The sequence below is a fragment of the Cyprinodon tularosa genome, unplaced genomic scaffold (genome assembly GCF_016077235.1).
Source record: "Cyprinodon tularosa strain WSP-4 unplaced genomic scaffold, ASM1607723v1 ctg352, whole genome shotgun sequence".
NCBI classification, from domain to species: Eukaryota; Metazoa; Chordata; class Actinopteri; order Cyprinodontiformes; family Cyprinodontidae; genus Cyprinodon; species Cyprinodon tularosa.
In genome coordinates, this window is record NW_024039066.1 from 1 (window position 1) to 64,837 (window position 64,837).

General features: G+C 38.2%; 4 protein-coding genes across 6 annotated transcripts; all 4 read left to right on the plus strand.

Moving 5' to 3' along the window:
• Positions 1-986: 986 nt before the first annotated feature.
• LOC119789973 (TBC1 domain family member 17-like) lies at positions 987-7,298 on the plus strand (the record flags this gene model as incomplete). Its single annotated transcript, XM_038295237.1, has 6 exons — positions 987-1,167; positions 1,364-1,463; positions 1,675-1,772; positions 4,130-4,246; positions 4,340-4,426; positions 6,734-7,298. Coding segments are annotated over 6 exons (736 nt in total), but the record flags the coding sequence as incomplete, so codon positions are not given.
• A 9,905-nt stretch (positions 7,299-17,203) lies between these two features.
• On the plus strand, positions 17,204-20,287 carry ccndx (cyclin Dx). Its single transcript, XM_038295276.1, has 4 exons — positions 17,204-17,612; positions 17,707-17,922; positions 19,420-19,731; positions 19,814-20,287. The coding sequence occupies exons 1-4, from the start codon at positions 17,346-17,348 to the stop codon at positions 19,961-19,963; spliced, it is 945 nt and encodes a 314-aa protein (XP_038151204.1). The 5' UTR covers positions 17,204-17,345; the 3' UTR covers positions 19,964-20,287.
• A 644-nt stretch (positions 20,288-20,931) lies between these two features.
• On the plus strand, positions 20,932-30,317 carry nucb1 (nucleobindin 1). 2 transcript variants are annotated; one of them, XM_038295282.1, is made up of 13 exons: positions 20,932-21,082; positions 23,017-23,134; positions 23,218-23,325; positions 23,798-23,930; positions 28,137-28,240; positions 28,329-28,514; positions 28,596-28,686; positions 28,774-28,832; positions 28,915-29,007; positions 29,085-29,174; positions 29,289-29,459; positions 29,541-29,655; positions 29,750-30,317. In XM_038295282.1, the coding sequence occupies exons 1-13, from the start codon at positions 21,000-21,002 to the stop codon at positions 29,821-29,823; spliced, it is 1,425 nt and encodes a 474-aa protein (XP_038151210.1). In that variant the 5' UTR covers positions 20,932-20,999; the 3' UTR covers positions 29,824-30,317. The 2 variants fall into 2 exon arrangements, with proteins under 2 accessions (XP_038151210.1, XP_038151211.1); XM_038295283.1 differs by lacking the exon at positions 20,932-21,082 and adding an exon at positions 21,725-21,746.
• A 1,404-nt stretch (positions 30,318-31,721) lies between these two features.
• LOC119790015 lies at positions 31,722-50,056 on the plus strand. Of its 2 annotated transcripts, none has more exons than XM_038295302.1 (11): positions 31,722-32,004; positions 34,030-34,118; positions 40,368-40,406; positions 40,494-40,619; positions 40,697-40,768; positions 40,852-40,902; positions 44,864-44,908; positions 45,235-45,312; positions 45,406-45,465; positions 47,514-47,558; positions 47,649-50,056. In XM_038295302.1, the coding sequence occupies exons 1-11, from the start codon at positions 31,815-31,817 to the stop codon at positions 49,875-49,877; spliced, it is 3,024 nt and encodes a 1,007-aa protein (XP_038151230.1). In that variant the 5' UTR covers positions 31,722-31,814; the 3' UTR covers positions 49,878-50,056. The 2 variants fall into 2 exon arrangements, with proteins under 2 accessions (XP_038151230.1, XP_038151229.1); XM_038295301.1 differs by having other exon boundaries at positions 45,406-45,464; positions 47,510-47,558.
• The last annotated feature ends 14,781 nt before the right edge of the window (positions 50,057-64,837 follow it).

A 64,837-nucleotide genomic window follows, 5' to 3' on the forward strand; every position in this document is an offset into this window, starting at 1 on the left:
CATTCCGCCCATAGATTTCCCCATATAAATCTGAAAATCTTCTAAAAATTGTTTAAAAGTTTGAAGCTTCACTGAAGCAAAACTGTAAAAGTTAGCTGAAAGCCGAGTTAAACAGTAATAGCAGAAAGATACGGAAACATTTTAAAAGTTGAATGGTGTTTCTAGCTGAAAGTATGCTGAAGTAGTTAAAGGGCAAAGTTTGCTGAAGATTTAGTGGAATTTTTGAAGTTTTACATGCATTTCAATGGGGCCAAAAATCGCAGAAAAAGCTGAATATCGCAAAAAACTACGAACAATATCTTTACCAAAAGATATAGCAGAATTCTCCTGAACAAGCCGAACGTTTTGATACCAAATTTGTTTAAATCAGCTGAAAACTGTTGAACTAGTTAAACGAAGAAAAACCTACGGAATAATAATAATAAATATAAACAGAAAAACAATAAGTGGGAATGCATAAGCATTCCCACTTGACAAAACTAAAGTAGAATTGAAAATCAAAAGTCAAAACTCAATAAAATTGAAAAATAATCAAAATTTCAAAACTATTTAGAACTCTTTGTCAGTGAATCAGGTTTCCTGGTTCCTATAGTTGCATACGAGCCCCTTATTCCTCCACCTCCATGCTTCTTATTCAGAGTTGATGACGCCTGTTGTGACCAAATATCTGAGCTTTAGTCTCATCCATCTAAAAAACGATGTTCCAGAGCTCAAACCGAGTCAAGCTTCTGTTTTTACTCTTCCAATTTCAATTGCCTGGTCATGAACTCTAATTTTTAACTTAAAGTTAAAAAAAGTTAAAGTTTTTCTTTGTAGAATCTGATTTATTGGATCCATTTATAAATATTCTTCATCTTTGTTGGCCATTTGATATCAGATAGTTTTGAAATGATCTTTCCCCAAATACTGCCCAGCAGATTGTAAATCAAATGCTGGCTGCAGATGGATTTTCTCTTTATGCATCAAACTCCTTTAATTTAAAACAGGGTTAACTGTTTCATTAGAAGAGCAAATATTTGTTTCTTTTTCAATCCCACTGAGGACTTCCCTGTCTCCTTCTGTCCAGGTTATGTCCAGGGGATGAGCGACCTCCTCTCTCCCATCCTGTTTGTCACTCAGAATGAAGTGGAGTCCTTCTGGTGTCTGACTGGCTTCATGGAGCTGGTGGTTAGTTAAGAACTTTCTCTCTACAGTTATGATTGAACTAGTTGATTTTAAATGTTTCCATAGTTGTTTTGCTTTAGTTTCTACCAATTCATTTGCATTTAGGCCATTATTCTGCATCACCTTTTCCCCTTGCTTTTATTTGGTTTTCCCATGCATTAACCCCCTCTTATCTTCCTGCTCTTCTGGGTTTTTGCAGCATCATAACTTTGAGGAGTCCCAGGAGGCCATGAAGGAGCAGCTCCTTCAGCTGAGTATCCTGCTGAAGGCTCTGGACCCAGAGCTGTGCGACTTCCTCGGTAAGTTCAGCTGCTGCTCTTCCAGTCAGACTTGATAGTAAAATTAGCCCCTGCTCAAATGATTGGTGAAAAGTAGGACAGATAAAGAAGTGAGAGAAACATATTTTATGAAATCACTTCCTTATGCACTAAAATGATGCATGATTTTAATGTTTTTGTCTTTTTTTATCCAACGGAAAATTAGACTGAACATTTTCTTTATGGCCCTCAGACTCTCAGGACAGCGGCTCCCTCTGCTTCTGTTTCCGCTGGCTGCTCATCTGGTTCAAAAGAGAATTTTCCTTTGAGGACATACTTACCTTGTGGGAGGTGAGACAAGACAGCCCACCCCTCATAAACATACCAAAGCATAAGGATGCATGCTTTAAAACTACAATCTGAAAAGTGTTGCATCCATGTTTTATTCAGCCCCAATTTACCTTGTTACCCTAAAATAAAAGTCAACTAGCTGCCTGAAAATGTCTACTAGCAGCGTTCCATTCATCAACCACAGTAGAAAGTAGAAAAATGTAGAAAAACCCACAGCTGCAAACCAACAAAGACAAGGGTTTCCAAAGCACGGCCCGGGGGACATTTATGGTCCTCTGAATGATTGTTTTTGGCCACCCTCAACAATAAAGTTGGAAATACATTAGGATGAGACTCATTGACAGATAAAATGTTAGATAAAAAAAAAAAAAAAGTTATTTGTTCAGGCTTTCATTTGGAAAAGTTCCTCTGAAATTTCTCAGAGTGAATCTGTAAATGCAAAATGCTAAATCAAATGTATTGGTTTAAAGGTACATTTTACTAAACATTTTACTCCAGTTAATATTAAACTGATTTAAAAACGGTATTCATACGAAATGGATTAATCGGCTTTGAAATTGTATTTACTTGCATTAAAAGTTCAGTTTGAGAAATTTCCCTTTGATTTCAATTCTAAAATTCAGTTTGTTTTTTTGCCACAAATCTGGGTCCTTGAAAAAAGGCCAGAGTGATCGAACACAGATTCACCTCATGACAAATGACCAGAAACAAAACTCTCAGGTTTGTTTTAAATGAATTCCATGCATAGAAGCATCAGATACAGAAATGTCAACGTGTTACGTTCTATACAGTGTCTTATCCAGTGATGTAGATCTAAGGCTGCTACTTAGCGTGACACTGAGAGCGGATTCGCTACAGGCTCCCTCAGAGTGGAGCTGTTAGGGGAACACTGACGTACGACTTGTTGCACGCCATGTCAATCTAGTGTCTTAATTTAATAGCAAGAAGTAGCATAGCTGTTACAGTTAGCCTATCATTTCTTTATTCAACGCTTCTTATATGCATGATAGATTTAGTGGAAACCTGAGATTTTTGCTCCTGGTCATTTTTCATCTGCCAAGTCCCTGTTTGCTTCACTTCTCCAGGTCTAAATTAGAATAAAATAGAGAATAGAAGGTTGAAGGTTTCGGCCTTTACGTCCAAACTGTTTGGACTTTGCTGCATAAATCCAAAAGCAGCTGTTAGAATCTATGGACCAGACAATTCTCTCTATTTCTTGAAGGGTAGCACGTTGTTGAAAGAAAACAAAAAACAGTTTTGCTCAGTTCAGCAAAATGTTGGAAGAAGGTACTTTTATTAGATTAGAACAGAACTGGACCTTTAGTTAGCCTGAGTTTGCAAACAAATTCAGATTTGTGCACAGTTTCTATCTTCAGGGGTCAAGAGGCTCAGCACAGGTCCAACTTAAGAGTCTCATGGGATGGAAGACGCTAACCTGACAACAGCCAGATGCATGTCTCGCTCCGCCTAGCTCCACTCACATGCATCTGGGAACCTGCTCATTGAAAGTGATTTCCCCAACCGAATTTATGGTCTGTCCAATCAGGACGCAGGGCGGGTGTGTCCTGGAGTGGAGAAGCGACCGTGAGATTCCAACAACAATGGCGGCTAGCATTGAGGAAGCAAGCGTTAGCATTGATGCTGCTATTTCTTCTGTGTTGTCCTATCTATATCTGATATTGTTTCATTAAAAGAACATCAGAGAACGGCTTTGAAGGCTTTTGTTGGTGGAAACGATGTTTTCGCCCTTCTCCCGACCGGATTTGGCAAGAGCTTGATCTACCAAATGGCTCCTCCTCTCACAGCGTCACGGGTTAGCTTCGGTGTGAGTGGTTGAAATAGCACGTCAATAAAGATGACAGACAAGTGGCTTATCCAATCATATGCAAGGAGTTTTGATAAGGCCCTGCCTTCAGTAAAGGCAATTCCTATGGCGGGTTCCCAGATGTATGTGAGTGGAGCTAGGCGGAGCGAGACATGCATCTGGCTGTTGTCAGGTTAGGAAGACGCTGCACACATCTGGAAACCATCAGACATGGATGGTGTCGAATTGGAGGCCACACTATCGTTGTCTGATAATGTGAAACACTACAAACTACAGCGGCACCCTGGACATATCAATGACCAGCGTCACTCTTTAATACTGCATTTGTAGGGGGATATTGAAATAACAACATGTAGATACCCATTAGAGAGCAAAATGACATTAAACAAGTTATAACTGGTTTATTTATGGCAAACTGAAGAAAAAACAAATTAAGCTTTAAAGATTGAAAATGGTGACAAGCCCCTGAGCTTCACAGCCAATGAGAGTCCAGATGAAAACTGTTTCCAATCATTTCTCTTCTCCTCCTCAGGTCCTCTGGTCTCAGCTTCCGTGCAGCAACTTCCACCTGCTGATCGCCTGCTCCATCTTGGAGTCCCAGCGAGGAGAGCTGATCGGCTCGGACCACGACTTTAACACCATCCTCAAGGTCTAACATCATTTTCCTCCTTACTGCCTGCTGCAATACTTACCCCTGCAGATCATCAGCATGTTCACCGTCCTTCTCCTGGTTGGTTTGCAGCATATAAATGAGCTAACAATGAAGCTGGACCTGCAGAGCGTCCTGCGTGATGCGGAGGCCATCTACCTGCAGCTTGTTTGCTGCAAAGTAAGTAACAGCTTCACAGCGCGTGATTTCGTTTTAGTTTTTGTTACAGTTATTGTAGCTAATGCTAACTTGTCCTACAGGTTGAACAAATTAATAAATTGATTTGTTTCATACATATACATACACATATATACACACACATATATATATATGTGTATATATGTATGCGTGTATATATATATATATATATATATATATATATATATATATATATATATATATATATATATATATACATATATGTATGTACAGGTGCTGGTCATAAAATTAGAATATCATGAAAAAGTAGATTGATTTCAGTAATTCCATTTAAAAAGTGAAACTTGTATATTATATTCATACATTACATACAAACTCATATATTTCAGATGTTTATTTTGTTTAATTTTGATGATTACAAATGACAACAAATGAAAATCTCAAATTCATCATATCAGAAAATTAGAATATTACTGAAGACCAATAAAAACAAAGGATTTATAGAAATGTTGGCCAACTGAAAAGTATGAACATGAAAAGTATGAGCATGTACAGCACTCAGTATTTAGTTGGGCCTCCTTTGGCCTGTATTACTGCAGCAATGCGGCGTGGCATGGAGTCGATCAGTCTGTGGCACTGCTCAGGTGTTATGATAGCCCAGGTTGCTCTAATAGTGGCTTTTAGCTCTTCTGAATTGTTGGGTCTGGTGTATTGCATCTTCTTCTTCACAATACCCCATAGATTTTCTATGGGGTTAAGGTCAGGGGAGTTTGCTGGCCAATTAAGAACAGGGATACCATGGTCCTTCAACCAGGTACTGGTAGCTTTGGCACTGTGTGCAGGTGCCAAGTCCTGTTGGAAAATGAAATCTGCATCTCCAAAAAGTTGGTCAGCTGCAGGAAGCATGAAGTGCTCTAAAACTTCCTGGTATGTGGCTGCGTTGACCCTGGACCTCAGAAAACACAATGGACCAACACCAGCAGATGACATGGTACCCCAAACCATCACTGACTGTGGAAACTTTACACTGGACTTCAAGCAACGTGGATGAAGTGCCTCTCTTCTTTTCCTCCAGACTCTGGGACCTTGATTTCCAAAGGAAATGCAAAATTTACTTTCATCAGAGAACATGACTTTGGACCACTCACCAGCAGTCCAGTCCTGTTTCTCTTTAGCCCAGGCAAGACGCTTCTGACGCTGTCTGTGGTTCAAGAGTGGCTTGACACAAGGAATGCGACAGCAGAAACCCATGTCTTTCATACGTCTGTGTGTGGTGGTTCTTGAAGCACTCACTCCAGCTGCAGTCCACTCTTTGTGAATCTCCCCCACATTTTTGAATGGGTTTTGTTTCACAATCCTCTCCAGGGTGCGGTTATCTCTCTTGCTTGTACACTTTTTTCGACCACATCTTTTCCTTCCCTTCGCCTCTCTATTAATGTGCTTGGACACTGAGCTCTGTGAACAGCCAGCCTCTTTAGCGATGACCTTTTGTGTCTTGCCCTCCTTGTGCAAGGTGTCGATGGTCGTCTTTTGGACAACTGTCAAGTCAGCAGTCTTCCCCATGATTGTGTAGCCTATAGAACTAGACTGAAAGACCATTTAAAGGCTTTTGCAGGTGGTTTGAGTTAATTAGCTGATTAGAGTGTGGCACCAGGGGCCATCAATTTTGAACCTTTTCACAATATTCTAATTTTCTGATATGATGAATTTGAGATTTTCATTTGTTGTCATTTGTAATCATCAAAATTAAACAAAATAAACATCTGAAATATATGAGTTTGTATGTAATGTATGAATATAATATACAAGTTTCACTTTTTAAATGGAATTACTGAAATCAATCTACTTTTTCATGATATTCTAATTTTATGACCAGCACCTGTATATATACTGTATATGTATATGCAAAAATACCTACATGCATGTAGAAAAATATTGAGCAATTTTTTTTATTTCATTTGGTGCAAAAATTGGTCGAAGTAGGTCATAAAAAAAGCAAATATAGAAAATCGGGTGTGTTATTGTTTTTTCATTTTTTTTCATAGAAGAAAACTGTCCGAATTTACATTGCAGACTGAACTTTTGCCTGTTTTCCAGGGATAAAGAATGATAAATGTTTTAGTGGATCCTGTTCTTTGTGTAGAGAAAATGTAGATAATGATGTTTTAATTTGTTAGACTTCTTTAAACCTTTTCAACAGATGTGAAGGAAATGCAGTGGGCCCTTTCCAGAAAACATCATCCACATTCTGCATTTTCTTTTAAAATCAGCTTAGCTTTCTTTCTTTAGCTGTCACTAACCATCCGCTCCTCTTCTATCCACCTTCAGGACCTTCCCCGCAAAGTGAAGCAGGTGTTGGGTCTCTGTGAGCCGTCCAGTTCAGAGGAGGCGACCCCAGACTCTCAGAGTAGCGAGACAGAACACCTCCTCTGTCAGGCGGAGGGAGGAGCTGCATCATCACATGTTCCCACCTACCCTTAAAACTCAGTTTAGCTGCTCAAATTACTGTACGTTGATAAAAATAATGACTGTTGTTTCACATTTAAGGAGGTAGGGGGCGCTGTTAAACCATTATACCCAATTATGCAGTGCTTTGTTCAGTATTCTTTTTTGCCTCATGTCTCTGTTGTTCTGACTTTTTTCCATCTGATGCTGCTTATTTACTCCTTATTATACTGTTTATTTCCTTTTAATGAAGAATTATGTTTTATTTTCCCTCCATTGTATCTGAAAAGATTAGAAGAACTCAATAAACCGTGTCGGCGCTATGTGTCGCCTTTTGACACTATGCAAAGTTTTATGCATGCCGTATAGTTTTCACTCTCTGCATAGTTTTATTTTTAAAACTTATTGTAACAAGTAATTATTGAATAATAAAATGAATGCATAATAACTCTGTTTTATCTTTATGTGTGATATTTGGAAAGTAGTGAACTGCAGCTGATGTTCAACTCATTTTTACAAACATAAGGATTTATTTGAGCCATTTATCTTTAATGATGGCATATATGACATATATAACACATAACTACTGTGAAAAAATACCCTCTGCAATTAGTTTCACATGTTTTAGATCAAAACACATACAAAAATCTATTTGATTATTTCCTTCTTGGAGGAAACCATCACAAAAATCCATCCACACCAGTCAGACTCCACGTGAAAATATAATGTCCCTTCTGTAACTTATGACTTGGCTTGCCACACCCAGACCTTTGTAATTTAGATATCGCCTTAAAAGAACATGTCTGACAACATGAAGTAGGCTAAACGATCTCAAAGCAAAACACTATATTCTAATCCTATGAAATTCAAGAAAAATACAACTTAAAACAAGTAAAATTACTTGAAACCCATGTGTTTGTGTTTCATTTAAGTAGCTAAATACAATGATCTGCCAGTAAAATGTGTATTTTGGCTCCTAGAGTAGAACAGTTTTACAGTTGGGCTTGAAAGTTTAGATACCCCACCATTAAAGAAAATGATAAATTCACACTTGTTATTCAAATAACACAAAACTAAAAGAAAAAAAATAATAAATAAATGTATATATATTTACATATATATACGTATATATATATATATATATATATATATATATATATATATATATATATATATGTATATATATATATATATATATGTATATATACGTATATTTGTATATACATATGTATATATGTATATATATGTGTATATATATATATATATATATATATATATATATATATATATATATATATATATATATATATATATATATATATATATATTTAGACATTTGAATTTCAAATTGTTGCGAATTTTCTCTTTTCACACAGGGTCCAAATTATATATTATAAGTATTTCCAGTCATCCTAATATTTGAGTATTTATGTTAGTTCCTGGTTGGCTTTTAATTTAAATAAGTCAAAGCCTGTTAACCTTTGGATTGTGATCATGATGAATATGAACACCTAGTTTATCTCAGCAGCACGAAAAGATCAGTCCAGTACTCAATGATTTGATCAGCACCCAGAACAACAGGAGTCTGATTGAGATTCAAGAGGTGCACTTCTTCATATTTGGACAGTCTTTCCATGTGGAGGTTCTCCATATTTTCCAGTCATTTCTAAACAAAAACAAAAAAGGCATTAGATTAGGTATAATCTATGCAGTCCCTGACATGTTAGGATGTTCAGGAGGAATCTGAGAATCACCTATATCTGAAATTTGTAGCACCACTGTTACTTTCTTCTATGAACATCAGACATTGAAACTGACATCAGAATGGACAGAGAGGTTGCCCGAAAATGGCAAGTCCAGGTTTTCTAAAATGAACAACTTCTAATGTGTTAAAGCCAAAGTCTTTATCATTTTTGTGTCAGGTGACACAAAGACTGAGCTATTTGACCAAAATGATGTGTCACAGAGGCTTTCCAAATATATTATACAAGGTTTCAAGCATGGTGGTTGCAGCAGCATGATGTGGGGTTATGTGGGACTTTGTTTCAAAAACTAATCATTCCCAGGAAACCAGAGGTGGGAAATGTGGAGCCATCAAGTAATCTCTACGTCATATATTTGTTCTGCCCAGCCACTGAACCAGGTTTAGTCCAACCTGCACGGTAAATTAATTTCTGCAGTGGGCAAGTGTTTGCAGCTGACCGTTTGGGAAACACATTCTGGTGAGAAAGCCTTATCTGTTTTTTATAACTCCCAATCAGAAGTCCTAACAGACTGTTTCTCAACTGACCTACTGGAGATGATGTGGAGAGATTATTGCTGATCATGCGCAGATTTTTGTTCTTCCCATCCTATTTAATTTTTCTATAAAGAAGTGACAAAAATAATCTGAAAGATTTTATGCTTGACTATAAATGTATCATTCATAACTCTATCTTGGGAATATGGCAGATAGGTTGAGTAAAGCTGAGTATCTATTTGTGGGTCTAGTTGGCTGCAAGTAAAAAAGCAATGACAAAACTACAGATTACTATGACAGAACTACAGATGAAAATATTGTTAAACATTTACATGTACTAGAGCAAACTATATTCTCAGTCACACTCCAAATGATTTAGGTCAAAACAGTGGCAGAAATAGCCAGCCTATTTGGTCAAGGAATGGGACTATATATGCAGATTGGGTATTATATTTTATCTTTGGGATTAATTGATCACCCAGCCCCTGAATGTGGGTAAATGTTTTGTATTATTTCTTTGTTGTACCATTCCTCAATGTACGTTTTAACTGGGTGAATTGGAGAATATGCTCAATAAATTAAACTCTGTAAACCCAGTTATACTTGCTTTTCAAAACATAACATATAGTTGTTAAGTTGCTTTTTTAACTTGTGAACTGGTAAAACTCTCATCTCTCATCCACCCCCTCCTCCTCGTCCAGGAAACCAGCAGGTGTTTTTATGAGTTTAAAGGCTGTAGAGAAATAGAACCTCTGTTCTCCACCGTCCCGGGAAATGAGCTGGAAAATGAGGGGCGGGCCGCCACACCTCCTTCTCAGGACCCGCTGCACTCCTCCTTTGGCTCGTCTCTGTGTCCCACCCTTTCCATCCATGCTGTTTGAATACAGCTGCAGCATATGAATTTAGCAGGCTGCTTAAACAAGCCGCCGGTCTGTCGCTCCTTCTGGACCACCCCAGCCTGACCTCACTAGACTGACAGAGCCAAACTCACTCAGCCCCTCATTCAAACTCAATCTGCTTTCAGCTCCTGGTCAAAGGCCTTGTCAACAAGTTTAAATCCAAGAATATTCTCTCCCTAATTCTACAACTGACTAAATGCTGGAGGATTATCGTCTCTTCATGGTGTCATTATGCTCTTATCTGTGTTCATTGGATCTGCTCTCTGTGCTGTCATGTTCAGCTGAAAACTAAAAGAAATCTTAACATGGTTCATTAATTATCAGAGTTTCTTTTAAATCATAAACATAACCCACCCCCCCCCCCCAGCTCAAAATTTTCTCAAGTTTGAATTTCAAAATAAGATACATTTCACACATTTTGTGACATTTTAAGTGAATCCTTCAATCTAAAGTTTGAATTATCACAGTATGGTAATTATGTCATTTCAGCTTTTTTTAAATCAGTTCTTTAAACTGTGAACATTTATTCTACATGGCACACAATCCATCCATCCATCCATCCATCCATCCATCCATCCATCCATCCATCCATCCATCCATCCATCCATCCATCCATCCATCCATCCATCCATCCATCCATCCATCCATCCATCCATCCATCCATCAGCATTGCAGTGGGGCCACACAGAGACACACAACCATTTACACACACACTCACACCTCTGATCAATTTAGAGAATCCAATTAGCAATTATTAACAGTTATGCTTTTGGACTGTGGGAGGAAGCCGGAGTACCCGGAGAAAACCCTTGCATGTCACAGTTCCGGTTCTGCTTAAGTTGTCTTTTAAGTTTTTTGTTTCACGTTGATCCATGTTTTTCTTAGTTTTCTAGTTTTATTGATTCAATTTTCTATTTTGTGGTGTTTCTGGATGTATTTGAGTTCTTTGGTATTTCCCGTTTGCCCTCTGTTGCCCTCTTATGTTGGTCTCCTTTCCCCTAGCTCCTTTCTAGAATCATCTGTTCACACCTGCTCCCAATCAGCTCATTAGTCCTGTCTTTGTTCTGTCTGCTATATATACTCTCCCTGCGCAGTTCCTCAGGGCTGGTTCCTTGTCTTTTCCTGGCTCCCCATGTGATTTCCCCCCGAAGTTTTATGGTTTTTGGATTTCTGCCTCAGTTATTTTATTAAATCTTCCAGAACTCACCTCTGCCTCAACACCTCTGCATTTGGGTCCTCAGAACCTCAACTCAACTGTGACAAAGCATGCACAAGAAGAACATGCAAACATGCAGAAAGACCCCGGGCCGGGAATTGAAGCCTTTCCTTGCAACAGTGCTACAGACTGTGCCATCCTGCAGTCTTGGCACAGAAATATTTTGACAAAAGTAATTTTGTCATATTAAGAATTTAACTTAACTGAATATTTTTTTGTCTTGTGTTGTTTCTTTTGGTAATCATGATTAACAAGGAAACATATATACATTTTTGATCTAAATAAAAATTATGATTTTTTTGAAGACCAACTTTAATTGGTCTCCACTGGCTCACTGTTATCTTAGGCTATAAATTACTCATATCTCTAGCCGCTCTTTAACAAGGAAATCCAAGAGAATAAACCAATTAAAACAATAATTACTGTTGGTTTGTAAAAGTTAGGTAACTATTACAAGCTACAACTGTTTAGATATGGTTAAGATAAATTATCCTAATGCGGAGGTCTTCAACAGGGGGTCCGCGACCCCTAGGGGGTCCACAGAGGTTCTGCATGGGGGTCACGAAAGTTTTGGTTGATTAGATTTTTTTTTTTTTTATATTCCCCCCTGCAAAATTTTCCACTAATTGAAATGTTTTTAAATACACATTAACATGAACTCAACACATTGTAGTAAACAGATAAATGGAGGCAGAAGATGTCTTTCAGTCATCAATGCTCACATTCAGCGACACACAGGAGCTCTTTGAAGCTGGGCACCGTTTCATTCACAACACCTGTCCCATCAACCAGGAATCAGAAATACTTTAATAATCCAAGGGTGAAATTACTTTTGTTACATTACTCCATCTGTAATAGAGGGACTATAGGACCGGTTTGATATAACACAATGTCATACAATACATATAATTAGGGGGTCCCTGCTCCATCTCGTCATCAATTTGGGGGTCCTTAGCCTGGACAACGTTGAAGACCCCTGTCTTAATGTTTAAAGGATAGATGACCTCAGATTTGCTTGTGCTGGAGGAAACTGGTTGGAATGGAAAGACACTGACACAGTTATGCTTTCTAGGATTGTATTTAATAATTAAAACCTGTAACCAGGTTGATTGGAACGCAGCAGTAGTATTTTGGAAGTTTTGGACTCTTGCAAAATCAGATAAGCACCAAAATATCAACATATTTTATACTGACAACACATGAGTCAATGCATGCCTCCTGCAGGGTTAATGTTTATAGAACTACTGTCAGTTTATTATTTCGGTGTCCTTTGTTTATTCTGCATTATAAACCTCTGTGCTGATCTCTGTACCAAGTCAGGTTACAAAAACAAAATCATGCATGGATAGCAATGTTTATTTCTGACCAGAGATGGCAAAAGTACTCACTTTCCGTACTTGAGTAAAAGTACAGATACTTGTGTTAAAAAATACTCTGGTAAAAGTGGAAGTACTGATTAAACTTCTTTACTCAAGTAAAAGTAACAAAGTACAGGCTTGTAAATTTACTTAAAGTATAAAAGTAAAAGTAGAAACCACTTTTTTCATGCCGTTGCCTACATTTTAAATGGATGTCTGCCAATAGGACTAGATCTCCGTTGTGTTCATTTTCAATCATCTCGTCGTCCATACTACTATGCTAACGCCACCAAGCTGCAATGATTTGCTGTGAATGAATACCTCCGAATCTGTCGATTCATCTTGTAGTGGTGCGTCAAATGCAACGTAGATTCCCATCCAATTAGATTGAATTGAAGAAAGTACAGATATTTGTGTAAAAATGTAAGGAGTAGAAGTGAAAAGTCACCATAAAAATAAGTAGTAAAGTAAAGTAAAAATATCAGAAAAATCTACTTGAGTACGGTAACAAAGTATTTGTACTTCGTTACTTCCCATCTCTGTTTCTGACTGTAAAATAAACATTTAAGCTTTAAATTATTACTCTTTAAAGTGATAGTTTTGTGAGTTTCATAAGATTGCTGTTTATCTTATTTTGATAAGTAATTTTCTGCAGTTGAAAACATTCTTATAAACCAAAGTGGAGGCATCTGACGGCTCCCTTTTAACAAAATCACCACTAAAATTCCTCAAAAGAACAACAAAAGAATGAAGCATAGCACATATTTGAGAACACAAAAAACAAACATGCTTTTCTATAGTAAAAAGAAATAAAAATCTCAAAGCGCTGCATTCATTTGTATTCATTCACATTAACGTTTTTCTTTAACAATAATAAGGAAGTTATTATAGAAAGAAATATAAGTCCCCTTTGTAGACCACCTAGTGTGTAATTTAATCATAATATAAATACAGATTTCATGGCTTCATATGTTACTAAGAGATCATTAGAGCGCAGATAGCAGCATGAAGACCGATACAGCAGACAGATCAGAGAGAAAGTTGTGGAGAAGGATCCTTAAACAACATCCCAATCATACAGAAAACATTAAGAAAGTTCTTTGCTCTACAGAGAATAAAATTAGATGAAAAAAATTTGAGCTGACACACTGTGAAACATCAGCAGGACAACAACCCTAAACATACAGCCAGAAACACAATAGAATGGACCCAAACCAAATGTTTATTTTCATTTTCCTTATTCTAACAAAATAAATTTGACTTGAATGTTTAATCAGGCTTTCATATGTTTAAATTAAACCTCAAGAAGTTTCAAATTAAAAAAACAGAATACGTATTTTTGACATACCCTTCAAACTTAAAGGATATTGTTGTCACTTTATGTTGGTTTATTTGGATATTTGGAAATTATGTTTGAGAATTGCTCCTTAATTTGACCAAACACACAGGAAAGTAGCCGGTTTTGTTCCGACGTAGTTAAACCACCATATCACTGCTTTGTTAAACACCATGAATAATTGATGCTCAGCTGAAATCAAGTCGCCGCATGATGACAACTCATCCGTCCATTTAACTCCCATTTGAAACACGAGCTGCCATTCAGCTCCTAAATGTGTGACAAGCCACCTGTAATGACCGTGTCAAATACAATCTGTATCTCTGCTGGTGAGGGTGACCCCATTGTGGCCCTCAGAGGGGTCCCTGGGGAGCGTGCATGTGAGTGTTGGAGAGTGTGTCTGTCCCATGAATGTGTGAAGAGTGTGCTCAGCCAGCAGCAGGCAGAAGGCCGAGGCCTGTTGTCTGACACTGATTTGTAAAGGGAGACAATACGGCTCATTGCCCTGCCCTGCTCCACTGTCTGTTGCACATACCTCGCTTAGATACTCTTTAAACACAGGGGGGGTGGTCTCCCATCCTTAGGGGGACAGGAGACAGGTTGCTTTGACAATGACAAAACACATCGCAAAAAAATGTGTTCCTAAATCGAAACAAAATCTTTTGATGGATGGACGGATAAATTAAATGACAAAACATTGTTTATTTTGTGTCACTCTTGTTCACCCAAATTACATTTCTTTGTATCTTGCACTCTAACTCAAATGTTATGGTTTTCCCCTTTTGGGACTTCAAGTTTTTAGTTTTCACTATCTAAATCATTCTGTTTTGTTGATCTTTGGTTTATTGTCCATTTTGTGTTATATTTAAGCAATCTTGAGTTACTCTCTGTTGCCCCCTTGTGCCTGTCTCATTTCCCCTAGCTCCCTTCTAATCCCTTCCATCCATGCCTGCTCCATTTCATCTGATTACCCCTGTCTCCCATATATATACTTCCCCTGTGCACTTCTTCAGTGCTGGTTCCTTGTTGTTGTTAGTTGCTTCCTCATCCCTGGCTCCCCACATTAGTTTTCCCTGAAGTTTGCTAGTTTTTTGGTTCTCAGTATTTTTATGTTTTGGATGTTTGCCCCAGTTTTTCATTGATTCTACAATAACTCATCTCTGCCTCACTCATCTATGCTTTTGGGTCCTCAAGCAACCTCAACCCCCTTGTCAGCATTAAAAGGTTAAAATGCTTTTTGAATAAGGAGTTATATAAAAATAAGAAGAAACATGAAAGGTTTTCATTATAAACATAAATGTGTTAGAATAGAATAAAATAGAATATCCTTTTATTGTCCCACAAAGGGGGGATTGTCCTGTTACAGTATAAAAGATTATAGCAAAAGTGGTCACACAAATGTGGACCTAATATAGTGTATAAAAAATAACAGAATAAGTTTTGAAAGATAAACAAAATACTGTACTCTACAATGTTTTTAAAATACAAATACTGTGCATCTGGAGAATAATCAACATAGAGATGTGGACATTTTGACAGTAATGGAAATGTGAAAATAGCACCACCTGAGATGTGCAAAACTAATAGTAGCACGTTACTTAGGTGACTAAGATAGAAACTGTGCAAAAATCAGCATGAATGTAACAACTTATTGAGGAAATTGGAAACATTGATGGTGAATAAAGTCTTGCAGCTGCTGGGAGGAAGGATCTGTGATAACTTGTGCTGGTGCATTTAGGGTGCAGCAGTCTGTCACTTTTGTATAATATTTGCATGTGTTCGCCTAGATGTTATGAATGCTGGTGTACCATAAAGAATAAATTATGAACAGTTTAGTTTGTGCCTTCAACTCGCTGCCCATAGGAAGACCAGGAAGACGTTACTTGGATATAACTAAACCGAATATCTTGAGAACAGCTCCAAATGACACAAAAGTCATATTGGTTGAGAAGAACATGATGTAATAAAATCAAGGGGCCAATGTAAAAAAAACGGTGTTCCCCTTTAAGCCAGTGCGATTTTACTGGATTGCACGAATTAAAGATATTTATTCTTTAGTTAATGATTAATTTCTTCTTAGATAATAACTTATTGGTTGATAAAGAAGCTGTGACATATTTTTTCGAAACAATAATAAAAAACTGAATGAAATCGAAATTAAATAAATAAAAAAGGGATGTTCGAACAAAGCTTTTTCCTTTCTGATGCAATGCCAATACTGCAGCTTTAAATATTCACCGATACATACATGTATGAAAACGACAGACCAATTTATTTTTGAGCAATGATTAGATAAACTAATAGAGTGTTTTAATGAGCATTCTAATATCTGACACCTTAAATGAAAGCTGATATAGCATTAAAATGACACACTGCTTCCTCTTGTTTTGATTAAGTTCAAGGAATATGAGTAAACAAATCTTTGATGGCCTGTGAGGCCTGTATGATTACGTCCAGAAAACGATACATTCTGTGCCAGAATTTCTTTGGAAATACGTTCTCCAGCTGCCCCAAAAAGTTTTTTTCTAGCATGTCAATATAGGAAGAAATTCATTAATACAATGTAAACTGATATGGAAGCATTTTAATTGAAGGGGGCCGAGGCAGCAGCCTTGAGGTACTCCTCAAGATGTCTTTATATATTGAGATTTGAATTGACTTAAAGAAACAAAGTGGCAGCCTGCTGCTCAGTAAAATTGGGAAAAAAAAAGCCATTAAAAAAATAATTATTTGACATTTTCTCCTCTAACTGCATTTCTTTTTCACACCGGAAAACTAAAAGCAACAAAAATGTTTAGACAGTGAAAGTGGTAGTAAATTATATTTGTTTGCTTGGTAGAGATTTCTGAGAAGATTTAGGAAATTAAAAATCAGCTGAAGCTGAGTGACTTTGTCCGGCAGCCTGCTGAGACGTCCATCATTCCCTCCAGCATTTTACATATTCTGCCTCTTCTTCACGTTGTAAATAAACACCCAGCACCTTTTGTCATCCATGCCCATTGTCAGAGTCTGAAGATGACCTTTTCTTTTCTTTCCCTTCCTTCTCTCTTTCACTGTCGACGACAAGCTGTTCCTCGGTCCCTGCGGTCCACTCCCTCTCTTGTCTGCTCGTCTTTGCTCCTCCCCTTGCTCTCCATCTCTATCTCCCTCTCCCCACCTGTTGAGCAGACCTTATTGTTTCCTCCTATTATTATTGTGGCTCATGTGAGTCCCGCCTCCTTTCTGTGGTGTTTTTTCTCTTCCTTATGGGTCACTCCCACTTTTTTCAGTTTTGTTTTTTTTTTCAGCCTCCCTGCTGGTATAAAACTCTGGAAGAAAAGTGAGGAGAGATGAAGACCTGTCACATCTGTGGGGATTAACCAGCTCTCCAAACTTCCATCCTCCTCAAGTGTCATCAGAGCAGAAACAAATCCCTTTCTTTACCTCTTGGAAGAGCATCCCCAGCAGATGGACGGAGGATTTCCTGTTTCTCTTTGGTGTGAGGAGACGGAGGAGGGTCAGAGCCAAGAACCGGAACAGAGCGAACCACAAGGCCAGAGCAACACTCGGGGTTCCCCTCAGCTACGGGCCGCCTGGGACCCCTCAGTGTCGGGGCATCGAGTGATCCAGAGGCTGCTCCATGTGGAGGAGAGATACATGCCCTCCTTGCTCTACATCACCCTCATCCAGAGGGATCCAGAACGCAGGGAGGAGCTGGCCAAATGGGCCCTGGAGGTGGGTAACCCTCTGATGTTCCCTCTTCTTCTCACAGTTGAGAGAAAGTTGTTAAATTCATGCAACTGAGACACCTTTATTTCCCGCTCTGCAGGTTTGCTGTGACTGTGGATGCGATGAAGCAGTCTTCCCTCTGTCTGCCTCCCTGATGGACAGGTATCTGTCTGCATATCTGTCCCTGCCTGTATCACCATACTGCCTGGCTGCTGGATGCATCCTTATTGCCTCCAAACTCACAGAGTGTGACACGGTCACCGCAGACGCCCTCTGTGCGGCGGCCGACTACAGCTTCCAGCTTTCAAACTTGCAAGTAGGTTTATGGTTTGAAGGAACCTTTTCCAAGTGTGCAGTTTATTCTCTGTGATTTCGCAGACATCTCTATGAAATCACAGAGGTGGCTCTGGAGTTTTCTTTTACCAGGCTAACCATACGTGGTGGGAATTATACCATTTAGGTGTTTATAGCTCCTCTGTTTAACTCTCAGCAGCCCTGAAACCCAAATCAAAGACTTTAATCCGTTGATGAAATGTTTCACTTCTGGTTTCTATCACCAACAGGACTTTGCAGAGGCTTCTTTGTGAATGTGTGGCCTCATGTGTTTATGTTCCAATTTTTTTATACCTGCAGATAACTTTGGAGTTATTTTCTCCTCTTAAAACCAAACATTGAACAAGTCTTTGATGCTTTGATGGTTTTTACTAGATTCACTGTAAATCTAGTTTACACCTTTCTTCAGCGTCTTTTACTGGTTTTAGTTTTGTCTACAGCGTTTGGGGTCATCATAGCGCAGCAGGCCTTTACTTTGAACATTACTTTAATTTTTTCACCTCTCTATTTGACTTTAAATATCTGCAACCCAGCAGCCAGAATCTCTGAAGAATGCACTTTAGAAAAGCATGTCCAACACGCCCCATCTATTTGGGTTTACTGGAGTATAATTCACAAACATATCCCAACCAAATTTTATATAATTTTTTTTGCATAACAAATTCCAATTTACTCTTTTTAGATGATTTTTTTTAAACAGAATTATTAAATAAGCCTTACACAGTGCATATTCAGTATTTTAATCTATCTTTTTTATATAAACACATAAGTATTAGGTTTATGTGTTTAGAATTAATAAAGTGTACTTATTCAAAATGAATACTGATGAATGTATTTATTTCAAAAGCAAAACGTTTATTTTATGACTTCTATAATAATCAGGTTATCTTTATACAAACAATTTGATTCAAATAATAAACTTGATGTGTTTTAAATAAATACACTCAGTATTACTTTTGAGTAAGTATACGTATTTGCTTATTTATACTAAATAAGTAAACCTTTAAAGTATATTATACAGATTATTATGAACCATGCAAGGTTTATTTAAAAGGTTTGTGTTAAAATTATCTAAAGAATAAAGTAAATGGTATTTTTTTTATGTAATAAAATTAGATACATCTTTAAATATGGATTAAATGCTTTTATGAGTGGATTATTAGTTCCCTGCAAGTCAATTATTTGCTTCAAAAATTACAACTTTTACCACAAATTGTGACCTTTTTCATTTCTTTATAAAAGATAGAGAATTTTTTTAGAGATATTAATGATAATAAACTGTCTCAACATGCAGGCCCCCTTACTGCGTCCCTGGATTTGCCCCTGGGAGGTTTATTCACTTTGAATTCATATCTAACAATCTGCATCTAGCAGTAAAAACAGAAACCTGATTTCCTCTGTTTGATTTGAAGCTGTGTGAATCACTTTGTTTTATTCTTGGCAGCATTGAATGATTGACTTATTCTCTTCTCTTCCTCAGGAAATGGAGCGTATCATCTTGGCCACCCTCCGGTGGGACACCGCCGCAGTGACTCCTCAGGACTTCCTCCCACATTTTCTCGCCTCCATGGAGGAACGAGGAGAATCTGAGCAGAAGCTGTTGGCCACTCTGAGGCGGCACAGCGACACACTGGCTGCCCTGTGTGTCTGTGACTCCCGTTTTCTGGGAGCCCCTCCCTCACTTGTTGCTGCAGCATCATTGAACTGTGCACTGCGAGGTCTCGGCAGCAAGGGGCCTGCTCAGCTGGCTGTCATGAGTGAGATGTTGGCTGAGTTGTGCCAGACAGATTTGGTAAAGGCCCCCTTTTACTGTATGAAGGCGCTGATGTTCATGGATTGCAGAACTAATGCTTTTTGTTTCTCTTACCTTCCAGGCTGTGCTGCAGTGCTACAGCGACATGATAGAATTTGCCCTCAGGCAGCGGCTGAGCAGCGGGCTGCAGCAGAGCCCCACTGAGAAGGATGAGGAGGTGGAGAACGAAAGGCCAGGGACTCCAACAGACATGAGAGAGATTGATTTCTAAGCATCTTATCACACAAACCTTTTTAAACACATCAGTCAAACTGATATAAATTCATTATTATCTTAACATGTTTTAATATAACTTCTTAATTTATTTTGTGCCTAATTTATTTGTGAACAATGCATGCACCATGTGCCATACATAATTATCTGTCTGTTAACTGTTTGTAAGCTTTGCTTTTGTTTCAATGTTCCATATTTATTCTTTATTTATCATCATGTGCAATTGTTCACTCTTCTTTGGTGTTAATTTATTACAATTTGACTTAATTTAATGCCTTTTAATTGAATTAAAATGTTAATAAATATATTTTTAAAACAGTAAGTTAATGGAGGACAATTACTTTTGACATCATGAATCCAGGAATATAGTGATGTTGCAATAGCAAAAGAATAATACAGAAAAATTCTGACATGGAAGAAACGCTCCAAGGATAATGGTGTTGTCTCTATCCTCTATCCAAGATTTGTTTTTAAGCCTAGACAGGAGTAGAGCTCCTCATACCATAAAGCTTTAGAAATATTTTCAAAAAAACAACTTTGCAACAATATCAAAACAGAACAACCAGACTGCTGCAAGGTTTCTGCCTCAGTCCATCAGAATAATGAGCTGATATAAGCAGTATTGCTTATGCATGCTCTTTCTGTTTTAAAGGGGTTAGTTTTACTTATCTATGCAATAACTTTTTAAAGATACACTTTTGATGCATCTCGCTTAGTATAATAATTGTTTTGATTTTTATTCAAATTTAAATACACAGTTAGCTTTCCATACTTCCTATTTGGGGAAAAGTGGTGATGCCTTTTGTGTTATAATGGTGTATCCGTTATTCTGAAATTCAATGTCAGTTAAATTAGGCAACCCGGCTTTGACAAAATGCAGCATAACATATTGTGATTCTTTGATCACTAGTAGAATTTAATCCCGGTTTTAAATACATTTTCCATCAATAACGTGACGCTCTTCAAATATCACGGACGTGTGCCTTTGTAAATAAGTGCTGAAGCTGTTGTTTCCGAGTTTACGTGAAGATGGTATGTTGAAACCGTGCTGCATTCGCGTGACGTGGTTCATTTCCGGGGCAAAAACAGATTCGTGGATTTTAAAACTCCACCTGCGGTAAGATATTAGGGTTTTAGTGTATTTATTAACGATGCCCGCTATTATCTTTAATTGTAGCTCTATTCTATATTAAAATTACAGGTATATTTTCCATAAAAAGGTTGCTAAATAAGGTTACGCAGGTTGACAATGCTAGACGTTTCTACATCTTTCTGCTACTAGCACTGGTCGTTCCAGCCATAAAATTGTGAGAATTATCAGTTTTAAATTAGTTTAAAAAAGCACGGATGATGTATTTACTACTCCAGTTTCTGTTTGTGTAAATTCTCCGTGTTTGTTTTATTTCCTGCCTCACTGGAACATCCGTGTTTTCCTCTTTAGCTGCTTAGCCAAACCCTGAAAGCAACATTTGTTGTTTATACAAATTGTGTGACTCATGCTGCCTTTTACATCTTTCCCTAATGTACTAGTTGTAGTAAGATCAGGGGGAGTCAGTGCATTTGTACTTTGAGTTTGGTGCCACTACAATGTGAAACAGTGAAGTTATAGGTTGTTTTCTTAAAATGGGAGATGTTCATGAGTAATTTTGTCCATTTTAATGTGAAATATATGCTGCCCAATTCATTTAGAAGAAAACAAACAGAAGAGAGATGTAATAAAAAGAATAAATCAGCTCAGCTCCTGGGGAAAGTAGGTCTAACTAATAATTAGATGTCTGAAAGTAAGTTAAAAAACAGAAATCACACAAATATGGCAGCTGAAGCTCCATTGTAGAATCACAGTGACTCAGTGGTAGAATTAGTTCAAGTTAATTTATGAACATGCCTACATACTTAAACAGTTGTATAAAAAAAATGATCTTACTGCACATAAAAAAAAATCATTTCTGATCTAAATATACTGAGACTAAGAAGGTCAGTCACAAACCCTGTAGTTTCTTCCAAAACATTCTGATTGCTAAAATATGTTCTGATGAAAAAAAAACTTAAACCTTTGTTTGACATAAAATCACCACATCACGCAAGGAACACTGTATCCACATTAAAACATGGTGGTTACAGCATCATGATATGGAGTTACTTTTGTGGAAATTTTGATGAATTGTACCAAACATCCAGGTGTTTGAGAAAGAGCTGATTCCATATGATGACATGCTCAGTTTATTAGACGGATTTCAGTTTCATTCTAGCAGCAAGGACAGAATATCAATGAATACTATACATATTGCTAATGAATTTGCATGCCACTAAATAAAAGCGTATCATTTCATGTCTATTGAGTCATAAGAAAAATGATGACTGTGTCAAATGTTTACTTTGATATAATCTAGGGCTGAAATAATCAGATTAATTGTGGTTAAACTGATTATTGAAATAATCGTCAACAAATTTAGCAATCGATTAATCGTTAACTGGGGTATATAGACTCTAAAACATGCCTTTAGCTGACAGAGTGACCCACTTAGAGCAGTAATTATATCAAAAGAACAGATTGTCTGTCAATATGCTCTATCTAGAACTCCTCAAGTGAAAAAGTTTGATTTTCATCTGGTTTAATTTCGTAAAAAGTCTTCTTTAAGGAATCATTTGCTATCCAATCATTAATATATTAATAAAAAATAAAATCAGCAGATTTAATCAATTTGCAAAATAATCGTTAGTTGCAGTCCTAATATAATCTTCCAAAAAACTGGGAGCTGCTTCAAGACAGGAGAGAAGCCTGATAACTAGAAGATCGGACTCACTTTGCACTTTTATCTGCTGGGATGACGACTTAATCTAGAGTCTGATTAAAAGTTTAAAGGGAGGTATAAGTTGTACTATCTGCTGATTTACAATAACAAAGCTCATTTTTTTGCAATAAAACTAATGTGAAAAGTTTCCCTGGATGTCTTGAAGGTCTTGAGCTGAAAATGAAAATGTGCTTCACACTCTGTTGCATTCATTGCTGTGTTAAAAACCCCCCAAAAAGATTGTTTCCTCCTGTTACAGGAGGATGACCTCGATAACTGGTTGGCTGCTGCTTCTGTTCATCCCTACAGTGGTGTGGTCAGTTCCCATTGATCGTAATGGAGGCGAGCCCAAACAGGAAGTGCAGGAGGAGAACATGGTGAGCGATCTGATGTCCTGATGGGATCTTTTAATTTGGCTTTTCTTTATTTGAACCTGAGTTTTAATGTGTGCGGTTTGCAGGACACGGGTCTGTACTACGACCGGTACCTGAGAGAGGTGATAGACGTTTTAGAGACCGACCCTCACTTCAGAGAGAAACTGCAGACGGCAAACACAGAGGACATCAAGGTCAGTAGCTCCACATTACCGACCTGCTTTGGGCTTAGTTTCAGCTCTCTGTAAGATGGTCTCACATTTGACACAAGAATAAAGAAAAGCTTAAAAGCTGCCCCTGATCCCAAACCATGAGCCTTCCACCACCGTGCTTAATAATTACTCAGCCTTTGTGCCGTTAAACTAATATCATTCTTTGCATTTTGCCAGACGCTTGTAATTTGGTCCCTCTTTTCAGACATTGTTCCATTGGTCTGGGTTTTTTTTTTAAATAAAATTTTCTAAACCAAATGGATGCTAATTCATTGTTTTTCTTTTTAAGTATTGTAACTATTGAGCTTGTTGTTTATAAGGCTTTGAGTTTAGCTTGTAAAGATCTGGTCAACTTTCTTTAGGCCCCATTCATTTAGAAATGAGAGTTATGACTAACTTGGGTCCTCAAACTGTTAAAGCCATATTCAGCTGGTTGTTTGCTGCTTTCTGCCAGAACGGGCGTCTCAGTAAGGAGCTGGACTTGGTTGGTCATCATGTCAGGACCCGACTGGATGAGCTGAAGAGGCAGGAAGTTTCTCGCCTCAGGATGCTGCTGAGGGCCAAACTGGACAGCACCAACACACAGAGTGAGTTTCCATGATTTACTTTTGACATCATGATGTTCCTGCTCCTGCAATGCTGCAATCATGTCCACCGTGGAGAATCAACTATTCTTCCACTCCTGCTCTGTCGCGATGATGCAGTTATGGACCAAAACATGGTACTGTGTATTTTACACATTTATATGTACTTGATGGTACTGGGGGCATTTGGTCAATACCAATACAAGTACTAAATTTGATACCAAACTCTAATTAAGAGAATCTGTAGGGTCACTAGCAGAGGCACTGACATGTGTGTCAGCCAATACCGTGTGCAGATATTGGTGTTTTTTCCTGGTTTCTGCCGATGCCTGCAGGCATTCGCAGGCTCTGTACTTTTTTTTTTTTTTTTTTTTTTTTTAGATGTCTCTTTTTTGTTTTACATTTAAATGGAAGAAGAAAAATCAATATTGCTTCAAACATGGCTGAAAAAGTCACATACAGGGGCTGGCTGACTGAGATGAGATGAGATGAGATAAAAATATCAAAAGAATAAAATTGCAATTACAACACACTCCTAATCTTATAGAAGGCAGTCATACCAATGTTTCTAATATATAGACGTGTATCTTGCTGCACTATATTTAATGTTAGTCAACAGTAGGATAATTGTGTTAGACTCATTTGGAATGCAAATAGATATATACATAAAACAGCCAGTAAAGATATGACATTCCCAAACACAAACAGTTCGCTGACACTGCTCCAGCTGGTCTTCTTTAGCAAACGTCTTACTGCATTATTATAAGCCCCCTTCAATCTTATCTTATAATCGCACCATAAGTAAAGTGTAGTAAATGCAGTAAAGTGCAATATGATCTAAACAAGTCCAGTTCAACTAATCAGATAAACATTTAAATTTCTAAAGTAAAACATTAGCTAGCGTACATAGCATTCGGACCTGACGGTAAGTGTCCTCATCACCTGATAGACGGGCTGTTAGCACAAGACCGAGATATTTTACTTCATTTGAGATGCTGATAAAATCCCAGAGAGCTTAAAATTAGGGAAAGGCCTAAATTTGTCTTCTTTAGTGCAACATATCAAAATTAAACTTTCTGATTGGTTGAATTTAACATCATGAAGTTGACTGCTTACCTTACACACATTAAGCTGCTTCTGAAGACCAGCTGGGCTTGGAATAAAAACCACTATATCATCAGCATAAATTAAGTGGTTTTTAACTGCGTTTCAAACCATACAGCAAGTTTTACACTTTTTAACTGTTAATGAAATATAAAATAATTTTAATGGGCCTTGAAAACAACCTATATTGATCTCTAGTTCCAAGTAAACCTTTTAAGTCAGATTTAAAACCTTATTTTTTAAAGGTTCAGGTTCTCCATTTGCATGTCAGCTGACTTTCAAAATACTTTGGAGCGATTCCACTTCAGCAAAGGCCTCTCCCGTCTGAGCATCTGTTCTCTCATCTGTTCTCTCAGTGGCTCTCAATCAAAGATATGAACTAATGAAAATTAGCTTGTTTAACAGCAGGAGGCACAGCAACTATTTAATGCAAACAACCATTCATGCTCATCTATGATAACAAATCTGTTCTGCTGTAGATCCCTTTGAAAAATAATGTAGTTAATTTTACAGTGATTATATAGAGCATGTTTTATCCCTATTTCATTGTTTTAAATGGTAATATGTATATTTATACGGCTAATACATCCCCTTCACTTCCCCAAAGGCTCTGATTCATCGTTGAACGGCTATTAGGAGCTTGCACTTCTTACATCAGATTTATTCTATTCATCTCTTAAATTTTAAGTTCAGTATGTTTTTTTGTTCTTCTCTTAAATGCAAAATTTCATGTTTGGGTTATGATTCCCTTAGTTTTATTCTGTTGTGGCTTTTCTTTGCAGACATTGAACAAAACCACACAGAATTACATCCATACATCTGATTTTATTAGAAATTGTAGAAGACACACCTAGTTCCACATAAATCTTTACTGATTTCATTTAGTTCTGAACGTCATGTTTTTCTGAGCTGCTGTTTTAGTTAGAAACATGGCGTCCATCACACCCATGATGTTCTTTCTTGCTTCGCTCGAAGGATTCTAGGATCGATTTAGTGTCAGTAAAATTGTAAGATTCACGTGACTTAAAAGAGAAACCAGAGTGAAATATCACAGGCGTTCTACTTGTTAACAGAGTGCAGAAGAACGACTCTCCCAAGATGGAGCCAATCTGTTCTACACTCTGGCAGAGAAACCCCTCCTCTGTGTGTGAAACGCCCCCTCTTTTGGAATGTCGCACAGATAACGCTCACAGTAAATCAGGGATTCTGAGAAAGCCTGACTTTTCTTACATTCCTGCTTTGAAGGTCACAAGGCCTGCCTTTGCTGTAGCTGCATCTTGTTTTTATTTTTTTTTTTTGTTCAAGTGAAACAAAGGATGATTCATCTTAATTTGAGCATTTTGCTTTTATTGTCATTACGCTGACACAAGTACAGAGCAACGAAATTAAGTCTCTGCATTTAACACATTCCCTTTGGGAGCATTGGGCTGCCATTGTGCAGCGCCCGGGGAGAAGTGTGGGGGTTAAGGGTCTAATCTTTGGATTAGACCCGGTCCATGATTATGATTAAAAATTAGGAACATTTTTCATGACATGCTCCCTCATCCTCATCCTTTCTTCCTCCATCTCCATCATGTCATCCTCTTCGTTTTTTGGGTCATAGACCTTCTCCAGCTAGATGTTAAAACATGTGAGCAGGGACAAAAAAAAGCTGAATAATTCCGAACCTCTTTGGTGAAGAGAGCCTCCATGATTATGATTACCAAATTATGATTACAGAATACTAAAGATGTTAGAACTTTTCCATCGGTGGGTTTTGTTGTGCTACAAAGCATCTGATCTAAATTAGTGTAGAAGCAGGTGTTTGAATGTGCTAGATAGATTTACAGCCCTAAAAAAAAAAAGATTAATCCCACCCTTTTACCTGATTTGGCTAATTAACACATTCAGTCAATAATGAATCTGGACTCTCATCTGGATGAGATATTTACATCTAAAACCGTCTAAAAACTGGTTCCTTAGTTCAAATTGGTGTCACCAGATCCCAAATAAACAGTGCACCTTTGGGATGCAATTTAATGAACGATCTGCATCACAGAGGAGCAGGCAACACATCTGATGACCCATTGTTTGGCTCTGTTGTAAACAGAGCAAAAGGAAAATTGTAAGTTTCTGTTGGCAAAATGTAACATTTATTAGTATGTATAAAACACATCAAAACCAAACTGTCCAGAAGTATTTCAGTCCTAGCAAGAGCTAAGTACAAACTGGATTCCAAAGCACTTCACATCCTATACTGCTCACTACTGTTACCTTATTTGAATTAGAGGTGTAGAGGTTTGGGGAAACATTTATCAACACTCATTACAGCCACTAGTCATAATGCAAAAAAGAGCAATAAGAATCATTCACAACGCCGGACTTCGGGATCATACAAACGCATTATTTCTAAAATCTAAATTGCTAAAATACCAGGATTTAATAGAATACCAAATTGCAGTATTCATGTTCAAAGTAAGACATAGCCTATTGCCTGGAAATATACAAAAGATGTTCTCTGAAAGGGGGGGAGGGTACGATTTAAGGGGAAGGGGAAATTTTAAGACTAATAGATGTAGAACAACAAGAAAAAGATTATGTTTATCAATTTGCGGAGTTAAATTTTGGAACAAACTAAATGAGAACCTAAAGCAATGTCCAAACATATTCCTTTTCAAAAAAATTTACAAAGAAATTATTTTCAAAAGGTATAGAGAAGCATTGTAGAAAGTTTTGTTTGTTTGTATATATGTATGAAGGTATATGTGTATACATATTTATGTATGTACATATATGTGTAGGTAGGTATGTATTTATATGGATATATATAGCAACATAATTATAAATATTGTAAATTGAAGAAATACAAGAATTAAAGGGGTTGGAGTACATAAGTTTTACTTCTTCCTACTCCTTTTCGCACATGTAATAGAGGTATATTAATTTAGGAAAGAAGGGTACCTTTTTGTTGTTTTTCTCTCCCATGTTTTTAAACATTGTTTTATTGTTTTTTTTTTTGTTTTTATCTTGCATGTTCGAAATAAAGAATAAAAAAAAAAAAAAATAGAGAGTTTGTATTACAGAACACCATTTAGGTGCATTTGGTGACGCGTTTATGTCATGCAGGTCTTCAGATGGACCACGCCTCTTTGCTGAAGCAGTTCGAACACCTGGATCCACATAACCAAAACACCTTCGAGGCCAAAGACCTGGAGCTGCTCATCTCAACCGTAAGAAACTGCAGCAGCGACCTCCTGCCTTCTTCGTTCCATGTTCAGCACATCCGACCCATATTTGGCTTCTCGTTTCCTTATCAAGGCCACCAAGGACTTGGAGAACTACGATGTAGAGAGGCACGAGGAGTTCAAGCGTTACGAGATGCTGAAGGAGCACGAGAGGAGGGAGTACCTGAAGGGCCTGGATCAGGAGAAGAGGGAGAAGGAGGAAAAAAGGATACAGGAGCTGAAGGAGAAACATCGCAAGCATCCTAAAGTCAACGCTCCGGTATGCGACAGAGACCTCTGTGTTGAAAACATTCTTTTACAAAACGTTTCCTGGATTAATTAGGATTTATCTGATGATCAGGGAAGTGTTGCTCAGCTGAGGGAGGTTTGGGAAGAGACGGACGGATTAGACCCTCAGGAGTTCAATCCTAAAACGTTCTTCAAACTTCATGGTAGTTCAACCTTTTAACTGCTCTTCTTCTTTACATAACCCTTATAAATCCAGTCTGAGTAATTCTTTCTGTGTCTTCTTCACTTAGATACTAATGAAGATGGAGTTTTAGACGAGCAGGAATTAGAGGCTCTCTTCATCAAAGAGGTATGTAATTATTTAGCTTTTTTTTGTGAATCCAATGATTTGTATTAAAAAAATAACCCTGCTCGCTTGTTTTAACATCTAGCTGGAGAAGGTCTACGACCCAAAGAACGAAGAGGATGACATGATGGAGATGGAGGAAGAAAGGCTGAGGATGAGGGAGCATGTCATGAAAAATGTTCGTCTCGTTCATCTGCTTTGCCTCATTTTGTCTCGTGTCGCTTTGACTGATGCAGACGCTCTCTGTGTTTAAAGGTGGACATAAACAAAGATCGGCTCGTCAGCCTGGAGGAGTTCCTCAGATCCACAGAGAAGAAGGAGTTTAATAACCCTAAAGAATGGGAGGTAAGAGGTTGGAAGGGATGTTGCTCCCATGAAAACATCTGTTTTGTGGATATATATATATATATATATATATATATATTTTAATGTGTTGTAAATGTCTTCGGTTTCTCTTAGACGCTGGATGCTAAGCCGTTGTACACGGAGGAAGAGCTCCAGCGATTTGAAGCCGAGCTCAGAGACAGAGAGGAGGAGCTGAAGAGGAAAGCAGAGACTCTTCGTCAGGAGCAGGAACTGCTGAGGGAAAGAGGCAAAGCCCTGGAGGCGCAGAAACGAGAGTATCAACAGGTGAAAGACTACAAAAGGAAGAACTGGTGTGGGAGTCTCCAATGGGGGTTAATTTAAGCCTTATTTTATTTTTATTTCCAGGCAGTTCTAGAAATGTCTCAAAGGCAAAAAGAACAGCAGGCAGCTGGAAATGGCCAGGCCCCTGCTGGTCCAAACGGAGAGCTTCAGTTTCACCCACAAACACAGAAACCCGAAGGTGAACCTCATGATTGACACGCGATCAGCTGATTGAGTTTGTTCTGTGGATTCTGGATCTTATTAACAGATTCTCATTCTTCTTCACATCACAGAGGTAAAAGTTCCTGTGGAAGGCCAAAACAATCTGCCAGCAGAACCTCCTCAGAACCTCCCCTCACACACTTAAAAACTGCAGCCACAGACAGCCGGCCGCACGGCACATACACACACGGAGGCACATGAGTTTGAGTGAATTAGTTACATGTTTATAAATGAAGATGAACCAGATCATTGAACATGACATGTTGTGCTGTGTGTTCATCTCTGTGGTCTATATTAGATTAAGGATTTAAAACACACCAGTTTTAGTGCATGTATGTTTGAGTATCTTCAGTTTCAGTGAAGTTTTAATCATACTATTTGTTTGTGTGATATCAGGAATAAATCTTTAATTTAAAATCTCTGAAACTAGACTTATTCAAGGAACTTGTTCTGCAGACATGAAAATATAACCTGCCTCGTCTGCTTTCTACATTTCACACCATTGGTTTGATATTAGAGGTGTAAGCGTCAGTTCAGAAGAGGGGTTTATTTGTTGCTTTCTTTTACAAATAAACATCTAACATTGTTTTGTTTTTAATACTCTGAAAGCCCTAAAGAAAATCTGTTCCAACAAACTGATTTAAAAATATCAGCTAATTAGTGAACAGTTTCCAAATGTGTGTAACTTAACTTCAGTATAAATCAAGCTTTTCTATGGAGGTTCCTCAGGTTTGTTAGGGAACATGAATGATCAAACAGCAGCAGTTTTTGTCAGGAAGGCGGCAGGGAGAATGTTGAGATGTTTAAAGCAGGAGAAAGTTAGAAAACCAGCTCGGATCATCTCAGCCTCTGTTCAGTCTGACGTTTAAGGAAGAATGTGGACACAACTGTAAACCTAACAAGACACGGCAAGAAGAGCGTCGGTCAGGGAGGTCGCTTGGTAAACAGCTCAGGTGGGATAATCGCTTGACAGAACTATACAAAAAAATCTTATATGTATGGAAAATTGTCACACAGATATCATTTTAAGACAGTCATAAGAAGTCCTGTTTACTACTTGGAGATTGAATGGACTAAATAAATGGTACTGGACAGGAGTTTCAGCTTCTACTATGACACAAACACTTAATATAAAGCTAAAAAAACACTAAAATAAACATTAATATCAAATTGTATTCATGTTTGAGCTGGTGTAGCAACTTCTAAATTGAGCAGTCCCTCTGCAAGGGTTGAGTTCCACCTAGGAAAGGTTGCTCATCTTCCACATAGGCACCTTTAAAGAATAATAGACCCGGGCTCACTATTTCAGGAGGACCAGGAAGCCATGGTACCCAAAAACAATCAAACGTTACATTAAAGACCACTTCTGGGTTTCAGCTTTGGGTTTTTTTTCCTCCTGCTGAAAATAGCAAATACTAAATTTTTCACTGAGGGATACCAGTGTTGGGATCAATAGATGTTATATATAAAAATAAACTTGTTTGGTTCAGAAGTTGGATTATAAAAAAAAAAATACATTTATTTGTTTGAATATTTCAATTTGATGAAATATTCAAACAAATTGAAAGCTATTTTGAAGGGCAAAATAAACTATTATAAAACTGCTGCAGCCCTACCCCCCAAAAATAAGCTAAAACAAAACTATAGTAAGCTATTTATTTTTTCGGTTGCCTTCAATTTGAAATACTTATGTTTTGCTAATTTCAGATTGATTAGGATAAAAAAAAAAAAAACCTGAGCGTGGACCTTTAAATTATTTCTTATTTTTTTTATATAAATCAACCCATTGTTTCCTTTGTCTTCTTTTTTGCCATTATATTTGATTATAAATAAAGTTTAAACAGAAAAAAAAACCTTTTCAGCGGTTGTTCCTATTTTTGTTTTCTGTGTATTCCTTATAATTGTGTATATTCGTTATTCAACCTCTTGCGTTTCATTTTTTTTTTTTTTTTTTTTTTTTTTATAAATAAAATTAATTTCAATTGAAAAAATTCCTATTGGGAAAAAAAAGAAAATCCATTTCCGGTTTAGACCGGAAGAGGATTCCGTTTCTTTCCTTGCAGCTAGCAGAAGTAAATAAAAAAAGGGAGAAGTTGCAGATAAATATTTGAGGATATCTTCCGTTATCGGGAAAAAATGCCCCGTGGAAGCGAGATCCCGGAAGGCATCAGATCGATAGCTGTCGATCTGCACAAAGCTGGGAAGGGCTACAAGTTCATTTCAAAGACTTTAGAGATTCCTCCCTCCACCGTAAGGAGCATTATCGTTAAGTGGAAACGGTTTAACACCGTGGCCACGCTGCCACGGAGTGGGAGACCCACGAAAGGTAAGGTGATCCGACGTCTCCGATATGCGGTTGCAGTCCCTGTTTTGCATAACCTGTCCCTAGGAATTTTCCCAATTTTTTTTTTAAGCGTCTGATGAATGAGGAAAATGGTTGCGCAAAAAACCGTTATTACGGTAGCTATGTAGAAAAGCGCCTTCGTGTTTGTTGACAACACGGTAGCTGGTTGCGTTGAGTCAGCTGTTCTGTGATATTGAGGTAAACCGTAAACTGATTCATTTTGTTTTGACTGAGCAGCATATCCTTGAATTATAAATGTTATCAATATAATTAAGTTTATTTCTATAGCACCAATTCACAACACGTCATCCCAAGGCACTTTACAGTTCACCAGATCATCCAGTCAAATTGATTCAAAGTTTTCTATCTAAGGAAAACCAGTTGATTGCATCGACTCATCAACTCGAATGCAATCCTTTACACTAAGCATGCTTATAGCGACAGTGGGGAGGAAAAACTCCTTTTTAACAGGAAGAAACCTCCAGCAGAACCAGGCTCAGTGTGAGCGGCCATCTGCTGAGGCCCACTGGGGTTCAAGGAGACAGAAGCAGAGATACAAAAAGCAGCTGTAAAAGGCGGCCCTGTCCAGGAAACACATAGCCAAGGCAGATGAGTTCCCATGTCAGAGGATGAAGAGAGCACATCCAGCCAGTCACAGTCAGAGAAACAGGACTACACTGAAAAAACAGGCCAATCTATAAAGAAAGGTGTTGATGGCAGCAGCACAGCTGATATTTCTCTCCAGGATGGAGTCACAGCCAAACAGGAACAGACGAGGCAAAGCTATATGAGAAAACTCAGGGAGAACATAACGTTAGAGATTGAACTAACAGATTCTGCAGAGTGGGAAAATAAAGATAGAATGAAGCGTATCGGTGTTTTAAAGGATCACACTGGGGCGATGACATGCTAAAAAGAAACAAAATGTACCAGTTTATAAACAGTGCATTATTTGCATTTTGCTGGCTGACAAAAACTTGTTAGAAAATTTTTTAAAAATTTATAATAGGATTAGACTCTTCTAAAAATAACAAACTTCTGCAAAGCTTCTGACATAAGTCTTCTTTTATTTAAGTTAAAATTAGATTCACATCCCCTCTGTTTAGTAAACAAATATAATACATCAGCCAACCGATTATAAGTGGCTGATAATAGCATTTTTTTCTTTTTCTTGTATCAGCATCTTTTCCTATTTATTATTGCATTCAGCAGCCATGTATGGGGAGCACATAAACATATGTTGCCACTCCCTCCCTTGGTTAACTCTAACAATCACTAACATTTAGTCATTTTTATCACATAGATAGAGAAAAAAAATCAATATCTGCTTCAAGAATCGACACAAAATCTTCAGCAGCAAAATATCGGGCATAGATTAGACTGATATTAAAATAATCTGTATTTGCATCAGTCTTACAAGCTCAATGCTCAATTTCTACTTTTTAGTGTTCTATTATTACTAGGGCTACAACCAACCTTTTTTGAAATTGATTAATCTGTTGATTATTTTTTTGATAATTGATTAATAATTCGATGACCATAGGTTCCTTAAAGAAGATTGTCTTCTAAAGTAAACCAGGTGAAAATAAAACCTTTCCACTTGAGGAGTTCTGAATAGAACAGATTGACAGACAAAAACCTTTTTATTAAATCTTGAATATAAAATGTTTATATGTTAATATAATGTTAATTCTGGTATAATTGCTGCTCTAAGTGGGTTTTTCCTTTAGTTAAAAGCATATTTTAGTCTCTAAACTCCAGTTCACAATTAAATGATTGCTACATTATTTGGCGATTATTTCAATAATCGATTAACTGTTTCAGCCCTAATTATTACATTTTATCATCATACTTCACCTTTGGGGAAATGCTGAAATCGGTGAGGAGAGACATGTTCCTGCTGTTAAAATGTTTTGTTGTTTAAATAATAGCAAACTAAAATAAAAAAAGCCACTTGTCCAAGTTGCTTGCTTCCATCTTGTTAACGTGTGATTCTTTGTTTTCTAGCTGGAAAAGTCCCCAGATTGAACCTCAGAAATCTGGTCAGCTTTTCGAAGGGGAATCCGAAAAGAAAACAGAAAGGACAGTTGGATGAGGTAAAGCGGATTTAAGGGTATATGGGAGCTAAAGGGAATCACTGCAGCTAAAGAAGTTCACATTCACATCTTGTGATCCAAACATTTAATTTTATTTGTACATATTTTATTGACTTTTAAACAAAATTACTTTTTTTTTTAATCAGATCAATTGTTTTTAGCTTTCTTTGTTATTTTTGCACCCGCTAAATAAATATAACCAGTAAGTCCAACCCTCTTCCATCCATTGTCCATAATTTCATGTAGAATAACTTTCTATCCTTGCAGTCCACTTCCACTTAGTTACCACCTATCAATGTAATACATTATAAAACATCGTTCCACCCTTTCATCCAGTACATATTTACCCATCCTCAGCTATAATCAAACCACATCTATTGAGCGTTATCTAGCTAACCTCTATCCTTTCGGTTTTTTAGCATCCCCCCATCCCTCTAGTACGGGAGAGGATTAGGGCCACTGAAAAAGTTAACAGATTTTTAAATTTTATTTCTGTATAATATAAGAAAAAGTCAGAATTCTGACTTTAATCTCAGAGTTCTGACTGAATTTTGACAGCTAACAAACATGTTAGCATCAAGCCGTAGCCACGTCTGTCTTAGAGACTAAACTAGCTCTCTTGTTTTAATCACTTTCTGCTCTTCCATTAAGGAAATAGCATCACTGGAGACCCCTCGGACACGTAAAAAGTCGCCTAATTCCATCATTTTCCACCAACTGAGGGCTACATTTATTAATTGTTTTATTTTTATTAGGTTAGAACCTCTTTCTAAGTCTTGACTTCAACCTGGAAACACGTGGGTTCCTGTTGACCCTCATTTTCTAAGTGAATATGGCTGCTGCTCGTACAAAGCAGTAGAGTTTGCAGGAATTATTTCTATTCTTATGATTATTCCAAATCAGAAACGCAGGATTTGCTGTACCACCTTTGTTTGTGTTTAACTTTAGTGTGTTGTTAAACGCTTAAAACTGAGACAAAAATGAGCCTTTGTGGAATCGATGTGTGGATGTAATGTGATTCCTAGCCTGGAGCTGTGATTCCTGAGAGGAAAGATAAAAAATAAAAAAATTAAATTGATTGCATTTTTTATATTTGGTAAAAAAATCAGCAAAGATTTTGTAGGCAGGTCAAAGCTGGGAATAAATGAATTTCAAAGACTTTACAGGTTCCTCATTCCACAGCTAGAAACACTGTGAAACAAACCAGTTCAATGCTGCAGCTGCACTGTGGAGGATAATGAAGCACAGAGAGAGGAATCCTGGATTTAGAGGTGAAGCTGAAGCCTTTAGCCACTTTGACAATCCATCTAAGTGAATAAATGAGCACCTAAAAAGGCGCTTATCATTATTCTGCTCCTTTTTGTCACTTTGTCTTTTCACCTTGTTTTGGGGAAAATTATTTTCCCATTTATTTCTCTTCTTCTTCCATTTTAGAACCTAAAAGTGAGCTCATTTTCTTTTCTATATTGCCCAGAAATGTTCACTCAGGCTGCATAAAGCTTATCTTACTGACACATGAGAAACTGTTTTTCAGTATTAGATGTCAAATTCCTTTAGATTCAAGGTTATTCAACAACCCTCTCTTTGTTCCAAACTGTCTGGAACTTGTTTTGGTAAAGTATCATTTAACTCCTCCCAGCTGTTTGTTTGAATGTTTCTGTAAGTGTGTGACCAGACCAAACCGAAGGTTAGAAAAGGCTGTTTCTGTTCCACCTTCCAAGGATCTCTACATGCTGTTTGGAGGAAGATGTGCAATATTGTTCTAGTTAAATACAAGCGAAGAAGATTTAATTTTTTGATCACAGCTTCCTTAATAAAAGGTTTTAAAGCAGGAGTCTGTTTTCTTATATCAAAATAACCTGCACAAGACCTCTCCACCATTATTAATGAATATATGCAGAACCATTTCACTGAATTAATCTTTTTATTTGGTGTGGGGTAAGACAAGACCTGTAAGGGAATATAATTCATAGCAAATTAATCAATTCATCACTGGCTGTCCTGCTAGTAACCCTCTGCAATAATAATTCTCATTGGCTGATTTCCTGCATGGTTTACTTAAAGTTTCTGCTCCATCACAGCTGATTTAGAGCTCATACACATTCTCAGCTTCTGGAGAACTCTAATTTGGGTCATTTATTTGGTTTCCTGTGTTTTGAACAAGAAAAGCACATCTTAGGACATGATGTCTTAACCCTGCTCTTTAGGACCCACCACCCTGCAGGTTTTAGGTGTTTCCCTGCTGCTGAACACCTGCTTTAAATGAATGTGTGTTTAATTGGCTTCTGCTGCAATAAAGGACATTCTAAGGAAGTAATGCAATCATGGTAATCAGTTGTTCTGGTGCAGAGATGCATTCAAACACAAAGGAGTGTGAAGGTTGAGAAAGTTGTAGGGGATTTGTGTGTTGTGAACTATTTCTGTTTATCTGATATGACTTATACTATTAACAACCTCAAAGACATTTAATTTTTGGCCATCAGTTTTTTTTTAAATCAAAAATAAATGTTTATATTCTTAGTACTCTGTTATTCCATGCACCATTAAGATTAAACCCACGTGAAGTATTTTTTTGGGGGGCGGCTGCACAGTGGGTAGCACCTTTGCCTTGCAGCAAATAGGGGAGTTCTCTCTGGGTACTCCAGTTTCCTCCCACAGTCCAAAAACACGACTGTTAGGTTAATTGGCCCTTCTAAAATGTCCTTAGCTGCATGTGTGCATGGTAGTATGTTGCAGTCTTGCTCTGTGACAGACTGCTGGAGATTGGCACTGGCCTAATATGATAATTGATTTAAAGTTATTTTATAATAGATTTTTAGTCATACAGTAAATATTTCTTGATCGTTTTGTCTAAACCTGTTTTTTTTTTTATTAATTTTCTTTATAGTTTTTATTTAGCATTTTTTTCCTAAGCCAAAACTTAATCGGTTTGAATGACAATAATATAGAAACAACACTTACATCAATATTCAGTATAACCAAATTTTAATAGAACAGGTATATAAGGAAAAAACAAATCTGATTCTTCATCTGCTGGAGCATTGGCTTTCTGGCCTCTTTACCTTAAACACAGAGTTGTTCTTTAACTTTGTCCCATCTCTGGTGAAAAGTGTCCAATTTTACATCAATAAGAATGCAGTAATTTTTTTCCCATTATTTACACCAATTTTAATCTGTGATTCCACAAAGTTATGGTAGGTGACTTCACCTTTTCCCACTGGCGTAACTTTCTGAAGGACTGAGCTTTTGAGTCCGTGTTTTTTCCTCACTCTCCCGCTGCTCTCGAGTCGCCACCCCTCGGTGAAATATCATGGGATCTGTCGCTTAGGGATATAATATTATTTGGGGTCCAAATAACAGTGCCAGCTAACCCAGAGCCAGCCAGACTCACAGGACACAGACTTACAGGTGCTGGTCATAAAATTAGAATATCATGAAAAAGTAGATTGATTTCAGTAATTCCATTTAAAAAGTGAAACTTGTATATTATATTCATACATTACATACAAACTCATATATTTCAGATGTTTATTTTGTTTAATTTTGATGATTACAAATGACAACAAATGAAAATCTCAAATTCATCATATGAGAAAATTAGAATATTGTGAAAAGGTTCAAAATTGATGGCCCCTGGTGCCACACTCTAATCAGCTAATTAACTCAAACCACCTGCAAAAGCCTTTAAATGGTCTTTCAGTCTAGTTCTATAGGCTACACAATCATGGGGAAGACTGCTGACTTGACAGTTGTCCAAAAGACGACCATCGACACCTTGCACAAGGAGGGCAAGACACAAAAGGTCATCGCTAAAGAGGCTGGCTGTTCACAGAGCTCAGTGTCCAAGCACATTAATAGAGAGGCGAAGGGAAGGAAAAGATGTGGTCGAAAAAAGTGTACAAGCAAGAGAGATAACCGCACCCTGGAGAGGATTGTGAAACAAAACCCCTTCAAAAATGTGGGGGAGATTCACAAAGAGTGGACTGCAGCTGGAGTGAGTGCTTCAAGAACCACCACACACAGACGTATGAAAGACATGGGTTTCTGCTGTCGCATTCCTTGTGTCAAGCCACTCTTGAACCACAGACAGCGTCAGAAGCGTCTTGCCTGGGCTAAAGAGAAACAGGACTGGACTGCTGGTGAGTGGTCCAAAGTCATGTTCTCTGATGAAAGTACATTTTGCATTTCCTTTGGAAATCAAGGTCCCAGAGTCTGGAGGAAAAGAAGAGAGGCACTTCATCCACGTTGCTTGAAGTCCAGTGTAAAGTTTCCACAGTCAGTGATGGTTTGGGGTGCCATGTCATCTGCTGGTGTTGGTCCATTGTGTTTTCTGAGGTCCAGGGTCAACGCAGCCACATACCAGGAAGTTTTAGAGCACTTCATGCTTCCTGCAGCTGACCAACTTTTTGGAGATGCAGATTTCATTTTCCAACAGGACTTGGCACCTGCACACAGTGCCAAAGCTACCAGTACCTGGTTGAAGGACCATGGTATCCCTGTTCTTAATTGGCCAGCAAACTCTCCTGACCTTAACCCCATAGAAAATCTATGGGGTATTGTGAAGAAGAAGATGCAATACACCAGACCCAACAATTCAGAAGAGCTAAAAGCCACTATTAGAGCAACCTGGGCTATCATAACACCTGAGCAGTGCCACAGACTGATCGACTCCATGCCACGCCGCATTGCTGCAGTAATACAGGCCAAAGGAGGCCCAACTAAATACTGAGTGCTGTACATGCTCATACTTTTCATGTTCATACTTTTCAGTTGGCCAACATTTCTATAAATCCTTTGTTTTTATTGGTCTTCAGTAATATTCTAATTTTCTGATATGATGAATTTGAGATTTTCATTTGTTGTCATTTGTAATCATCAAAATTAAACAAAATAAACATCTGAAATATATGAGTTTGTATGTAATGTATGAATATAATATACAAGTTTCACTTTTTAAATGGAATTACTGAAATCAATCTACTTTTTCATGATATTCTAATTTTATGACCAGCACCTGTAAAATTAAAATATAAGAAACCTGCAAGAATTAAAGCACAAATAATAAAAATAAGTGCATGAACGATATTTGAAATATAAGGTTCCATATATAGACTTTGGCTGTACATGACATATGGGACAAACTTCTAAATTTGATTTTGCTGCTTGTGAAGGAGGATAATCACTGATGTAGCTTAAAGGGAACCCATGCATGCATGGATGGATGAATTAAGCTTGTGTCCATACTAGCGATGCAGGATATATTGACGTTGGCATCGGTATCGGCTGTTATTCATCATTTTTTTATACATTAATATTTTTGAGCCCTTTATAAATAAAACACTAAAGGCAGGCATCTGTCTATAACTAAATGTCAGTGTACTGTGGTTCTCTTGTGTTCTCAACAATAGGAAAGCACTCAATAAATACAAGTTTGAGCTGATTTTTTGAAAATATAAACCCTATTGAAAGCGTTCGGGTTGAGTAGCTGCAGGTCCATCAGCCTCTATCCTTAGATCTGTGAACCTTTTATCACAAAATTACCAGCTTGCTTTTTCCCAATGGACAGTATTTTCTTGGCTATCATCAGTAAAACACGTAGAATGTGTCTATGGTCAGCAAAACTTCAGCGAATATAACATTAGGCATCTAGAACATTTAAAGGGATTGATCTTTTATTAAACCATCCATCTTAAACAATCCATTTCCCCATTGTGGGACAAAAAAAGGGATTTTCTATTCTATTTTTTATCTCTTCTTTAGTAAGCAGATGATCCCAAAACATTTTTATAATAAATTTTACCAAATTGTCTCCAACATAAAGCTACTAAGGGGTCGTTTACAAACATCAGAAAATGCCTAAGGAGGTTAAAAAATTCAGCTTTTAAATTTCCTCTCATATTCCTTCTGCTGCTGATTATTAATTCCCTTGTGACTCTTCTTGCAGGTACCCTACAGTTCATCTACTATCATTGAATTAACTTCTAATTCACATTTGTCTTTGATATTATCTGTATTCTGATTTAGATCTGTTCAAATTCCTGTGTGTGATATCTACCTGTTGAAAGGTGTTTTATAAATATTTTTTATTATTTTTATTCATTTATTTACTGTTTTTCTTCTGTATTTGGGATTTGACTCTTCTTACTTACTTTTCATCGTGGAATAACTCTGTTACAGTGAAATATACCTGCCAGTAGTGAGGTTATCACAAAAGACTTACGGTAGATTTGGTTTTTCTGTTTCTCTCAGGATGATCCTACCAGTGATAAAGATGAAGATCCTGATGAGGTAAAGTTAAAACATTTTTCTGAGAAACATTGATTTACTTTTGTATGGAGATTACTTCCATCGTTCTGTCTGCCCATCAAAATGCAGCCAAACGACATCAGCGAGGCGTCAGGAGCTGCATCGAATGCAGATTCTAAGGCGCCTCATACAGAACCTTCTAAAGAAGGTCGGGGGTCATCCAGATCGACCCTTCTCACTGGAGACGAAGAAATGGTAAGACGTGTTTATCATGAGCTCATCCCAGTTTAGAAAGAGAGAGCGGTCACCGTTCTGTTGTCTTTAAACTTCAGAGAGACGGGAACAGCAGCAATCAAGAGGGTGACAACGCAAGGCAGTCTGAGTCGGATGAAGAAGATCCCATGGTGTGAAGATATAAGATGGATTAGCAAACTTTTAAATCCTTTGTACCAATGTTCTTATAGGATTTCTTTTATCTGACCTTTAGACCAGTTTCCAGTTTGCCAGATCAGCAGCGGAAGACGAGGACCACAAAAGGGTAAAACACACCGACGCAAACAGTTAAACAGCCTTCCAGCAGTGTTCATACCTGCTGAAATTTCACCTGTTTATGTTGGAACCATTAGTGCGAAGCCAGAATTCTGCTCCGATTTTATAAGGTCATTTTAAACTGACTGGTACTACAGGTACAATAATGGTATGGGAGCCATTTTTGGTTGCCTAAAGATGATTCAGGCGTCTATAGAATATTTAGAGCTTTCCAGTTCCACAGTGTAGCTATTAGCTTAATCAGTATTAGCAGGAAAATATATAGTACCGTATTTTCACGACCATAAGGCGCACCGTACTAAAAGGCGCAGTCTCAGTTATGTGTGCCATTTCTGTATTTAACACACACATAAGGCGCACCGGACTATAGGGCGCGTTTTTTATATACAGGTACATGTACTCTACTACCTTTAAATACCTCTACTGCGTATTTTAAAAATACAGCGGGAGCAAAACTGAGTATGACTGAGCTTTATTCATGTATTTATTACAAAGTATTAATCAAACCTGGGAGCTGGCCGTGAGACAGACACATCGCAGATGACAAAGCGCTGTGATCACTCCTAAATTAACTTAAAATCCTGAAACCTGCCGACAGAATATGTTCGCTTTTATTACCGGTATCCTGGTGCCTGCAGTTTAAATTATTTAGATGAAAAACACCTGCCAGCCACCATGGTGAACCTGGAGGCTGCTTGGCCTAGAGGCTGCTGTTGAAGGGATTTCTACTGTCAGTGCACCGCTGGTATGTGGGGGTCTGAGCGCCTCCGACAGAAATAGATAATCTGGATGAACTGACTGCAATTATTAAGTTTTCAGGTGGCCTTTCTCACTTAAAAACATATTAAACTACTTTATTCCCACTGATCACAGCAAATATAGCTGCAAGATTTAGATTATTCAGATAAAAAAACACCTGCCAGCCGCCGCGGTGAAGAGGAGGAGACCCGCCCAGAGGCTGCTGTTGAATTAAGTTTTCAGGTAGAAAAATAGAGCGGGGGCAAAACTGAGTATGATTGTGCTTTATTCATGTATTTATTACAAAGTATTAATCAAACCCATCAAAGTCATCATCCTCTGTTTCTGAATTAAACAGCTGCGCTAAATCAGAAATGCCAATTTCCCCTTCTTCGCTGTCAGAGTCACTTTCCGTGCCGGGCGGCTCCTCAGAAATAATGCCGGCTTTTGCGAAAGCTCGAACAACAGAGCCAGCAGACACGTTAGTCCAAGCATCTACAGTTCATCCGCAAACTGTGGCGTAACTTGCCCGGCGCTGCCTTCCACTTTTCGTGAAACTGGTTTCCGTCTGTCATCCATCGCTCCCACGCCGCTCGCAGCCTTACTTTGAACGGCCGGTTCACACCGATGTCGAGCGGTGGAAGTTCCTTTGTCAGACCTCCCGGGATAACGGCGAGCACAGCGTTTATTTGTTTCACCATGTTTTTGACATCGGCTGTGAGATGGGCACGCACGGAGTAACAGATTAACAACGATGGTGATGCGTGGAAAAAAACACCTGGTCTCCTCACATACACCTGCCTCAGCCATTCTTTCATCATCTCCTCATCCATCCAGCCCTTTTCATTTGCCTTAATATCATATGTCATTAGAGCGATGTGTCTGTCTCGCTGGCAGCTCCCAGATCAGCTTCTCTGATTGGTTGATGCGGCGCTTCCAGCAGCAAAACTTCAATTTTTCCATCTCGAGCAGCAGCAGCGCGTTGGCGGTGCGTCAGATGCTTAAACGCTCCCAACGCGCTGCGCCTGCTGCTCAAAACGCGCTGCTGGAGCTTTTGCTGCACCTATACGCGCGTCAACCATTGACTTTGCATGTAAACTCGCTGCACCTGCTGCGTCCGGTTCACACCCATGTCAAGCGGTTGATTAACAGCGAGCACAGCACTAATTTGTTTCACCATGTTTTTCTCATCAGCTGTGAGATGGGCACGCATGGAGTCACAGATTAACAGCGATGGTGATGAGTGGAAAAAAACCACCTGGTCTCCTTACATTCACCTCCCTCAGCCACTCTTTCATCATCTCCTCAATGAGGTGGTCTCAAAAGTCCGCAGTTACAACACACATAGGGCGCACCGCACATTTTAAGGGAAAAAAGACGTTTATGTGCGCCTTATAGTCGTGAAAATACGGTAGTTCAGTTCTTAATTTTTCCTTAAAAAGGCATGGGAGGGTTATGTAAGCGTAACGTGACAGTAGCCAGATTGATATGTGTAGAACTGAGTTGAATTCTACGATATCTGTCTGGGATGCTGCCGTTCAGTCTGTCCATGAAAAGGAGGGACGTTAAGTGAAAGACTTCGAGTCGATTGGGTGACATGCCAGCTAGTACCCGCCTTCCGTAACACACTTTCAGCCAGTCGTAGGTAGCAGCGAATCGTGATGTTTCAGATTTAATACAGGGTTCCCGCGGGTCCTTAAAAAGTCTTAAAAGGCATTGAAACTAAGGCCTTAAATGGTATTAATATGTCTTAAATCAGTCTTTCGTAGGTCTTAATATTTAAAACCTCATAAAAAGGATTATTTTTATTATGATTTATATTTGTAATATAAATAAAACATTAAAATTGACCTTTTTTTATTTAAAAAAAATAATGGCTCGCAATTATTGGTTCCGTCCCGATAGCGGAACCAATAAAAGCGTTGTTGCGGCCGGGACATTTTGGAGATGCGCCATTAACTTTTTGTCTGGAAAATATGAGCAAGTGTAAATGTAACGAAAATTGTCTATCTAGCCAAGAGTTTTCTCCATGGCTAAAACCAGGGAACATACATGAGGCCCAGTGTATTTTGTGCAAGAAGCGATTCAAGCTCAGATTGATGGGAATTAAGGCAGTGGAGTCAAATGCGAAGCACAAAACACAAAGCGTCAAAATCGAGTTAGCGAGAAACAGCCGGTATTTCTCAGTTTTGTTCCACCCTTGTCTCTGCAACGCCTCCACTTATCACCAAATAAACATACTAAGAAAACGATACAAAGAAAAATAACTGCAAAAAAGACTTAGCACTGGTTATGTTTTGGCTTTAAAACTGATTTGTTTTGTTCCCTGCTAAAACAAAGTTTGTGAATTCAGTTAAATAATTGTTAAAATATATCTGTCATTTGTGTGTTTTTAGCTTTCTTCCTGTACGGGAACCTTTTCAAAATTTGAAGCATTAGTGTTATAATAAACCTTTGGGTAAAGTTGTCGCAAGCAGGTTTTACTTGTGTTTCTTTTGAATTTTGGTCTTAAATTTTTATATTAAGTGGCATTAAAAAGTCTTGAATTTAACTTGCCTTATGCTGTAGGAACCCTGAACATAGATCCGATTTTTTCCATTCCGACCCAGGCCACTTGGTTATGTGGTCCTGAATCTGATACGAATCTGATCTTTTCAAATGCGACCTGTGTGGGAACGGCCAGGTCGCATTTATTCGACCTGAACGTCATTAATAACTGACAAAGGTCACTATTATGCGTCTTGCTACGCAGAAGCGGCAAGAAAAACAACAACCATGGTCGATTAAAGATCCAATCTAGTAATCCCATGTACAGCTTTGGAGGACAGTAAACAGATGGGTTTAGACACACAACCAGGATGGTAACAGATGGAAGAATATCCTTGGGTCTGATTAGTCTTTAGTTATGTAGAGCCACAATAAACTGCATTTATTGTGGCTATCACAGTTCTTGTAAAATTGGAAAGAGGAAAGCTTTAGTCTTCATCGTTTTTCTCTTATAGCTGTAATCTATTCATAAGAACACTGATAAACTTCTCATTATGGTTATTTTAAGATTTAAAACACTTGTAGCTGTTGGGAAGAAAATATAAAGGAGGTGTGTTGTAGAACTCTTATGTTGTTCTGTATACCTTTTATTAAGAGAATGTTTAGTGAGTGTTTTTAGCTATTTCAGAATAAATAAATGTCTTTGTTGTGAACCTATGTTTTAGGTTGAACCTCCCGGACGAGCCTCTGACAGAGAAGATTCAGAAAAGGTAATGCTGAATCATTCACAGGAAAGAAATAATTATTACTAGAAAAAAGTTACGATTCTGTAAAGTTACAGCATTATCCAAAAATCAGCTCAGAATGCCGATTCTAACGCTGGGTTCACACTGTAAGGAAACCGTGCTGATTTTTGTCCCGATCTTCCCAGATTATTGGGATGGATCCAAAGCTAATCTTAAGAGATAATCCTGCTGTGTTCGGTGCAATAAGAGGACGTATTTCAGCGCAGAAAATCAAGAAAAAGTCAAATATCTTTAATAAGAGAAAATATTGAGGATTAAACAAAAGGCCGATGTTTTGTTTTTCTTTTAAGACTCCAAAGAATTTCAGCATTATTGATGAAGACGGAGACGAGGCAGAACCATCGGATACTGATGAAGAAGATCCACTGGTATTGTTTTTATTCTGCTTTTAAATTTAGTTACAGATTCAATAAAATCATAGATTTTAGATCCTCATAAGACTTTTTCTCTTTGACCATTAGGCCAATTATCTTTTTGCAAGAGCCAAAGGTGGAACTGGAAAGTCTTCACACCATGAGAAGGTAAAGCCATGGGAAATGGAAATATCAGGTTCTACCTCAAGTCCACAAAAATCACAGTAGATTAATTATTAAAGGAGTGCTTCTGTCAACACACAGTCTTTGCACAGCTTCAAATTAAGTTTGAGGTGTGGACTTTGACTAGACCATTGCAACCTTGAGTCTTTTCTATTTTAAACATTTGTTTTATTTGTTCAAGATCATTGTTGAGATGGCCTCATATATGACTGTGGAGCTCATGTTCAAACTCAGACTTACAGGGTTCCCATACCCTGTAGCTGTAAAATACAGCCCAGATCATCAGCCCTCCAGCACCGTGCTGGGCAGTTGGTTTCACATGTTTCTGCTACTATGCTGATGTTGATTTTCTGCAGACATCATGCTCTACTACCATGTAAGGCTGATATCAAGCTCTCGGGATAACAGAATGAATTATTTGTGGTTTCTTTGGTGAAATCTCATTTTCTAAAAGTAAATTATAGAAGGATAGACCGAGCACTTTAGCTACAAAGATCATCAATGCAGGAGCCATTGGGGAGCTTAATGGAACAGAGCAGGTTGGGAGGATTACTTCTGCATAACAATTGGGATCTTGGATTTTAGGGAATGAAAAGCAACAATTTTGGGACAAAATCATAAATTAGGGCTCAGCTAGAACACATAACTCATGCAGAGAGTAAACATAAAACCCAACGAGATCCCTTCAGATCTAACAGATGCTGTTTTATGCATATGCTTTCTACTACTGCTAATTAGCAATAGCATCATTGTTTTTTTTTCTCTGTGTCTAAGTTAATTGAAGGGCAGAATGTTTGTTTGCGGTTTCTTTCAACCACCACAGATTTCTACATTTCTTACATTGCAGTTAAACCCTCCAGATGGCAGAATGGACTGATTATGTGCAGAAATGTGAGAGTTACAGAATCACGATGTGGTTCTCCGATCTAAAGTGTTTTGCTGGCTCAGCTGTTAGCAGAAACTGGATTGTTGCATGCAGCTGGAAACATAAAAGGAGAGGGGAGGTAATTGAGTGCCTTGTTATGAAAAGAGCTTGTTGGTATAACTGACTTCTTTACTGTTATTTTTAATTAACTTATTTATTTGATAGTAGAATAGTTTAGTTGGCAGATACTGTAGTTTGATGACTGGTTTATGTTGACTGTCCGACTCTATTCTGCACAGGCACTTTCAAAATAAAAGCATGCATTATATACAGACATTACCAGCTCTACATGAGGATGGAAAAAATACAGGCGTAAATAAATTGGCTAAGAGAAATCTGTTAAGTTGGTATTTAGGAAATAACAAATGAATCATAAAAAAATGGAAAATAATGTGAAAACTGTATATTTATCAGGAAAAGCATGTTTAAAAAATATTTGGATGGTTAAAAAATACTACTTACTGATCATTAAAAATGGAATGCATGATGCATTTAATGGCATACTAATTTAAATGTCAAGCTACTTATTTGGCCCAGGGATATCTTTATTTTATTTGTTTAGTGACTGAGTTTTTATTTAATTATTAATGTATTTCTTGTTATGCCAGGACAGTTTCTCCATTGACTTTGGGATACAAAATACATCATCAATCGTATGAAACTTTTTGCTGCTTTGTACCTGATTATTTACTTTTTTTTATTATTTATATAATATTTATTTGTTTATGTTTTGTTTGTTTGTTTTCTTTTTGGCCATTCACACTTTTTTTTATTCTTATATATCTCGATTTCAGACCTAGCAATAATTAAATCTACACCTCTGAATACAACTGAGGGAAAAAAGTTTCAATATAGTTTGGAGAGAATTTACAATAGAGTCCCTTTACATGATTTTTAAATGAATCAATGGACTTCTGATCGTTTATAAATAGTTATCTCTTCCCTAATTCATAGGCAGCGACCCGTTTGTTAGCCTCAGATGAGATTTAAAGGAATTTAAATCCTTTTACTGTTTTATTAGTTGGTTATTTAAGGTTTACTGTGTTTTCCTTATGCATTGATGAAAGTGTTGCCTGTTCATGCCTCCATTTCTTGTTTTTTACCGCAGAAAAGATCAACTTCCAGTGATGACGCCTCAGAAGAAGATCCAATGGTTTGTTCTTTTGTTCTTGTTGTCTTTTTGAGGGGGGTGGGGGGTCATTATGTTTAGCGTCTAATTTTTGTTCCCTAACATGTCATCCAGGAGCAGATATTTGACCCCAAGTTTGATGGAGAGAAGAAGATTTACTCTGGTTCCTCAGTCAGTGTGAGAGCTCTCCTCCTCCTCCTCTTGACTTTCGTCCTGAAGCACGACTTGTCAAAAGCAGCCACCAAAGACCTGCTGGCCCTCCTCAACCTCATGGTTCCTGGGTGCATTCCCAGCTCTCTGCGTTTTTTAAAGAAACATTTGACTGAAATTGACAAGAAGACCGAGCTCCACTTGTACTGCCCCAGGTGCGAAAACTACCTGGGTATTGAACCTGGTACTGAATGTGGAGTGTGTCAGCAACGCTTGAGCAAAAAAAGTCTGCTAGAGAAGGCAAACTACTTCCTGGTGATGCCGCTAGAAATCCAGCTGCGGAAAGTCCTCACTCGTATTCACTCAAAGTTGGGAAAGCATTTCACCAGACAAAACTTTGTCTCTGACATCAACACTGGAGGTGAATATAGGCATGATGAGCAGGAAGGCAGTATTACGCTAACCTTTACATGTGACGGTGCTCCTCTTCTCAACTCATCCAAGTTTTCCGTCTGGCCCATCCTGTGCACCATAAACCAACTTCCATATGTGGAGCGGTGTAAGAACGTTCTTCTGCACACTTTGTGGTTCGGCAAAGGAAAGCCTCTGCTGCAGTGTTTCTTCACGCCGTTCATCAACGAACTCCATAAACTTTCTCACGAGGGCTTCACTTGGGAAGATGAGAGCGGTTTAGAACTCAACACCAGAGTGACGGCCAAAATCTGCGTCTGTGATTCTTTGGCAAGGTCAGCGGTGCAGAACTTCCAGCCATTCAGTTCGGAGTTTGGCTGTGGGTTCTGCTACCACAAGGGGGAGCTGGTTCAGAAGGGCCGGGGTTACACCAGAGTCTATCCTGTACAAGCTGACGGCTGTGACCTGCGGCACATGGCTGAGACGGAGCAGCTGGCCTCCTTAGTGGTCCAGAATGAGTATCCACAGGGTCAAATGGGCGTCAAAGGTCACAGCCCGTTGCTTCTGTTGCCTTCGTTTGACGTCATCAAAGGGTTCATCCCTGATTACATGCACTGTGTTTGCCTTGGGGTTGTCCCAGAGTTTGTCAATCTCTGGTTGGACCCTCTTTATGCCAGGAAGCCCTTCCATCTTCCAGCTCAGAGTTTGAAGGACCTGGACGAAGCTTTGTGTGGAATCCAGCCTCCCGATGAGATCAGACCAAGACCTCGGGGCCTCAGTGACAGGATGCATTGGGAAGCATCTGAGTGGAGAGCCTTTGCTCTCCTCTACTCTCCTGTAGTACTTAGGAAAGTTTTAGCAAACGTGTACTATAAACACTGGATGCTTCTCATTTCATCTCTTCACATCCTCCTTTCTAAGTTTGCCTCTCAAGAGGAGATCAGCTTTGCAGAGGTGTGCCTCCTTCAATTCGTCACAGAGGTTCCTTCTCTGTACGGCCTCGAGCACTGCTCCTTTAACTGCCATTTGCTGGTGCATCTCCCTGACTGTGCCCGTAACTGGGGTCTGCTCTGGGCCAACTCGGCCTTCGTCTTTCATGACGTCCAAAGCAGACTCCTGCAGACGTACTCCAGGACTCAGTCTGCCTCTCCGCTCATCTTTAAGCAGTTTGTTTCCTTCAATGAGATCGTCAGAAAAGGAAAAGATGTGCTGAAAGATGCCGGTGCAGAAATCACAAGCCTCTTTTCTTCTATGACAAGCTGCGGTTCGCTTACCAAGTCCTCCAACTACATCGGAGAAGATGTTTTTACTTTGGGATGTGGCTCTCAGAGATCTCTAACTGCCAGAGAACTTGCTACATTGCAGAACAAAGATACATGGCCCACTACTGAATACTCCTGTTTCGTCTCCAGAGGTATGTTGGTCACTACTTTAGACCACAGCGTCTCATGCAAAAGGAACAACTCGGTCATAGAAACGACAAGCGGCTTTGGTCTGGTGGAGTCTGCGGTTGTCATAGAAAAGGATTGCAGCTGTGACAAATCCTCCAGCTGCTCCTGCAGAGAACTGGTTGTTTTTTGTAGAAAACTGCTCTCAGCGAACTCCCAGCCAACAATCCTGAACACGCAGATCAACAGAAACATCGTAGAGTTCCTGGTGAGAGTGAGGAGCTCAGATGAACTGTTTGTAGTGACGTGTCAGAGCATAATCTCCAAATGTTTTGTGATGCAACAAAAGGGTGGGCTATACCTAATGAGACTGCCGGCAATCAACACTCTATAAGGGTTCCATGCAGTGTTTCCATAATCTCGCAACAGTTTTATGTGATAAACCTTATTTTCCGTGTGGTGATTAGATATTTATGAAATTCAACCATCCTGCATTTTTGGCAGTGGTGGCTTGTTCATGTTGGGAGTTAAAGATGCTCTACTATAAAAGAGCATTATTCAGTACATGACTGGCCTGTCAACAAAGTATTCACTGAAGAAAAATCCTTGTATTTAGACTCTTCCCATTGAGCTAAAATAGATGAAGTATGACGAATTTTACATATAGAGGGTGGAGTCGTCTAGCCTTGTGAGACCATCCTGATCTCGCAAGCTTTCAAGGTTTCACTCGCTAATCAGTCTGGAGACTCTCCGTTAAAGAAAATTTGGAGCCGTTCACCAAACGAACGTCCAATCAGCGTTGGCTTTGAGGCGGGTTGAGGTGTGACGCATCGAGAAGCGCGACCATTCAGTCTAAAGAACATGGCGGCTTCAGCTGATAAAACTAGCGTTAGCGTGGCTATCAAGCAAGTTTTATCGGAATTACAGAGTATTTCTTCACTGAAAAAAGAGATAAACACTGCTCTGGAGGCTTTTCTCAGAGGAAAAGATGTTTTTGCTCTTCTCCCGACTGGTTTCGGCAAGAGTTTGATCTATCAATTGGCTCCTTTTCGTCGTCGCTCTGTTAGTACGTCATATGCTTCGTTGATCTGATTGGTTCATTTGGCCCGTCTATCACCAACATAGGCCAATCAGCTAATCAGTATTTTCGCCCCTTCCCAAAATTACTTCAACGGAAGGTTTCCAGATGGATATGCGGAGCAAATCCATCTGGCGGAGTCAGGTTAGGAGTCTTCACCTGTGCCTTCAACATACTTATAGCACAGATTTAATGCACTTAGGTACATCACTGGGAGATTTTTCCCTTCAGTCTTTTTAGTTTTAAAGACAATTAGACACCCAAGCAATCAGGAGCAAAGACCAAATTTGAACATTAAAGTATTTTCAATTGAAGGCATCATGTATGGTTAAAGTTTCCTGCAGGGATATCTGATAAAAACCTGGTTAATAGGGTGAGCACCTCTCACTATTAGAGGTGATTCACCTAAATGCTCCACCTGTCTATAAAGGTCAAGGAACACAAGTAATTTTCTCCTGGAAGCATTCAGTGTCTGATCCTAGGAATGTTGGTGATCTTCAATTGACTACAACTCATTGTGTGCTCCCATCAACTCTGAAGGGTTTATATCCTTTGAGGATGTGTCAATAGCTGTTACTAGCTGCTAAGGGTTGATCTAGCGAGCTGTTTCATGGGACTTTTGATTGAGGAAGTTGACTTTTAGCTATTAGACGTAATGAGACTGTTGTGATCTTCTTTATGTGGAGCAATATTGGCAGCCACTCTAAAGTTGAAGAGTTTGAACCTTAGCATACATTGGGACAGTTTGCAGCCCAGTTTGAAGCAGATCAAACCCCCAATTTACACTACGTCTGTCTCTATTCCACTACAAACTCCAATCTAGAAAAACATTATCTGCCATGAGACAATTTAATCTGCCTCGGCAGGACGGCCGTGTTCGCACAGCCTTCCATCACAATTTCACCTGAATCAAAATCACTAGCAGGAAACCGCAATGTTTAAGTAAACCAGTGGTGGGACGTGATAGCACTTCTACTCATGGTTAAAACGCGATCTGTAATTACAATCGCCACTTTATCATTAAGCATATATCAACAATTTAAACCACCCTTCTTTGCTCCTAAGTTATGAACTTATGAGCACAGCAAAACAAATATTTATATATTTTATCAACTATTTACATAATTGGGCTGCTCAGTGATGCAGTGGGTAGCACTGCTGCCTTGCAGCAAGAAGGTTCCAGGTTCAGTTCCTTGCCCTGGGTCTTTCTGCATGGAGTTTGCATGTTCTCCCTGAGCATGCGTGGGTTCTCTCCGGGTACTCCGGCCTCCTCCCACAGTCCAAAAACATGACTGTTAGGTTAATTGGCTTCTCTAAATTCTCCTTAGGTGTGAGTGTGTGCGGGAATGGTTTTTTGTCTCTGTGTTGCCCTGCGATGAACTGGCGACCTGTCCAGGGTGTACCCCGCCTCCCGCCCTCAGACAGCTGGAGATAATCACCAGCACCCCTCACGACCCCACTTGGGATTAAGCGTGTCAGAAAATGGATGGATATTTACATAATCCAAACATCTCATAAGTTGAAAGATTTAATTATTTCTGTTTTTAAAACCCGTAATAATTTATACATCCTCTCTCTAAAAAAAAAATCCTGCTTTAGAAGTGTGAACACTACATGAACATTAATAAAACACAATTCCTCCCACTAAATATAATAAAAGTGTATGCAAACAGGGCTTAAAATACATTCGTTAAGAGTTTAGCATTTGCTGTAAAAAAGTTAAAGCTCCATTTCTAATTATGAAAACAAGTACAACAGTAGAGCTGTTTATAAATATGACCTTACAGAGCTCAACATGCAAATTTTAGAGCGTCTAAATATATCAACCATGTAGGCTATATTTTCTCCTTAATTGACTTACGAAGACAAAGAATCCATGTTTCAATGCACTTTACCAGGTAGAGAGTCGTTATGTTTTTCAGACGTGGTCTTTCTTGGCTATGAAGCTCGTCATCTGGTTCAATGTGAAGAATTTGTGACGCAGCTGTGGATGCTAACGTTGAAACGTCAACGTCGTCTATGCTGCCTCAACATGAAATGCACTGAGATGGTTTTTAAGCTTGAATAACCCAATTGGACCAATGCTTATGTTGCTGCTTGTGCGTCAGATTTAATGATGTACAAGAAACAAAAGAATACAAAGGTTCCCATTTGGCATATTAGCATGTATTTTTAAAAAAACGAAACGTTTTACTTAAAATTAGATTGTTATAGTGCTAGCCTTAGAATAAACTGATTCAATTTTAAAGGCATTCCCGAAAACCCCACTATATTAACAAAGATACATCTGTGTTCATTAATATAAGGTATCCAAGTTAAAAGTTTAAGGTTTTGCATAAGAAACACATTAGATAAGAAAAAAGATGCAGCTTCTCTGTACTCTGTGTATTCACCCATTGTAGAACAAAACGCAAACTTTTATGTCCCACTTCCGATACCTTTGCGTCAACTTTCCCTTTAATCGATATCTTTAATTACCAAAAAGACACATGCCTCTCAGAGCACCTGCAACACCTGCTTTGTTGCAGAGTGTAGTGGATCAGAGCGCTTCTAATGTAAACCAGGACTGGAGCAGAGACGCAGTCGCTGTAAATCTGCTGTTAGTCTGAGGCCATTACGCTCATTTGGAAGAAGGAAAGCCCCCTCCAGTCTCTGCCTCAGGTAGAGATGTTTGTGAATGTTGACGTCTTGTTGACACGTGATGACAGGATAGAGCAAGAAATGGACAGACGGACAGTAGCTCTGTAGGTATAGATCATGACTGAAAGAACAAGATCCTGGATACCAGTGGTTGAAAAGATTTCTCCGTAGAGTGGCCGACTCTACGGAGTGGCGTAGAGTGTTCCTGTTGGTAGAGGTTTGATTTGGACTCATTTGAAGGTTCTCCAGACATTTCCTACTGGGAGGGGGAGACTGCAAAGCAGAGCTGGACTCATTAGAGGCTCTTTATTATGGGATCCAAAGGACTAATTTTCTTTTATGACTGAATACCCAATGATGACGGGAGAAGTATCTTTCCTACAACGAAGTGATGAGAGAAGAGCATTTTCAATAGGTGATTTTAACGTACTGCTTGGCACAGCCACTAATTCATTATGTTACTTTAGAACTGACCGGTTTTTGGGATTCTTTTTATTTTATTTTATTATTCTGGTTTTTTTTTTTTTTTACTGAGCTGTAAGAGCTCAAACACAGTATGAGAACTAAGATGACATGCATCGACAGCCGGACCGTAAGAAGAGCATCTAGGTTTGTGAGGATGATACCTACCAGTTTTCTCCAGTGTTCTCATAAAACCCTGCCTGTCACCTGTGTGCTGTACTGGCTGCTACAGCAGGATAGTTCTCTACAGTCTGAAGTTGTTAAGGTTAGACTAAAATATTGTTTGGTTCTTTTTTTATCTCCATAATGCAAGTATAAAATAAAGGCATGGAGTAATGCTTTCTTGGTTGGATGTATCCTAAGGTTCTCTATATAACCTGAAGACCAAAGTGGGGATTAGATTAGGAGAAAGGAAACAGGCTTTACAAACAGATCTCACAGTTTCTCCTCCTGCTGTGATCAAACCAGTCCTTTTGGACCAGAAACATTCAGAACATGAATCTAAACATAAGTGCCTCATTTTGGCTTTAAATCCGATTCTAAAGAGAAACGAGCTCCAGACTTTTTTTTTTTAGGTATTTAACTTCCTCATTAACTCCCATGACTGCAGTGGATGTTTCTTTACAGTAAAGATGATCCCTTGATATCCAGTGGGTCTGATTGTGCTTTCGTCCTTTAGTAACATCTCTGACTTTAACCAGACAGTTATTGATCACCTTGCTGCTTTGAAAGAGAGCAGGCACATGTTGCTCGCTCTCACGTGTTAATCTATTACTGTATCATAACTTTGTATCTATGTAAGTATATCAGTGGCGCATGTTTCCGTTTTCCTCTTCCTTAAGAACTTGTAAAAAGATTGTAAAATGTTATGACACCATGTTTTTTTTTTTTTTTTTACATTTTATTGATCTTTGTTTTTTTATTGAATGCTTTAAATCAGATGCTGTTAAAAGGCTGTATTTGTACATTTCCGATATTTTCTTATTTGCACAAGTATTGGCTTACTTTCCTTTTTTATACCTTAAGCTCACACTGTAAGCCTTTAAAATTCAACGTGTCAATTTGTTTGTTTTCCTACATTTCAATTTTTTTTTTTTACCTAAAATCATCAAGTCTTTCTGTTTGTTGTTTTATGCCTAAAAGAAAAAAAATCACTGACAGTATTAAAGTGAGAATCCAATGGTTTGATAGTCCCAGTAAAAAGCCAGATGGTTGTATGTTAATTATCAAACTGTATGGTTGTTCATGTCACCTTTTTTTTGTTTGTTGTTGCATATATGTTGCATTTTTGGTCTATTGTGAAATATATGCGTACTTTAATATCAATTTGAATTTAAGGATGTTTACAATGAACAACTGTAAATATATTCTTGTGTTTTAAACAAGTTTCTGCCCAATTCTTTGAAAGTCCTCCCAGGCTATTTAGAGATAATCTGCTGAAACTGTTACGATTTGGCTACTGTTAATTGACCCAAAAGCAGAGGCAGGGAGGCAAAGTTGAATCTCTTGTGGATTTAATAATGACTTAACAGAAAACAGAGGCAGGTTATCCAAAAATCCAAAAAGAAAACAAAATCCAAACAAACATGAAACCAGGAGTCCAAAAATCAAAAACATGAACACTAGTCTAAACATACCAGAAACCATGGAGACATCAGGGGAATCACAATCGTAAGGAGGAAGGCATAGAGAGAAGGAGTTGGAGCAAGTTTGAAGGTGTTTGACGAGGACCCAGCAAAGGGGGACTGAAGAGAGAGGGCTTTTTAAAGGAGACTGAGACAAAGAGGGGGCTAATGAGGAAACTGGGAGCAGGTGTGCAAAGAACAAGAGAGGGAAAGAGCAAGGGAAGAAGGAGAACACAAGAGGGCAGCAGAGAGCAACAAATAGAAACCTGGAAGACTGGAAATAACAAAATGATAATCAAATAACTAGGACTATAAAACATGGAGAAAAGAAAACTAAACACTGGAAAACAAGGAGTAAAGTAAGACTGAATACTCAAAAGAAAAACATAACAGAAACACCTGGGATTATTACTCCCCTCTGCACACTGGCCTTTCCAAATGGTCCGGGTTTTACATAACAAATTACACAAAAAGCATCCAAGCGGTATATTTAAACAAGATTGTAAATTATATTATTTAAAAAAAAAAAAAAGCCAGTCTTATAAAATCTAATTAATTAGCACTTGGGCATCTAGATCAAGAGAAGATGAATTGTTAGGGTGGTGTAAAGGTGCAGGGATGTTCCTGATGTACAGTGCCCCCCTTACTGCCTATGAGCATTGTTTACGCACCACAGTTTTATAATGACTACCTCCCCTAGAATAATGTGTCAAAAAACTTAAATAATCTCCAAATTGTTTCTTGAACATGACAAGTTTACTCTTCTCTCTACTACTATCACTGTCATAGCCACACTGCTCCCGGGCGCCGCACAATGGCAGCCCATTCCTCCCTTAGGGGATGGGTTAAATGCTGAGAGTGGATTTCGTTGCTCTGTACTTGTGACGGTGTAATGAAAATAAAACCCTGGAAAAGATTAATCCATCAGAGGCTTAAAGAATATTATTCTTTAAAGGTACAATGTGTAATAATTATTGGGATCTGCTGAAATAAATGTCTTTTTTATTTGTTATTTATTATCACCTATGAACTGAAAGTCTCAATTTTTAATGTTTGCTGTGCCTTAGAAATTGCTATTTATAATTACATAGGGGTGGGTTCGCATTTGTGGAGGCAGACGTCTTTTGCTCTACGGCAGCCCGTAGCTGACAAATTAGAGACTGTCGAGATGGCCATTAAATTCGAATGGGACTGCCGTAAATTAGGCCTATGTACAATCCTATACAGACTAATAAAATACTATTAATAAATGTACTTAGACAGATTTATCTTGTGTACACGAGTGTATACAACAAGAAATTTTGTTTAAAACAGCTCTAGACAATTTCCTTTTTTTAAAGGGCAGCCTTGAAAACAGTAATAAATACATACAAAAAATAGTAATATAAAAATATGACTGTATATTTACAGTTCTTAAATTTTCAGGGGAAGAAACTGTTGTGGAATCTGCTGGACCTGCATCGGATGCTTCGAAGTCTCTTCCCAGAGGGCATCAGGGAGAACAGTCCATGGTGGGGGGGTGAAGGGTCATTTATAATGTTAGGAGCTCGGAACACGCAGCGCTGGGATGAAATGTCTTTTATGGAGGGAAGAGGAGCCCCGATGATCTCTGCTGTTCTCACCTTCTTCCAGTCTGAGGCGCTGCAGCCTCCACACCACACAGTGAGACAGCTGGTCAGAACGCTCTCTATGGTGCTTCTGTAGAAGGTGGTGAGGATGGGTGGGGGCAGGTGGGCTCTCCTCATTCTCCGCAGGAAGTACATACACTTCTGTGCCCTTTTGACCAGTGAGGTGGTGTTTACATTCCAGGTGAGGGTGTCTGTGATGTGCACCCCCAGGAATTTAGTGCTGTTGACCACCTCTACAGCTGAGCTGAAGATGACCAGTGGAGCGTGGTTAGGACGGTTCTTCCTGAAGTCCAAGATTATCTCTTTCGTCTTCTCCACCTTCAGGATCAGGCTGTTATCTTTGCACCAGCCCACCAGTTGCACCACCTCTTTTTTTGTAGTCCAGGTCGTTGTCGTCTCTGATGAGACCCACCACCGTGGTGTCGTCTGCAAACTCAAACTTTTTTCTTTTACCAAATTTATCTATGTAAACTAGATTTACACCTACCATGACTGGCAACGGCCCGGTTCTTATGAAGACTACAGATTTGAACTGGTAGTTGTAGCATTTTTTTGTTTTTTATGTTTCTTAGCGGACTTTCATCTTTCTCCTGCCCTCAATCCATGTTTGTTTTGGTCAGAGTGCCCAAAGCAGGAGGACGAATCACCCAGAGAACAGAGATTAGGGGAGAAAAGGGTTCCTGAGATCATGCAGAGGCAGTAGGGAACGAGTGTGAGAACAGAGGCTACAGCTGGCCCAGGCTAACTACTAACTGCAGAGGACCAATGTGTCACCTAATGTGAGAGAGAAAAATGGAGTATGAAGGAGAGAGAAATATTCGCTTCCCCCAAGCTGTAATAACAGCAAATGAATCATTCTATTCATACAAAGGCCAAAAACATTGATCATCTTTAATACCTCACCTCTTTGTTGCTGTATTAATAAAGAAGCCATCCAAATACTAATTACTGATGCAATTAAAGGGAATAAACTAATTATATTTTTGTAATATGATAAAACAGTAAAGACTGCACTGTGTTGAAGGTTCCGGGTTCGATTCCTGGCCTGGGGTCTTTCTGCAAGGATATCTGATGTGTTCTTCATGCATGCATGGGTTCACTCTGGGTACTCTCTCCTCCCACAGTCGAAAATATGACTGTTTAATGGTTAATTGGCTTCTCTAAATTGTTCTGTAGGACATCAAACAATATATTATAGATCCATACATGGATGTATCGAAATATAAGGGTAATGTTTTATATTTAGTAAACAGAAAGTCATTAAAAATATTAAATTGATTAAAAATAATAAATTTTTTGTAATCTAATTTTACCATTTCTATTCTTTTCATGTACAGATTGCCGGTGAAGCTCTTGGTCTGTTTAAGATCTGCCCTTCTGGACTTTTTCGTTCTGTTTAAGTTTTAATTTCAGGTTTCCAGTTATGCTTTTATTTATGTTTTTTCTGTGCTGTCATCAAGATTTATATCATTGTTGGGTGTTTAATTTAAGTCTTCCTTGTTATTTCTTACAGTTATCCCTTTTCAGTTTTCAGCATTTTTGGTATTTATTTTTTATTTTGGAAAATCTTTTTATCATATTTATTGTTTCTGTTATCTTTAGATTTTGTTCTCCCATGACACATTCATTTTATAGTTTATAAAGTTTCCCATAGTTTTTTTCTCTGTTGTGTCATATTAGTTCTTTCCAGCCTTATTGTATTTTCCTAGTACTCTTTGTTGCCCCCTGATGATCCTCTCCTTTCCCCTTAGCTCTCTTCTAGCTGCTTCTATCCACACCTGCTCCCAATCAGCTGATTACTCCATTCATCCTTCTGTCTCCCATATGTCCTCCTCCTCTGCAGTTCCTCATTCATTTGTTCATCTAAGTTTCTCCCAAGCATCTCCTAGTTTTGGTTCCTGATTTCCTTGTCTGTGTTTTCTGGATTTCTACTTCCATTTGGGTCCTCGGCAAACATCTACTAAACCTGCCACCGGAGATGGGAAGTAACGAAGTACAAATACTTCGTTACTGTACTCAAGTAGATTTTTCTGATATTTTTACTTTACTTTACTACTTATTTTTATGACGACTTTTTACTTCTACTCCTTACATTTTTACACAAATATCTGTACTTTCTACTCCTTACATTTTAAAAAATTTGCTCGTTACTTTAGTTTCGAATAATTTCAATGGAGTTACCGTTATTATTTTTTACGTCATCAATACCAAATTCAATCTAATTGGATGGGAATCTACGTTGCATTTGATGCACCACTACAAGATGAATCGACAGATTCGGCGGTATTCATTGGCCGCAAATCATTTCAGCTTGGTGGCGGTGGCGTTAGCATAGTAGTATGGACGACGAGATGATTGAAAATGAACACAACGGAGATCTAGTCCTATTGGCAGACATCCATTTAAAATGTAGGCAACGGCATGAAAAAAGTGGTTTCTACTTTTACTTTTATACTTTAAGTACATTTACAAGCCTGTACTTTGTTACTTTCACTTGAGTAAAGAAGTTTAATCAGTACTTTATTACTTTATTATTTTTTTACACAAGTATCTGTACTTTTACTCAAGTACGGAAAGTGAGTACTTTTGCCATCTCTGCCTGCCACTGTCTCAACCCCACCTATGAACACTGATTATTACTGTGCTATATGTACATACTATTAGTATTATTTCAGATATACTTGTTTTATGATTACATTTCAATATATTTTCTGTTTTTAGATTTTAAAACAACTCTTGTTTAAAGTATTTTTTGACAACTTCGTTTTCATGTACAAGGTACTGAAATTAAGAAAGTATTTTTTTTAGTATCATAAATACAAATTGTTTATTATTTTTAATCATAATCATGGTTGCCATCTAAGATTTTATGGTGAAATTTAGATAGTGATAACTGTGACATTGCCATAAAACAATGAAAATCCAAAACAGAGGAATTCTCAAATTCGCCCCCCAAAAAAATGCATCACCAGCTAACTTTGAAAATAAAGTGTTAGAAACAATTTAGAATATTGTTGAAAGAAAATGTGGTCATAATTGGTCAGATTTCAAAACGTTATTTTTTGTTGTTGTTTTTTTTGCACGTTCCCCCGACAGGGCAAAAAGGCACGCGCTTCTAAACATAACACCTGTGAAATATGTAATATCTGCTTTTTTCATGATATCAAATTATTTTTTCCCTTCTGCTCACAGGTAATCGAGCAAGTTTGAAAATGAAAAAATATCTCGGCATAAACTAAATAAGTTTATTTTTGCTTATGTTATAATAAGGTGATAGCAACGGCTAACAAAGCCCACACTGTTCTGAAACTAAAATTAACTGTAAAATCAGTGGAACTCATTAATAGTAATTAATATGAAATGAAGACATAGAGATTTATAGGCTATAGTCATTATTTACTTTGTTTTAATTTCTTACTTGTTTTTCCAATGAACATCGCTGTCTAGTTCATCTCATTACAGATTAATTAATGGAGGAAATAATCAAATCCATGTTCGCCATATGTGAGTAATCATTAACAGCCCTCTTTTCCTGTATATTATAATTATATTTACTCATATCATTCCTTTCTTATGTTAACGTTTGTTTAATGATCTGAAACACTTAAGTCTGAAATAAATCAGAACAACATTCTTACTCTATTTCACCTTGCTTTATTCATCCCTGGCATCATTCTGATAAGATATCTTTTCTTCGCTTCACTGTTAACATTTATTTAAATTAGCACAGAATTTTAAGCATAGCAGCTATAAAAAATGCAGATTTAGCTGAATATTATGCTGCTTGGTATAATTCCTAATCTGTGTGAAAGATTAGGAAATAAAAATCCATACTGTATTATTTGTATATAGTTGATAGAATAATTTGTCGCTGTCCATGGTAATAGAATCTCCTCATTATGTTTTGGGAGGTTTCTTTTAATCCTCCCATTCCTCCCTTCCTTCAGCTCCCCAGGAGATCTTTGGCCTCTTGTCTTCCCCTTAAGGCTCCCAGGTGACTTGGTTTCATTCTAGTTGCTTGGCCGATTGAAATATTGGCACCTCGGGCTGCCACATTCCTATCCGCATTCCTCTGACCCGCTGACCTTTGATGATCCTGTCTCTGTTCCCAGTGTCCCTGCAGCTGCCACACGTCAGTAACTGCTGTCACTCCTGACAAATATAGACATCCCAGGAAGGATCTCTGCGCCACACGGCCGGTGTCTTTGACAGGGGAGGATCTAGAAAAATATTTATGGGGTGGCGAGAGGGGGGCAGGAATTTTTTAGGGGTGGCAACATATGGCATTTGTTTACACTGAATTTAATCAGTTATCACAGTTTGGTGAGAATAGTATGTACAGTACTAGTGTTTCATGTGAAACAGTTCATATTAAAAATACATTGTACAATGAGATCTCACTTAATAGGAGATAGAATGATAACACTACTTCTAGAGGGGCCTTATGACAGGAAAGGTATTAAGGTAAGACAAAGGTACTGAGTCGCAGATGTGTGAGATTGACTGTCAGAGAGGCAGCTTTGCAGCATTTGCACAAGAAGAAACTATAGAAAGAAAAAGTTACCTATCAGAGATCTATGGACTGAGCTGTACTAAAGTGAGCAGAACTACACAGTAGAAATAAATGGGTCAAGGCACCCGAACAAGGTACTGGACATCTATGGATTGTTTACTCTGAACACACATTTACCCCATTTGTTCCTCAGTAACTTGACATACAGCAGTTAAGGCAACATGAAAGGGACATTTCATGCATGTAAATATGCTGTAGATAGAGCTGTATATGGAGGACCAACTCTGCCATATTTAAAAATAAATACAGAAATAAATAAATGCTTAATAAATAAATAAGCCTACAATTAATTGCCACCAAAAATACAATCAACAAATGAATGTAATTAGAAATTATATTATAATGGCAGCCAGAAATGTTAAAAGGGCAGGCAGAAAGAAATAGCGGCGAAGAAATAACTAGGGTAAAAAAATACAAAGGAAGAATAAAACAGACAAAAATATGATAACATGCACATAAGTAAATACTTAAAAATATAAGTAATTAAAAAATGAAGTTGAAGATAATAAGTGACAAAAAAATAAATAAGGTAAATATTAAAAAGGCAAAGAAATAAAGAAGCCAATTAAAAAAGTTATATACCTTTATGACTAGCTGTATAATTTAATTTGTTGTTTGTATTTTTGGTGGCAATTAATTGTATGCTTATTTATTTATTGAGCATTTATTTATTTCTGTATTTATTTTTAAATATGGCAGAGTTGGTAATTATTATTATCAATTAAGTTGATAATTGGTCCTCCATACTGCTGTATCAACAAATCAACAAAAAGGCGGGTTCTGTATGTTTCATCAAAATCTCCACAAATCTGAAAAGAAGCAACATAAAAATACATTTTGCTTGTGAGTAGGTTCATACGGGTCATTTCTGTATAGCTTCATACTATATATACAAAAAAAAAAACAACAACACTTCTTAATATCAAGCAGGATTCACACCAGTATCACATTTTGAACTTTTAACACTTTTGTTTTTTTTAAAGGAAATATCAGATTTTCTCAGGTACCAAAACAAAATGTAACAGCTCTGTAAAGGCTCAGCAGAGAGCATAACATAAAGTTAACATGACTATACTATAACAGCTGAATGCAGTGATTTCCATGTTGCTCAGCAAAACGCTTCACAACTTTATTTAGATCCAATACCTTTGTGCGTTTTGATTTGAGTACAACCAAACTTGATCGTCTCTTTTCTGTCAGAGTTGACCACAAGTATGTCTTTCTGAACCTGAAACGTCAGGCCTAACTAACATCATAGATAGAGAAATAATGTTCTGCAACCTGATTTTTCTCATCTCAAAATCAGCATTGCAGCTATGCTAGCAACATTGTGCTTTCATTATGATTTCATTTCTCTATAGATCAGTTTTTACCTGTTTCATCCCGTGTCTCCTCTCCCCATCACCCCTGGCTCCCTCGCTTTGCCCCATTCGGTTTTCAAAACTAATCACAGTCGCTCTCGCGTCATCTCGTGCTGCATTCACTGCAGTCCGACATTGGAAATTAGCGGTCGTAATTCTCAAATGATCCATAATTTGTAAGCCTCGCCACCCCTACAGCCAACTGGGGTGGCAGCTGGGGTGGCAAGGCTGTCATTTAGGGTGGCATTTGCCACCCTATGCCACCCCAGTAGATCCGCCTATGGTCTTTGAAGGGGAAGTTTCTAGGAGTCCCATGTAGCTTTCCTAGGAAATGTTTTTTAGCCTTATTGTAAGCTACTAAGAATGATTTTAAACAGACAAGCTGAAATAATATTCTGTTCTAAATGTTTACACTTCATTACAATATTTTAAAGATAATAGTTTCCTCTTCTGTTTAGAAAACACTCAGATACGTAGTAGCATGCTCATTTATTCTTTTAAAGGTAAGAAAATAGGTTAGTCTAAAACATAAATGTCTTTGTGTTTTATGCTCTGGACTAATCTATTGTTAAGTTGTTCTGCTGGTCTGTATTAGATCTACAGTTTCTCCAAGAAGTCCTGCAAGAAAGCTGCATTGAAATTGCCCGAGAGAGAACTATGGGATGTGAAATGATGTTTAGACTCCTCACAACTCTTTGACAGGAAATATTTTTGCTTTTTAAATCAGACCATCCATGTTAAAAAAAAAAAAAAAGAACGCAGCATGGGTGGTACTAGATGGGGGCCAACAGGGCCCCAGTATCCCTGTTTAATTGTTCCTGACCCCTGTTATTGTCCCTTTTTTAGAAGACATGGTCCAAAACAAATTGTTTAAAAATGAATTATGATTTATGAACTGCTATATTTATTGAGGCAAAAGAGGGTTGTCAGGTCTTTACCTCTTTCTACAAAGTGATTACAGAAAACAGAAAGCTCTGAGTGAAAGAAAAATCCCAGTAAAAATTTACCAGTTAAGCCCCCCTGCTCTTGTCAGCATTGCTTCACTTAATTGAGAATTGTTCTCATTAGTTTTTGCTCCAACTCTATAACTTCCACATGATTTCAACCAGTTTTAGGTTTTTTTTAAGGAATTTCTGTCTCACCTTCATGATTATTTAGCTTAATATATATATATTTTTTGGATGCTTTAACCCTTAGTGGTCTGCAAACACCTACCTAACCTATTGAATAATCTGCTAAGGCTCAGCTGATGTTTGGACTCTGACTAGACCATTGCAAATCTTTGATAGGCCTGAAAAAGAGATGGAGGAGTATTACAATAAAGCCAACCATGAAAACTCAATTTCAGTTCAGTTTATTTATATAGCACCAATTCACAACACGTCATCTTAAGGCACTTTACAGTTCACCAGATCATACAGTCAAATTGATTCAAAGTTTTCAATCTAAGGAAAACCAGTTGATTGCATCGATTCATTGACTCGGATGCCATACCTCACACTAAGCATGCTTGTAGAGACAGTGGACAGGAAAAAGACCCTTTTAACAGGAAGAAACCTCCAGCAGAACCAGGCTCTGTGTGAGCGACCATCTGCTGAGGCTGACTGGGGACAGAAGCAGAGATACAAAAAGCAGCTGTAAAAGGCGGCCCGTCCAGGAAACACACAGCCAGGCAGGCGAGCTCCGAGCCAGCTCCCATGTCAGAGGATGAGGAGAGGACATCCAGCCAGTCACGGTCAGAGAAACGGGACTACACTGAAAAACAGGCCAATCAGCACAGCTTATATTTCTCTCCAGGGTGGAGTCACTGCCAAACAGGAACAGACCAGATGAAGCTACTATGAGAAAAAGCAGAGAGAGGCGAACGTTAGAGATCAAACTAGCAGATTCTGCAGAGTGGGAGAAATAGAGAAATACAGTAGAGATAGAATGAAGCAGAATGATGAAATGGGAGCCCCTATGTCCTCCAGCAGTCTAAGCCTATAGC

Coding starts and splice junctions, on each gene's coding strand:
- ccndx (XM_038295276.1), top strand. CDS start 17,346: ATGGACGGAGGATTTCCTGTTTCTCTTTGGTGTGAGGAGACGGAGGAG. Junction 17,613..17,706: donor TGGCCAAATGGGCCCTGGAG/GTGGGTAACCCT, acceptor CCCGCTCTGCAG/GTTTGCTGTGACTGTGGATG. Junction 19,732..19,813: donor AGTTGTGCCAGACAGATTTG/GTAAAGGCCCCC, acceptor CTTACCTTCCAG/GCTGTGCTGCAGTGCTACAG.
- nucb1 (XM_038295282.1), top strand. CDS start 21,000: ATGTTGAAACCGTGCTGCATTCGCGTGACGTGGTTCATTTCCGGGGCA. Junction 29,175..29,288: donor ATAACCCTAAAGAATGGGAG/GTAAGAGGTTGG, acceptor GGTTTCTCTTAG/ACGCTGGATGCTAAGCCGTT. Junction 29,460..29,540: donor AGAAACGAGAGTATCAACAG/GTGAAAGACTAC, acceptor TTTTATTTCCAG/GCAGTTCTAGAAATGTCTCA.
- LOC119790015 (XM_038295301.1), top strand. CDS start 31,815: ATGCCCCGTGGAAGCGAGATCCCGGAAGGCATCAGATCGATAGCTGTC. Junction 34,119..40,367: donor AGAAAGGACAGTTGGATGAG/GTAAAGCGGATT, acceptor TGTTTCTCTCAG/GATGATCCTACCAGTGATAA. Junction 45,313..45,405: donor CTGATGAAGAAGATCCACTG/GTATTGTTTTTA, acceptor TTTGACCATTAG/GCCAATTATCTTTTTGCAAG.